Here is a 72,089-nt window from a genome sequence, read left to right as displayed (position 1 = left end):
ATTGAAAATATAGAGAAGATAAAATTGTGATGGATGTTAAGTATTTCTTTATTTTTAATTAGAAATCTCATTTTATTTAGTTGTTTTTTTGTATGAAATCGCCTTTATTAGAAGACATGTTATCCTCCGACATGAGAGTTTTTCTTTATACAAATTTAAATTAAATTAAATTTCACTATAAATATTATATATTGAATGAGAAAAACAAGATATGAATCTACAATGTCAAAACATTAAATTAGGATTAAATAATTCTATTCTTTCGACCTTATTTTTGTGCATCTTTCTCCTTCCATTCCCATAATGTCACAGCAAGATTCTTCAGGGCATTTTGCATAGCGCCCATCACATATGTAGCAACTATTCTTCTTTGTAGTCTCTACTTTCCTCTCTGTATCGCTTTGACGCCCAAATTTTTTGTCACCAGAGTCATAAATGTCATGATTCCTAGTAGTCCTACTTCTGGATTTTGCCACTATCTACTCCACCTTGGTCATGACTAACTCTCATCTCCTATCATCTTGCTCAATCGGGCTTATAATGCCTAGATTCTTGTTTCGTCCAAATCACACATACAAGTACACATGATCGTACAAGTAATAAGGTAAAACTTTTTTAGAGCCGAATACGTACCCACAGGGACTCAGTGATTAAAAATTAGAAATTCTTCTAACTTTCAGTTCAACACAAATGTATTTTCAGATTTCAAGAGTTATTAGTTTCCTACTTTTAACTTTACACAAAATGTAAGTAGTAAGATTAAGATTCACGAGTTTCAAACAATGATTTGGAAAAGGTCCAAGGCTGTAACTTTTATCAGGAATCATGTAATCAATATCATTTAAATGGGTAAAAACTAACTATTGGATCAATGAATCACAAGGTTAGATGTATGATCATGGTCTCCCGACTTCTAATCGCCTACGATACTTAACATTCTAACTATATCGTTGAGCGGGGATAGAGTAACTAAATATCAAGCATTAAGTTATCTTCCTGGTGACCCAATTAAGGTCTCTAGGTATATCCCTATCCTAGAAATGGATTAACTCAGCTATTTAGAGTTCAACAAACTCCTTATGTTTCACGTTATATCGTCTTATTGCTCTCCCGAGTTCAATTCAGACAAAAAAATTATTTCTATGGTGATCAAGCAAGAAATACATAAATAAGAACATAAGATAGATGTATATGATAGTCAATAATAAACTCAAAAGATTACATTCATCATGTAGCCACAACCCTAGAACTAGGGTATTTAGCTACTCATAATCCAAAAGTCAATCACACAATTGTTATGAATCATCAAAATGATCGAAAGGAAAAGAGATTAAGAAATAACCCTAAAACTTCAAAAAAAAAATGTCTCCAAAGTGATCATTCTTCGAAACCCAGAAAAAGAATAATTAATAAAATAAAATAAGACACTATTTATACTAAAAGTCAAAATGACCACTTTTGGGACCCAGACACGTGACGCCCAATGCCTTCTAGAGCTTTTTCTCTTTCTGCGCGACGCGGAGGCATCACGAGGTGTTCTTGTAACACCTCTAAAATGAATTAGGTGAAACTAGAGCCTAACACGTGTTTCATGAGGTTCTCGAGTCCCAAAATGGTTTACAATAGTGTTTATAGGTTGTGTCTAAAGTTTGGAGGTCAAACGTCCAAGATCGTCCACGAAAGATATGCCTTGAGACGTGCTTGTATGTTTAGGTGTGCGGCATGTTTTATGTGTCGCATGGAGTTCAAATTTATAGGAGAGGTTTGTAACATGTACACGAGGATATTTGGGTTAGAAACGTCCGGGCACTACTCCCCAAGGACCCTTATAGGGGTCCTTGAGGAGGATAAAGCCTTGAGCGAGCAAGCTGCCCAAGGTAGCAACAACTTAGGCATTGAGGGAGCCAGTCCGCGTCACGGACTTGGTCCACCAAAAGCCAAAATTTTCTCCATGTTGCGGACACAAGGCAGACTCTACTATCTCAAAATTTATTTTTGAAAATCATGCAGGAGCAGCTCGGCGCCGCGGACTTGTTTTCCGATGAAAGTTTCGAAAATTTAAGTTGAGTTTGACTTGTTAAAAGGTCCTATAAGTGCAGGGGTCTTTTGGGTATTTTGGGGACTTATTATAGGCAGTTACTGAACCTATTTAAACCCCAATTAACCGATCAAATCAAAACCCTAAAGTCCAAAACAAAACCTCTCCACTTCTTCTCTCCAAAAACCTCCATTGATGGAGCTTTCAAGCTCCAAGGAAGAAGACAAATTTTTTAAGTTTTTCTCCATCAATTTAGTGGTATTTGCATCACAGTTATGTATGGTTTCATCCTTTGATTCTCTTCAATTCAAGGAGTCAAATTTCAATGATTTCAAAGATGATGAAAAACATGAATTCTTCTATTTTCAATTCTAGCCGTGGATTCTTGCATAAAATGTTTTAAATCAATGAATCATGATTTAATTGATGTTAATTTGATGATTTTGGATCAAAAACTTTATGAACCCATACAAGTCATGATTTTCTTATTTTGACTATTTTATGGGTGATTTGATCATGTCTCAATCGCATTGAATTCTTATGTAGATTGTATTGGGCTATTGATATATGTATGAATTATGTTAGAATTGTATATAGGTTGTCTTAATTTGATAATTTTTATATTTGGTCCTGTTTGATTCATTGTATATTGTGATTTTTGGATTGAATTGGTGATCATGGCTATTGGTAAGTGCCTTGGCATATTGAGTTGATTGAATTGGCTATTGATTAGAGTTGTGATTTGAACGGTGATATGTTGACCAAACCTTCTCTATATTGTGTAGTATAGGTGTTTCAATTGTGATGTTTGGTATGGTCCACTTATGGTGGGGGTTCTTATATCCTATACGCTTGAATAATTTGGCCTCATTGGCATTACCTTATGAATTGTGAAACAATGTGGCCTCATCGGTATTACTTTATGAATTATGATATAATCATGTTATAACTTGAATATGTGAGTATTGTGAATGTCTATACGACATGTGTATATGTGAAGTCAAAGTATGTGTTCTTCTAAGTGATTATATGTGATCTTGATAGGCTATAGTGATGCCTTATATGTGTATACTTGATGTTGAAGTCTGAATCTTCCTAGTTGACTATATGAGTAACTATGATGATGTTTCTATAGATATGTGTAGGGTGACTTGTAAGTATGCTTAGTTGACTCTATATGCTACATGAATGACATTGTACATATGTTAAGATAATAATGAAGTGTGTCTTGTTTTGGTAGACCTATATCCCTTACTTGATACATGAAGAATATGAATATGACTCTTGACTTAGTAGGCTAAAGTACCTTTGAGATGAATGTATATGTATGAATGAAATATGATCTTGAATATAATAAAGAACGTCATTTATGTGGAACCTTTTAGAAAAAAAGGTTGTGATATCCTTGAAGTTTAAAGCCGTAATGGTATCCTTCTTGTGTGAATAATGGACTTAGGGTCAGTTGGCTGGAACGACATGAAATCATCCTTAGGAAAGTCATTGATTTATCTTAATAACCATTGTAGGAAGCCTTAGTGGACCCTCCTTGGTAAGGTGTAGTATGATTTGGTTATGAACAAGATGTGGTACCTCTTCATATGTTTCTTTATTAAATTATTGTATGAGAACAAAGTCCGGCCCCAAGTGAGTATGCTTGGGGAGTAGCTCTAGTTGTAAGATGAGACTAGAGTACAAAGAAACCCTCTATATTCCTTAACCATGTGCCAACATGGGATGTGTCCTAGTTCTACCATTGACAAGTAAAACACCAAGTTTGACTCCGGATTCCATTATTAGATACCATGGTCTATGTCGGTTATTGCCTATTCTCATCATGTGGGATACATGTTAGCGTTGGATAAGTACTATGAAGTTTAGGTAGTGGAATGGGATACTATCTAGACATTGCACGACTAGGCTTTGAGATGTTAGTATGTGAATTCCCTAGGTATTCTCTAAGACCATTATGTGAAAGTCTTTAAGTGTTAAATGTATCTTGAATGGTCTAATGAACATATTGACCTAAGTTAAATATATGTTAATGAAAAGGTATTTATCTAGAGTAGCTTTAAGGATTACTTAGGTAGGCTTGGAGAGGGTGTATGGGCGTTCTCTTCATGTCTTACTTAGATGAGTTTTGGAGTAATTATAGGTAGGAAGTTGAATGTATGAAATGAGAATTATCTTATCTTAGGTAATCTAAAGGATCACTTTGGCGTATGTGAAGGGATTGTATGGCGGTCGTTTCATAACTCACTCAAGTGAGCCTTAGAATCACCTTTGGTAGAAGGTCTCATGTGTATGTGAATTGAAGTGACATTGTTGTTATATTGTGCAATGTGACTATATGTGCTTATGTTGACTTAATGTGATCTCTTACACTTGTTTATGAAGTTTTACTCAAAAAGAGCATGTTTTATACAAATGTCTTAATATCATGATTTTATGTATTATGTCATACTTAGTGCATGCAATGTACTAATTTCATATATTTTGTCTATCTCTAAAGGTGTAGGTGGCATTTGAGAGGATTCTCGAAGTGGAAGCTTGGATTCATTCAAGCAAGTGTTGGTATGTCCTCACTAGATTCGACGACATCATGATGTTTAGATTTCCTTATTAAAAGTATTGTAATAGACTTAGTTATTTTCTATATGTTGAAGAATGGGTCGTTTCCCAAGATATTCTTATGTCTAAGATGGCGACTTTGAGACTTAGTCCTTCTTTATGTTTTTCTATAAAAGATGTTTTGAAGTATTACTATTTCGTCTGAAAAGTTTTAATTATGCACTACTTTTCGTACATTTATGCAATGAATGATGTCAAAAGGATTGTACAAGACCTCCGAGAGTTTAACTACGCCGTGTTGTAATTCGAGAACACCATATCTTCTAGGGTGTACTCTCAGGTCGTGATAGTTCTGCCTCAAATTAAATTTTCACGACCTCAATTCTGCTCATGCAATTGCCTTAGTGCATTTTCTTTGACTTCTTACTTGCTCTCTTTTGACTAGAATCTTCAGATTTCTTCCTTTATTCCTTTTTATGCTTGTTTCTCCCATTAAGCTTACCTACACAACTCATCATGTTGGTTAGCTCAAAAATAGACAAATGACTCAATAAGATTCTAAATACATATATATTGAATTCAAAGTAGAATTAAATACGAGCATTATTAGAATGCTAGGCATATAAATATGCCTAAAATCAAGTCCATCAAAGTTTTGACCTATGTGATGACTTCAGCAATAATTCTGACTTGTCAATGTTCCAACTCTGTCATTCCCCGATTTTGCAGTCCATCCATGAAGTGAAACAATATATCTTCATTATTGAGGTTGGGTATCTGAAGCATAAGGGTGATGAACTCCTTCTCGTATGCTCGAATACTACTTGTCTGCTTCAACTCCCTAAATTTGCATTTTTCTCATATATAACGTTGTTAGAGTAAAAAAGTCTTCTTGAAATCCCCTCTAAATCTCTCTAAGATGGTATATTTCTTCTTCCCTAAATCTAACTCTTTTCGCCTCCACCACAGCATGGCCATCTCCGAGAGGTACAGCACCACATTGTTGATGTTGCTCTAATCACTTTTCACCCTGTTGAACTTAGGAGTGATTCTTCAAATTCCATAGGAAATTCTCCACCTCTTGTACATTAAGGACACCTTTAAAGGGTCAAGTACTCGATAGTCTTGAACTTGTCATAGACTTTGTTTAAGTGCTTGCCTAAGGTCTTCACAACATGCCTCTTTATGTCAATCCTTGCGATCCACTCTACTCTAGGGGTAACGTAAATGGGCTCCTCACCACATTCTTTATCACTGGCTTCAGTGGTCGAAAGTGGGTGAGATTTCAACAGTTCGTTTGGTGTTGCGTTGAGCAACAGTTTCTCATTACTCTTAAGGTTCTTACCTCCCTTTCGGTGCTTCTTTCCACTATCCGACTTGATGTTGGTGGTTCTAGCAATGTTAATGTCTTACTCATTTGCCATTTCCTTAGTTCCAACAGACTTCAACTGACGTTCCAAGCGGAACTTGATAACTTACTCACGACTTTTTCACGATCTTTAATAAGCTTTTTAAAACTTAGACCGCTAAGAGAATGAAAGAAAGACATATGAGAGCTTATTAAGAAAGTTTTGCTTGGAGAATAATTTAAACTTGTTTGATTGGTTTGCAAATGAGAGTCCCTCTGTTTATACATCTAACCTGGGGCTTAAGCGTAAATAAAAATTATTGTACAAGTCCCTACATATTTACAATCTAGTCCCTCTCCTAGAATTCTCTACACGCCTAGAAAATTCTAAAGCCTTCCAAGAACTTATCTTGGATATTCTTGAGTTTTCCTCAAACCTCTTCAAGACTCTATACTTATGTTTTAATTTATGCCTAAGTAAGATGACAAAGCGGCGGGTCATGACATAAAGCTATGAACAAAATTGTGATGAGTGTTAAGTATTCTTTTTCTAACCAGAAATTTCAAGTTTTTGTTATTTTGGATATGAAATCGTTTTTAATAAAACATTTTATTCTCTAATATGAGATTTTATCATATAAAATTTAAATATAATTAAAGTTCCATATAAATTTAAACACCGTCCAGAAAACAAAAAAAAATAAGAGATTGGGGGTGTGTTTGGTACGAAGGAAAATGTTTTCCATAGAAAATGTTTTCCTGGATAACAAGTAGATTTTGGACTTATTTTCTCATGTTTGGTTGGTAAGTAGAAAATATTTTTCGGAAATGATTTTTAGTGTTTGATCTATGAATGAAAAATATTTTTGAGGAATATATTTTATTTTTACTAGAATACAAAATAATTTATGAAATTGAAAATATTTTTTAAAAACAATTTTTTTTGGGTGGTGGTGATTGGGGGGGGGGGGGGGGGGCGCAGAGGGAGAAGGTAGGAGTGTAAAAATAAAAATTTGAAATTGATAGTATTTTTAAAAAATAAAATTAATTTTTTGGGGGGTTAGTAGGGGTGGATATGGGGCTGGCGGGAGGGGGGGGGGGAAGTAGGAGCTTAAAAATAAAAATTTGGAGTTGAAAATATTTTTAAAAAGTAAAATTAATTTTTTGGGGAGGGGGTGGGTGTTGGGGGCGGGGGGGGGTAGAGGGGGAGGGTGGTCAGAGATCGATGAAAAAATAAAATATTGAAAATATTTTTTTTAAAATTTATGTTTCTCCAAAAAAAAATGTAATTTAAAATTGGAGGAGAGCTTTGGAAAATGTTTTCCTTAATTTTTGAAGGGAAGTCATTTTCCTTAATTTTGAGGAAAATGAGTTGATTTGGAAAATATTTTCCAAAACTTTACCCCAATCAAACATGAGAAAATTGGAAAACATTTTCCAGAAAATGTTTTCCTTCGTACCAAACACACTCTGGATCTACAATATCAGAATATTAAATTAGGATTAGATGCTGGATATTATGATTTTTTTTTAACCCAAAGAGGGACCATGTTTCTTCATGACATCAGTAATTACGTGTATATATCGAAAAGAGAAAACTACATAAAAATGACGAAACCACTACATTTCTTGGTGAAGCAGACACTTCTCCGTTTTCTAGTGATCCAGTTATCCAATAGGATTAATGCATACTTTGTTTTCCAAGTACGAATACAAGTGAGAATATTATTTACTAATAAAATATGTTTTTTTTTTTTAAATAATAAAATATGTTCACTCTAATATTTTAATTTTAGATTAGATAATCATATATTTTAAAATGATTAATGAAATCAGAATAGGTAGATCATTTGAATCATATCTTATTGAGACTTGCATTAAAAAAAAAAAGTTCACGTGCTTGGCTCATTAAATCAACCTGTAAGGAGGCGTGTTCAGTATATTATTATTATTAATAGCTCTCATAGTAGCTATTAATGATCCAAATATTTTCTTTTCGTTTAATAAAAGTAAAAAAAATATATATAATTAGATTATCTCCAGTCCCGCTCTATTTTACCCTCTATACTCTATATTTGGAGAGTAAAATAGACAATTGGATCTCCAACCACCCTCTAAAAAGCTCTGTATTTTCCATTTACAGAGAGGTGAATAGTAATTCTCCAAAATTTGGAGAACTACTATTCACGCTCTCTATTTCACTTTTTCATTATTTTATTGTTAGTTCTAATATTTTGTAATTAACATAGGAGTAGCATTTTCATATAAGGCTATGAATTAAATCTCTAATATTTGTAATTTTTAAAAAATGTAATATAATATTTTTAAAAATATATATTATTTAAAATATACCATTTTCAATCCGAATTAATAGAATATCTCAATTTTTTAATTTTTTTTTGTCAATTCGATACAATTTGATTCTATTATTAATTTTTACTATAATGAATAAAGAATGCACAATTTAAAATGGTCTATAATTGTTTAAATTATTCTTAATCCACACTTTCAGATAAAGATATATTACACATTGAAACAAGAATAGAGCCGAAAATATGTTGAATGTATATTCATTCAGAGGTTTGCAATTACATTTTGCAATTATTATAGGATAATCACGTTTTTGAAAAAATAAAATGGTACATGATATAATGACTAAATGTATTATATTGCACAACATGATAATCTAGGATGAACTAATTTAATGCATCATTTCAAGATGTCATAGAGGCTCCAATTGCAATGACAAAAATGGTGGTAGATGAAATTCTTCGATTTGAACAATTTTTATTTAGACATGAAAAAATTACGGACAAAAACGCTTATTTTGAAGGGATAATGCCCAAGTACCCCCTCAACCTATGCCCGAAATCTCAGAGACACACTTCTACTATACTAAGCTCCTATTACCCCCTGAACTTATTTTATTAATAATTTTTTACCCCTTTTTAGCTTACGTGACACTATCTTGTGGGCCCAACGATGGTTGACTTTTTTTTTGAACTAGTGCCACGTAGGCTAAAAAGGGGTAGAAAATTACATATAAAATAAGTTCAGGGGAGTAATAAGACCTTAGTATAGTATAAGTGTGTCTCTGGGATTTCGGGCATAGGTTGAGGGGGTATTTGGGTATTTTCCCTATTTTGAACTCCATAATGCGTTAATAGGATATTTATGTAAGCAATGTAATAATCTTGAAAGTTTGATATTTATGTAACGCTTGTATAATTATATTTCATTAATGATTTCACTTTTATTTGAATTGTTCATTAAATTGTATATTATATAATATTTACTTTTAATTTATATTATTTAGAAATTTAGAATAAAATAAATTTTATATTAAAAAAGAATTTGAAAAAATAATTTTTTTATATTATGTGAAAATTATATAAAAATAACTATTTCAAAAAAAAAAGAAACAAGAGATTTATATTATGAAATAAGAAAATAAGAATAAAATAGAAATAATAATATAATATTAAGGAAGAGAAAAAGTTCCTTTTTAGGCATAATTTGTTTGCACTTAATGGAGGTCTTTTGTTTTATTCTTTAAAAAACCTGGTAATGGGGCTAAAGATCTATAAGAGACTCTTAAAAATCATTTGATAAGTTATCAAATAATAAATCATAACTTCTCTGCTTTGGATGTGTCTTTTTATCTCATAACTAAAAACTCTCTTTCTCACTTTTCTCAATCAAACACCAATTTTTCCCAACTGATAAGTTTCATAAATCCTTTCAAGTATTTTTGTTATATTAATAATTTTCTTGTATTGATGTGTGTCAAGAATACTGGTTGCAATAATATTTTTTGTTTATTGTTATTTATCAAAAAAATTTAATAAAAAAATAGTACTCCAAATCATGATTATTAGAACTTTTTTTAAATCAAAAGTTATATATTTAGTTGAAATGAAAAATTTATAGTATTTTATTAATATAATGTTTAATTTCACTTTACATTAAGATATTGAAAAAAATGACATTAATTATTTAGTGTTCAGACTTAGAGACCACCTCTTAATATTCAAACGTGTATTCAGATCAAAATACTGAAATTTTAATGCAAATCTTAATATTAAAATGTGTATTCCGTTTCAGATCAAATGAAACCTTAGAGAGTAAATAGAGTATTCAATTGAAATTGATTGTCAGGAAAAAAAAAATAGAGAACTCCATATTTGGAGAGTAAAATAGAGAATAGGGTCGATGTCTTATGAGAAAACTAAACTTAAACTTTGGTTACACGTGGATGGTAATGATTTGATGAAGTGAGATAGTGTGGTGACCCACCAAAGGATTAGGATATGTGTACATTGAACATGTTAATGATGTGGAGTTGGTCCCATAACAAATTAGAGTTATGGCGCTTAAGTCTCCAACAGCTGGTCGAACAAATTTAAACCACTCGTTTCGCGTGGCGGAGATTTCTCCGCCCTTTGCCTATTATAGAGTTATGGGGTGCTTCAATTATTTTTATTTTGTCTTTTTCTTCATTTATTATGTTAATTCAACCAAATACTACGACCCAAAAATGATTAACATTCTTGTCAAATAAGAAGACATGGAAGAATAGATAAGATTATTTTTTTTATAAAAAAAAAAGTTTTTAGTTTAAGCTTTCCATATAAAAAGTATTTGATTAGAATCATCTTTGTTTAAATATGATTTTATATGGTGTGAAATTAAGAATAATTAGTTGCAATATGAATATCAAATATCGAAATATTATGTGAAAAAAGTTTTAGAAATATTATCAGCAAATTGTACTTTTTCTGTTTTTAATTATTATTATTTATCTCTAATTACTTGTTTATTTTTGATGAATTAAGAAAGGAAAAGTAATTTATTTATTATATTCTTAATTAATTATTTTGAGAAAAATAAAAAATTTTGAAAATTTTAAATTATTAATTTATTTACTTTATAATTAATAATATAAAATAATTTATCATTTTTAATAGAGATATTAATTTAAAAGTGAACAAATAATTAAGAAAGGTGGAGTAGTATTGAATTTCCCCTTTTTACTCCCTTTGCTTACTTCCACCGGCTGCTTTGAAATGTCCACCCACCCTCCCCAAACCTTTTATGTTTATTTTTTTTAAAAAAAAGTAATTATAAAAATATATAATTTTCAAAATTTTAATGTAAATATAATGTATAAATATGTTATTTTCTATCTTATTTGATATTTGTGTATTTTAGTTTTGGATGTTAAAAGTAGATATTTAAATTTTGTATAAAAATGAATAAATGGACACACATATATATGTTTTATGAATATAATATTTATAGACATCATGTAAAATGTCGTTTAATTAAGACGTCAAGTAGGATGTGTATGTCTACTTGTTCAATTATATGCAAGTTTAAGTGTCCAGTTATATACCCTCAAATTTAAATAAATAAATATTCGCTATGTTCCTAAATACTTGTCCACTTTTCCTTTTATAGTTGTTCCTAATTACTTGTCCATTTTGACAAATAAAAAAAGTATAATTTTTTTGGCCTATTATACCCTCAATTAATGACTAATTACTTTGAAAAATGTAGAACTTTTTATCCACTTCATAATTAATAGGGATAAAATGGTAAACTCACTAGATCATTAATTATTTTCTTAATAGGTGTGTTAATTCAAAAGTAGACAAGTAAAAAGTGACGAAGTATTAAATAAAACTAAATTAAATGAGAAATTTATGTATTATGCATCTAATTTATGTATCTTTGATTTATCTAGGACGAGAATTTAAATATATACAGATTTAGTTTTATGATATTATAGTCGGTAATATGTATAACATACTAAAATATTTTTAAAGTTTTTAGTCTGCCGAATATCATGTAAAATGTCAATATTAGAGACTTGTCAAATTGGAAAATATTTCTTTAAAAAACAAACTAAAAATGAAGGAGGATATAAGTTTGTAATTTTTTTCGTTGATTCAGAAAGTAGATTCAGAACTATGGCTTTAAAATTTAGATAATTTGAATCTAAAGACGTAAAAAGTGTAACACAAATTCATACAAATAAAATACTATAAATCAAAAAATTTAGTTTTGACTCCTAAATTAGTAACAGTATCATTCTTTTTACGTAAACAAAAGGAATATTTTCAAACAATGATACGATTAAATATTAGAACTTTCGCCTTTTTTTCGTCCAGTCATTTTCACTTCTTAAATATTTTGCATATTCAATCAACTTGCATTCTTAAAGGTGGAAATATATATATATATATATATATATAATTTGTGAAATGAGGGTTGTTAAAGATAAGTGAAATTAGGATCAATTAAATTTTTCTTCTTTTTTTAACTTAGTCGATAAAATAAGAATAAATTTTAAAAATACCATATTAAGAACAAGAATATGACATCAAAATATTAATTAGGTTAAGTGGTGTCAGTCGAAGATTGTTGAATGCTCGCCTCGATTAGGTGCTAAGCAAGGATCGAGGGAACAAGGTGTAGTGAAAACGATATATATAGCCACCGATCATATAGAGCTTCTCTTAACATCACAATGTCACTAATTTGACAATCCCTCGATAATCATATATTTTATAACAATTGTTATTGTCTAATGCATCGACAATCGAGATACTAACCCTACTCCAAAAATAATTAAAATGATTGAAACGTATAAATTTACCTACCAAATTCAATTTTTATCACATACAACATTCAGGAAAATTGTTGCATACATATTCATTAATTTAGTTCTACTATAGGTAATTTAATAATGTTCTCGTTTACTTGATGCCTTTGATCCAAAGACACAAGTCAAGATCAAAGAAAAAAATGTTGTATAGTTGTTGTTAATTGAGGGGTAGAATAGACAATGTCATAAGTTTCGAAAACTACAAAACTATGATAGGTTTTATTAGTAAAGAAGATTAAAGTTACTCTATTTTATCCAAAAATGCGGAGTAGATACAATATAACATTATATATATAATAATAGAAATAAAGGAGATGAAAAAGCCACGTCAAGACAGACAAACTTTTCTCTATGTATCTTATATAATAAGACCCCTACTCTTTATTATATCCACATAAAAGTTTTCCGCTCTATGCACTAAAACCAATCTCACATGGCTACTCCTCTCAAAAATACCAATAGACTCTCTCTTGCAATGGAAAGAACTGGCCAATGGTACTACCACTATCTCTTAATTTTTCCTTCATGTATGTTTTGTTTTGTGTTAACAATTATAGTCCATGTTACAGGGTATTTTCACAAGAAATTCCAACTGATGTTATTGTTGAAGTAGGTGAAGCAAACTTTAATCTTCACAAGGTATGTACACATTCAAGATCTATGATTTTTAGATGCAATTAATACTGAATCTAATGACAATTAACTAATGTTGTTGGCCAGCTAGTACTACTGCACCAAAAATGATTCTAATGACAATTAACTAATGGTGATGTTTCTGTTATGTCAGTTCATGCTAGTAGCAAAGAGCAATTACATAAGGAAACTTATACTTGATACTAAAGAAAGTGATGTAAGTCGTATAAACTTGTCTGATATTCCTGGAGGGCCAGAGATGTTTGAGAAGGCAGCCAAGTTCTGCTATGGAGTTAACTTTGAAATCACAGTACATAACGTTGCTGCTCTTCGTTGTGCTGCTGAATATCTTCAAATGACTGATAAATACTGTGACAACAATCTCGCAAGCAGAACAGAGGATTTTCTAGCTCAAGTTGCCTTGACTAGCCTTTCTGGTGCACTTGTTGTGTTAAAGTCATGTGAAAATCTTCTTCCTCTTGCACATGATCTCAATATCATTCAAAGATGTGTTGACATCGCCGGTGCTAAGGTAGTTAGTTAGTTACATATATTCTATTCGTATATGGATTAGGTGAATACTAATTATGTCCTTGTAGGCGTGTGTGGAGGCGAATTTTCCTAGCAGATCACCACCAAATTGGTGGACGGAAGAGTTAACTATCTTAGATGTAGCTTTTTTCGAGAGAATTATTGTTGCAATGAAAACTCGTGGGGCAAAAGCGTTAACCATAGCAAGTGCCATAATCACATATACAGAGAGATCTCTTCGTGATCTTGTACGTGACCACTCAGGAAACAACACGAGATTAATGGTACCAGAGGATTCGGATATGAGAATGCATCAACGGGAACTTCTAGAGTCGATTGTGACTCTGTTGCCCGCGGAGAGAGCAGCTTTTCCAATCAATTTCTTGTGTTGTCTCCTGCGTACAGCTATTTTCTTAAGAGCAGCCAGTAGCTGCAAGAATGAATTGGAGAAAAGGATATCAGCAATACTAGAACACGTGACAGTCGATGATCTGTTAGTCTTGTCTTTTTCTTACGACGGAGAAAGACTATTCGATCTTGAGAGCGTGAGGAGAATCATTTCCGGATTTATGGAGAAAGAGAAGAGTGTAGCTGTGTTTAAAGGTGGTGATTTTGGAGACGTTTGTACCACCGCTATGCAGAGAGTTGCAAAGACTGTCGATGCTTATCTTGGTGAAATCGCTACATTTGGAGATCTCAGTATATCAAAATTCAATGGAATTGCTATTTTGGTTCCTAAGGGCGCGAGAAAGGCTGATGATGATCTTTATCGAGCTGTTGATATCTACTTGAAGGTGAGATCTTTAAATATATATATATATATATGTATATGAGTATCAACTACAACAAGTTAACAATTATATTGAACATGTTGTGCTAAAATTGCAGGCACATCCACATTTGGATGAAATTGAAAGAGAAAAAGTGTGTAGTGTGATGGATCCTTTGAAACTATCACATGAAGCAAGAGTCCATGCTTCTCAAAACAAACGTTTGCCGGTGCAAATAGTCCTTCATGCTCTCTATTTCGATCAACTAAAGATAAGGAGCGGAGCAGCAGATGATAGTAATAACAACATGCCCGAAGCCATGGCAACAAGGAATCAATTACAAGCTGATGTTTCCCTCGTAAAGGAAAATGAAGTTTTGAGAACGGAGTTGCTAAAGATGAAGATGTACATAGCAGATATACAGAAAACAACAAATTCTAGTCAAGGAACATCAAAAGGGAGTCTGAAGAAGACAACATTCTTCTCTTCTGTCTCCAAAACATTAGGCAAATTCAATCCCTTTAAACATGGATCAAAGGACACTTCTAGTATTGTTGATGATGCTGCTCTAGATCTTACTAAGCCTAGGAGAAGAAGATTTTCCATATCTTAAGCTATTTACATTATTTGGTTTAATTTTAGTTTTATGTTGTGTGAAAAAACTATGATTGATTTTGTACTGTAAAGGATTGATTGATTATGTTGTTTGATTATATTGTTATGTTAATATATTCATGTATCACACTTGATCAAGATTGATTTCATCTTTTTATTACCTTCCTCTACTTGTTAGTTTTGTTGATACAGTAAGTTTGTCTTTTCAACAATCTTTAATTTCTTCAAAGTGGTCCACTACTTTTATTGTCGATCAAGAATTTGTGGTTTATATCATCATGATATAAATAGAGGAGGGGACAATTCTTTGAATGCTGGATATGGATATTACTAAACTTGGACAATGACTTTAATTATTGAATAGTGAAAATTGTGAAACAAAAATATTGAAGTTTCTCTAAAAGAATTTTGAGAAATAGCCACTTAATTTCTACCTTAATAGTGGAGTTTAATCGGCAAGGGTGACAATACTCCCAAAACTTAATTTGAGAAATAGCCACTTAAATTATTTTTGATTTAATATTTAGGGTTAGGGTTAAAAAAAGTGGGGTTGAACTCTAGGATTAATGTTATGGACCTTTTCATCACTTTAAGAACTCGGGGAATAGAAATACAAGTATATAGAATGTCATTTTCATCCCAGCACTTCAACATCAAATAAATTCATCCCTCCAAAATATTAAATAACAATCCTAAGGACTATAAAAAAAAATAGTTAATAATATTGGGTAAATATTTTCAGAGCAAACCTCAAAATGTTTTCGGAGTATTCTTCGTCTTTTATAAATTTGCTTTATCGAAATCATCAACCTACATAAAACTGACCATTCTCCAAAAAACAATGTCTTTTTTTCATCAATCTTCTTCCCCAAGTTCAGTTGGATCTTTTTCACTTTTATTCCTCTCAAGTAAGTTTAATCGTGTTTTCAATAAGTTTTAGCCTATTCAATTTTTTTATATTGCGATAGTGTAGCGAAGTTTAAATTTTTGCTTAAAGTTTCGAAAATCTTACCCGTTTAGTTCATGCTTTTTATTCGGAAATCATTACTGATGTTTTGCTTTGGGTAGTGCGTAGAATTTTTGAATGTTTGTGTTTATCTGGTCTATCAATTTGAAAGTTTTCACTAGTATTTTGATCGACTTTAATGCTGCTTATGTCAATGACATTGTCGAGTTTTGTTGAAACTGCTACTTGTTTTGCATATCTTTTTTAAGCATTTATTTGTTTGTGTAGACTAGTCGTCGATATTTTGATATGAAAATTATATTTTGCATATAGTACAGTATGGCTAAAACTAGAGGCGGCATAGTTAAGCGATCTGTTTCTAAGGCTTCTAAAATTAAGAAAAGAAAGGCTAAAAAAGTTCCAGGTCTTCAAAAAAGAAAAAAAAATTGTAGTTGAAAAACCTAAGTCTAACTGAAATTCTGATAAAAATGGTGAGATTGATAACCATGAGGACAATAGTGCATAAGCTAATGATGATGTTGAATCTAGTGGGAAAAAAAACTGACAGTGGAGATGAGGTTAGTAGTAAAGATACCCGAGATACTGAAAATGAGGATGATGATCCCCTGTCCTTGTCGGTCACATGTAATTCACGGAGGTGTGTCCGCATCCCATGAGTGGACGAGAGAAAAAAAGATTTCTCAAAGTAACCGTAGAAAGATTTCTGGTAAGTCGTATATTCTAACGAAATGGATGGATGAGTTAGGATCGTTACCACCGAAAATTTATGTGAGAGCAAAAATTATTGTTTATCGTGATTTTAGAAACTTTTAGTTCAAGAATTTTTTTATAATGACTTGAAAGGCACTTATTTTGGACACTTGAGACATTCAAGTTCCATGAATATATGGTCCATTATATGTTGTTGCGACGTGTGAAAAGTGATTTAAAAAAGTGCATGAGATGTAGTTCTGTGTGAATGATAAGTCTGTTTGTTTTGGCTTAAGAAAATGTGCATTGATTACAAGGCCAAATTGCTCAGCATAACCCGTGACGGAAAAAAGGCAAAAGTATTTTTAAAATGTGAGAAATTCCATTATAAAGTGACCAAGAATAAGAACATAACTGCTACAAAGTTGATGAGTTTGATCAAGGATACCAGATTGAAGGAGCAGAAATTGAAGTGCTCTTTAGTTTGGTTCATCCACTTAATGTTGCTTACCCATATCGATCTAAGATTGTGGATTCAAACTGCATTAAAATGGTGAATAATTTAGATTTCTTCAAGAGTTATCCGTGGGGAAAAGAGTATTTTGATCTAACACTAATTAATTTGTGGAACAAAATCAATTTAAAGAAGCAGAGTGAAAGATGTTGATTGCACTTTCTCACATATTAACATTGAAGATGTTGATTGTATAACTACAACTCTTTCTCATACATTATTTATCTCCATCCCCGATGTATGACTTATTAAAGTTATTTAATTGAATTTTCACTAATATAATTTATTATTAGTTAATCATTCTCCTTTTTAACTTATAATAGCTAGAGTCTACATATAAGCGTCATACTTTAGTAGGTGCAGTGCTATCAACCCATATATACCTTAATAGTGTTGAAGTATAGATGTTGTCAGTACAATCTAAACCAAGCACATGAAAAGGTATCAATTTTCTTAATTATCTATATATTTTGACCAACAATGACATAGTCAATTATCTAAGTTTTGCAACAATAACAAAGTACAACTTGCTACATCTTTCGATGTCAACATCCGAATTTTTTCTTCAAGGTGTCGTTCGATTAAATTTATATCTAAGTAAGACTTGTAATAGTTATGTGTTTGATTAGTTATACATACGTTATTTATCATGTATTGTTTAATTTTGGGCATTAGAAATAGCTTGCATGAGGAAAACTCACAATTGTAATGGGGAAAATATAAAAATAAATATTTTGGGGAAAATTAATTTCTAACGCATATATTAAAATCATTGCATTGTAAATACCATAAATTTCTATATATTAATTATAGACACTTTAGTACACAATGAATGAACTCAGTTATAAACACTAATATACCGTGTACAAAATATATGACATCTTTTGATTAATCTATGTTAGATTATGAGTAAATTGGATAATAATTGATATTAAATTGACCAAAATGTTGGATCCAGAATAAACAACAGTGTGAGATCCAATAGTTTAATTACAAAAATAAAGTCAGTAAAATCTATTTAAGATTTGTTATTATTCATACTTGTGTCCGAATTTTTTAAAAATGAACGTTTGTTTCTCTTCTTACTTTGAAAATTTAATTTTAATTAAAAATATAAAATTAAAAAATATATCAAAATTTTCTCCCATTATTTAATTATGTGGGTAATGAAAATGAAGAGCATACCCACTGGATGGAGAATCCCCAAGTTAAAAATATACTAAAATATCCAAATTAAGTGATAGGGTCTTAGAAACTATTCTCTCAATTTCATAGTGATTAAATTATTAAGATGTTTTATATTTTTTAAGAAAAAAAAGATTAATATATAAATTAGGTATAATTTTTTATTTTTATCCTTATTAATTTTTATCAAATTTATAATTTAACTAACTAAACATTGATTAATAACTCATTCTAATACTAACTACTAAAGGGTAAGAATAAAAGAATATTCTAAAAGTGGTCTTGAAAATTGAACAGTTAAATTAAATTAAAAATACAAAAAAAATTTAAAAATTCAATTAATATGAAATAAAGGGAGTAATGTTATATACTTGTACTTATTACTTACTCCTTGTGTCTTTAATTATTTGTCTACTTTTAATTTGACACAATAATTAAAAAAATAATTATTGACATAATAAATTTATCATTTCATCCATATTATTTTATTTATTTTTTGATAAAAATCGTGAAGAATTACCATTTAAAAAAAAACAAAAAAAAAAACACCTATGAGCACTCTAGGATGATGAGCCAACTTCTAGGAAGGGTACTCTCTGTCCCAAATCCTCAAGAAAGGAACGCCTAATTACAAATTGTCACGATCCAATGTGATGACAGTCGTCTTATCCCTACAAGACAAGTCAGTCTAAAATAAATAATTACAATAAAATGCGAAAATTTTATAATAAATTCAAAAATACTCCCAAAATCAGGTTATCACGTGTACAAGTCTCTAATGTGTTATAACAAAATTGAAAGAAAAATACAAGTCTCCAATGACCTTGTTTATATAGAATAGAACAAAATCATAAACAAGGAGAAAGGAGGTCAGCTGAGATGACAAGCAGCTAGCTCACAAATCTCCAAGAAGCCTCGGAAAATAAGAGAATTACAAGTACCACAAAATCCAGGCTTGTAATCTCCAGAAAATTGTAGAAGTACCAAACCACACGGTAATCAGCAAGTAAACCTCTAAACACAAGCTAATGGGATAAAATACGGATACTGCTTACACACCAACTGAAACTCCACAACTACAACCTACATAAAACTAGCCCAACCCAACAGTTCACCATTTACAAGCACATATCTCAACAACATTCCAACAATCACATATTCTCAACAACAAGCTCAATACTCATTAATTACAACATTCACAAAAGACACTCACAATATCAGCAACACACAAGATCAAGTTCATTAAATAGAGGTAATCAAATATCAAGTACTTTTCAAGCACCAATAAAATACATATTCAAAATGAATTAAGGTTCTCATGTGATTGCAATGCAATATGACACCATGAAATGGCATGCCTCAAAATACCAAGTACTCTCTCAACCGTATATAGATGATACTCCTCGAAAATACATCGAGAGTTCATCACCCATGGGGGACTCGCGAGGTCTATATACCGACACGAATTATCTCCATGTGTTTGTGAGGACGATCTCAACGCACTATCATAAATCAAAAAAAAATTCGAACGAACGATCTCCACGTGACCAAATTATAATCATAACTTCTCTATCGCACGGACGATCTCCACTTGCCCAAATAATCATAACTCGATCTCAACACGGACGATCTCCACGTGTTAGACCTTTACTCATACTCAACCTCATGTCAATGCATGTGCACAATATATATCAAATAAAGGGGATGACGCAACATCTCAATAAATCAAATGTCGCTATGACATATAATCACCTCAATTATCACAATTATACGGATTCAGTAAAGAACAAAATCACACTTAATAGATCAAGTACATAATATATCAGTTAATGCTCATATGCTTTGGCATTCTTGGATTATAATTCACATTCTATAGTAATAAATTTTTCCTATATAACACTGGTACTCGTACCATTCTCAACCCATCACACAAAACAATTAATCACATTGATTTTTATTATCCCTTTTCATAATTAGAATTAATGAAGGTGGACAATTCAATCCTTCACCAAGTCTCATTACTCCCAGACATATACCACAAAGAAATGCACGAATTTCATACACTTAACAAGGGTTTAAAAATTCACTTGCCTTTAATAGTCGAACAATTATTTTGGGACTTGAGCATTTCCTTTTCGTTGTACTTTCAATTCAAAGCAATCTATTGACATTAATAATAATAATAAAATTTTGAAACTAACAACACCCATATTACTATAGATCTAGCATAAACCCAAGAACTTACACCAACCTAAAATCAAGTTCTTAAATTTTGATATCATTTATCATGTCAACCCTTATATCTTCAAATTTCAAGTCTAGAATTATATTTCAAAATTCTGTAAATAACATAAATTTTAATGTTATTCATACAATATAATATCCCTAAATTTAAATACGCTGGAACATCAATCAAAATGTGATTACCATGAAGTCCTTGGCAACTCCAAAACCAATAGAAATCGATAGCCTCTAATAACAATCTAATATTTTAACCCATGTTTACTTCTATTCAACTAATCACTGTCAATCATTGGCAATGATTCTGTCACTCAATTTGCAGCAATTTCTCTTTTAATTTTTCCATCCAATAATATTATCTCGAATAATTAACTCATTAAGATTATGTTTCATAGTTGTTAGATCTATAATTACTTGGTTTACAATATATTTTTTTTCACTATACCTTTTCAATCAACATCCACATAAATCGCCAAAGACAATCAAACTCTCACCAGATATCAACTAACACTATTTTAATATAATATCAATTATTTCTCATTCCAAATAGAATAGTTAAAATAAATGTTTACATACAATCTGCCAATTCTTTAATTTCAAATCCCAATCTAAATTCAACTATAGTATATTAAGGATTTTCCCACTAACTTTTAACCACAAATTTTATATTGCAGAAATTCATAATTGCATTTAGTTATCAAATATTTTAAATTTTCAATCAACTTCATCAATCAATCATAAATTACTCGCGAAAACTATCAAAAAAATAAAAATATTAATTTTATTAAAAATTTAAAAAATAACCTTACAGATCATTACATAAATTTTCTGAACTAATCCATTATTCGTTGTGGAATAATTTATTTAACCTTTTTGGACAATTCTTAATTATATGCTAATTAGGGTAAAAGAAAGAGGGTTTGAATAAGAAAAAGAAAAGAACAGAAAGAGAGAGAGAAGGAGAATCGATAGAGAGAGACGAACGAAGAGGAAAAACAAAAGCTTGGGAAATTTGCTTGCTTGATCACGAATCTTCGGTGGAGGTAGGTTATGGTTTCTCTTACGATATTCGTAGTAAACTCTTAATAGCGAATGATATGTATTGATAATATTGTAAACCCTGCTATGTGCTTAATTGTATGCTTGCATGAATGTAATTATATAATTGTGATTATATAAGCATGATGAAGTTATTGAATCTCAAATCTTGAAAAACCCTAATCTCTTTGTTAATGATGAGGCTTTGGTATAAAAGAAGGCGTGATGAACTAAAATAATGAGATTGATGATGCCTTGGTAAGAAAGAAGGCTTGATGAATTGATAGAAAGAGATTAGGGAATCGGGTGTCACGAACCGACACGTAGATTTAGGGGATCTGGTGTCACGAACCGACACGTAGATTTAGGGGATCGAGTGTCACGAACCGACACGTAGATTTAGGGAATCGGGTGTCACGAACCGACACGTAGATTTAGGGGATCGGGTGTCACGAACCGACACGTAGATGTAGGGGATCGGAGTGTCACATACCGACACAAGAGAAATAAAGATAATGAATCTTGAAAGATGTTAATATACTCAATCTAATGAACATAATTCCCAAATGAGTATGGTATTGAGGCTTGAGTCCTCATGTGTGAACTTGACGGTAATTGATTATGATATAGTACTTACTGTTGCTACATGTTGAGTATCATAGTTGATTTTATGATGTTACTTGGTAAATATTGATTTCTATTTTGAGTTGGCCGATGATATCTACTCAGTACCCGTGTTTTGTACTGACCCCTACTTTTATGTTTTCTTCTTGTTTAATTGTGGAGTGCAGCAAACGTGCCGTCATCTTCGACTCAACAGTAACTCTAGCCAGTCTTCATTATTCCGGATATCAGGGTGAGCTAATGCTTCTAACTTAGACTGGATCTTCCTCTTCATGTCTTGATGCCTTGAAGTTCCGGCATGGACTAGCTTTTATGTATTTTTAGCTTCTTAGAAACTCTTAGGTTTAGTAATTTGAAGTAGATGTTTTTGTGATGATGACTTCCAGATTTTGGGAAATAATAGTTATTGAATTGGTTTTTATTAATGAGTTTAAGTCTTCCGCATTACTTTATGTTGATATTACATTGAAATGTTAAGGTTTAGATTGGTTGGTTCGCTCACACAGGAGGGTAAGTGTGGGTGCCAGTCGCGGCCCGATTTGGATCGTGACAAAGATAAAATGATAAATTTACTATGTCGATAATTATTTGCCTTATAGGTATGTCAATTTAAAATAAACAAGTACTTAAGGATGCATAATTTTAAATCAGTCTTTCAATATGCAATGTGATATCATAATTTTTTGTTATATTTTCTAATGATAAATTCTGGAAAAAAAAATATAATATCCAAAAACGTTAAAAATTCGTCCACACTGAATAATAGAGTAGTAATTCACTGTAATAACAAAAAATAGAGCACCTTTCGTATATATTGAGTCGTCATAAGGATTCTTCTCAAAATTCATATATTGAGTAATTTGTTTCAGAAATTTATATATAATTCCCAATAGATGTTTGACTAATCTGAGTTTGTGTTTTTGGCCATGTCATATAATATATAATTTTTAATTTTTAAATTTTAAATTCTCCAAAATTATAATTTTTAATTTCAAATTATAATTTAAAATTTTTTAAAATATTAAATTTGTTTCATAAATTTATATTTAGTAAAATAAAAAAAATTATAATTTTAACTTGAACCTCAAATTAATCTGATATCAAATCATAAATTTTTGTATTACATATCCAAACACACTTAATAATATTGATATTAACAAAACACACATTAGTACACAATAATGTACATAGGTACTAATGCAAACGTTAATTATACATAAATGAAAAATATGTATATCAAATAACATATTACTAATACACAAAATTAATACATTTATTATTTTTATCAATACACGTTATACCACCCTTGAGTGTATTATTAGAACAAGCATTATCATTATTGTCATACATGGAGTAAAAAATATAGAATCAAACAATATATTAAGGGGTTATTTGGTACAAAGATTAATAATGCAGGAATTAGTAACGTTGAGATTAGTAATGCAGGGATTAATAGTGCAGGGATTAGTAATGCAAGGATTATTTTTACCAAGTGTTTGGTTCATTGTTTTCCACCTCATCTTGTGTTCGGATTAAAACTTTATTAAAAAAACTTCTTTTCAATTATACCCTTGAATTATTATGCAATTGGGTTAAGGTAAACAATTTTCGGACAAAGATTTATTTATGGCCTTCTAACTAGTTATGAAAAGAACTTTTTTATTGTCATGTTTGCCTTTTTATACTTAAATTATTTGAGGATAAATAATTGTCATCTTAGCAAATTAACTCCTTACAAATGTAAATTTTCAATTTAAAAAAAAGAAGAAGATAAACTATCAACTTTTAGAATTAAAAAGACGATAAACAATAGTAAAATTAAATAAATCATCTACATTTTCGCAAAAAATTGCAAATTGTAATTTTAATATGTATTCAATTTTAAAAATTGTTCAAAATACGATAGAAAACCACACAAATATTTTTATTATTTTGTTTATTTTCTTGATTTTATGTTTTATGATTTTGCTAGTAAATTTATTTAAATAAATTAGCTTACAAATTATTTAGAGAGAGTTGTTTCTTACAAATTATTCTCTCTAAATAACTTGTAAACTAATTTATTTAAATAAATTAGCACAATCATAAGACATAAAATCAAGAAAACAGATAAAATATTAAAATGTTTTGAGAGATATTTCTGTCTTTAATAGACTTATCCCATGGTATTGTATCCCATGTATTGCTAATATCTCCAAATAGAAAGTATTAGTAATACATCATATAATACCATGTAGGATGTATAACTAATACATAGACTCAATTTCCAACCAAACATAGTACTAAATAATATCATCTATAATACATGAACTATTTATTTTAATTAGGTCTACCAAACGATCCCTAATAATATACAAAATAATATAGGGAAAAAGGTCAAATATATTCCCAAACTTTAAAAAATGGTACGTATATATCTTTCGTTATACTTTTGAGTCAAAAATATTTTTACCGTCATAATTTTAGATCACATATACCCTTTGGTTAAACAAAAAGACACGTGGCATGATCTCAAATATTTATGCTATTTTATTTTATTTTTTATCCAAAATTTAGTCTCTCTCTTCTCTTTCTCTCTACATTTCATTTGTATCCAAAATTTAATCTCTCCATTCCTCTCTATCACCAGCGGCACCAGAAACGCCGCTATACCGCCGGAAAATTCTAAGGGAAGAAAAATAAATAATCTGTTAGGGCTCGTATCTATTTCTTAGCCAAAGATCGAACTTTGGTTTATTTGTTTTTCTAATGTGGTTGAGATATAGGGTTTATGGTGCTATTCCGGAAAACACTTTCTGGAAGCTCTAATTGCTCAAGTTTTGATTATGTATGTGAAGGATTAAATTATGTCTTCTATTCTCCTGGCGCTTAGATTTGAGTAGTTTGATCCGCTCACTTTTCTTATTTTTGAATTGTGGGTGTTGTTTTTCTCAATCATATTTTGGTTTACAAAGCTTGAAATTGCAGATCTGCAGAGCTTGAAATTGCAGACTTTCACCATTGATCTGAGATTTATGGGAGGGGAGTGATGAAAATCTAGAGAGCTTGAAAATAAATCGATTTTTGAATTATTGACATCAAAATTTGAGAAGGATCTTGCCAATAATGATTAATTAGAAATGGGTGTTGATCAGGCTATGGAGAGAGTGTTGGATCGTGTTGAAATTAGATGTATTGATAATGGAGATCAATAGAATCAGCCAAGTGAATGAATTAAAAAATAAATAAAAATTGGATTAAAAATTAAATAACTTTTGGAATAAAAAAATATTTTTTGGTTAAAAAATTGAATAAAATAAGACAAATATTTTAGATCATGCCACGTATTTTTCCATTTAACCAAAGAATATGTATGATCCAAAAATATAACAAAAACATATATATGTATCAGTTTTAAAAGTTTGAAAATATATTTGACCTTTTTACCAATAATATATGCATTATTTTAAAGACTTTACCAAACGTCTCTCAGATTTCAGGGTACTTTAATTGTCAAGTGCAACCCCCACTGCATGATACTTTATTGTTTTTAGACAAAAGTTTGTTACTTTTTTCCTTTCAAAAATATTATTTCTATTTCTTTTTTAATTTGTGTAAAAAAAATAATTATTTTTTTATAACACTTTAACTTTTTATGTAACGTGTTTAAGATAACAAGACTAAAGGACATTTTGATACATTTAATACAATTTTAATTTAAAAATACAAAATTAAAAAATCTTTCTTTCTGTTTTTAAACTCCGTTTCAAATCAAACTAAATCATTCTTTTTTTAATTTAGCATGACACTTCAAATTTAATATGATAATCTTTCAAATGATATATATAAATATTAATACAAACATTAATTATACATAATATAAAAAACATATGTACCAAATAAGATACTAAAAGTACATAAAATTAATAAATCTACTATTTTTACCGATACACGTTATACCACCCTTGAGTGTATTATTAGGACAAGCATTATCATTATTATTGTCATAAGTGGAGTAAAAAATATAGAATCAAACAATATATTAATAGTATACAAAATAATATATGCATTATTTTAAAAACCTTACCAAACGTCTCTCAGATTTCAGGGTACTTCAATTGTCAAGTGCAACCCCCACTGCATGATACTTTATTGTTTTTAGACAAAAGTTTTTACTCCTTCGTTTTAAAAATTCTTTTTTAATTTGTATTTTATAAAATATTTCTTTCTTATAATATGTTAATTTTAATTTTTCATATGACATATTTAAGACCATAAAATTAAAAAATATTTTAATATACTTTTAAATTAAAAACACAAAATTAATTTTTTTTTTAACTCTATTTCAAATTAAGCTAAGTAATTCTTTTTTCTAAAAAAAATAAGAGAAAGTAACTAGCATGAAACTTTGGAATTTAATATGAGAATCTTTTGTATTTTTTTTTTCGTCTTTCAAATATTCCCCCACCACCCCCAACAAAGCAAAACTTTTATTACAAAAAGTATCAGAAGATGTGATTAACAAAGAATAGTATATTGGGTAGAAGATATTAACTCTGAATAATAAATTTGGTTAGTGATTTTTATAATAACTAGTCTTCGGAACGTGCGTTGCACGTTTATTTTAAACTATTTAATATAAATTTTGTACTACAATCAATAATTTGTAAATAGTACATATATAGTATTGTACATGTTCTACACCAATAATTTTATAAAGTCCAAATAAGTAACATCTATTTAATCATTTAAACATAAACTTCTTTATATAAATAGAGAACATATTTAACTTAAAATGAACAAGAAGAGAAACATTATAAAAGAACATTTAAAACAATTATGAAAATAACTTTCAAATGGCCATAGCTATAATCACTTTACATAAAATAGTACAAACATTCATTATTGTTATAATTCATATAACGTGATAAAAAAAATATTATTTTCTTTTAAACATTCCTTACAATTAATCATAATGTCTTCGATCCGAATACAACAATAATGTTATTGCCTTTAACAATTCTATAAAGATTGATGACAACTTTTTTTCAGCAGTCTATGATTATGATTAGAAAGGAAATTAAAAAGGAAGAAAGAGATGATATACCAAAAATGAGAAAATGGATCTTAATTTATAAGAGAGAACTGACATATTAATATACTTTAGTAAGAAGAGGGGAGATGAAAGGAAAAAAATAAAAGAGATCTATCAGTTTCCTAATTAATTTTGTAACCTTTAGTCTTCACCTTTAATTCATTGAACAATATCATTAGAAGTCTTTTTGTCTTCTTGATAATAATTGTATCTAACGATTTAATATTAATTAACCATCAACATAAATAAATTGTAACAGGAAGAATTTGATAAATTTGATATTGCTTAATATAATAATCCTCCGTTATAGTAATTAAAATTTAATATTTAATATTTAGTTAACAATTTATTAGACTATTAATATTTTTATATGATATAGGGACAAAATGTAATCTAATTTTTGCCAAATATTCCATCCACGTTTAGTATATTATTATTATTATTATATGATATGATGAAGATTACATTAAATATACATATAGATAATAAATGATAAATATTATTAAATTAGATATTTTAATTAGAAATTAATCAAAGGTAGTACAAAAGTTATTAATATTCTTATTATTAAAATGAGACAATTTAATATTTAAATTAACTAATTAAATGTTAAATAATTAATCAAATTTCAATTTAGTACAAGGTCAAAATGGTAATTCAACTTTTCACTTTAGAGCTTAACTATTATATAAGTATAGATTATAGATGATAAATATTAATAAATTAGATATTTAATAAGAAATTAATCTTAGGAAGTCTAAAAGTCATTAACATTTAATTAAATTTATAGAATCAAATATTTAAATAAAGGGTAAAACTGTAATTCAACTTTCAACTTTTTTGTTCATGGTTTTAGTAATATACGATGATTTATTGATATTAAAGTTAAGTAATCAAAATTAAGTGGAGATAATAATTTAGTACAATCATGAATAGATCAATAGTTATAGAGCTGCATTCTTGAGTAGTTCATTGATAAGTTTGCTGAAGGCCAAGTATGATGAACCACCCTCCGTTACGCTGGCTCTGCTCTTCTCTTTCATCATCTTTGCTTCATGTCTTACTGCGGAGTTAGTTTCCATCAATTTACTTATCCCATTTTCGATGGCTTCTGCTGTTACTATAGCTTGATCTTTATTCCTCTCGCAGTAATCCAAAGTAATCTCCACTGCTACTCCTATCTCTTTCACTAATTGAAACGCGTTAACCTGCTGTTCTGAGTGCAATGGCCATGTCGCTATAGGAACACCATACCATAAGCTTTCAAGTATCGAATTCCATCCACAGTGTGATACGAATCCCCCGATTGCTTCGTGAGACAACACTTTCAATTGTGGAACCCATCCTACCACTTTCCCTTTTTTCTCTGTTCTCTTTAGGAATCCTTCAGGCAAAATTTCTGAATAGCTCGTGTATTCTCCTGGAAATTGAGCGTTGTTGCTCTGAGGTGGACGACGTAAAGACCATAAGAAACGGCAACCAATGTTATCGAGAGCTATAGCGATCTGTTTCACTTGATCCGTTGGTAAACTCCCCTGGCTCCCAAAACAGAGTAGCACCACCGAATTAGGTGGCTGTTTGTCCAGCCAATTTGTTATTTCTGCCTCCTCTGACTCCGACTGTGATTTCGATTGGTTTAAAATTGGACCAATTGGATAGATGGATGGCAGGGGATGAGCTTGCTCAGATCTTGATAGGTTGTTGTTATTGTATGCATCCAAGGCGTATACTTCTAGTTCAGCAAAAGTGTTGATGATGATTCCTTTGGCTTTTCTATACCCACGAGCAAAATCGAGAAATCTCCCTAACCATGTGTCTCTATCGACTAGAACCATTGGCAATACGTTCGTAGGAACAGGGTATGCGTAGCTAGGAAATGATAACAGAGCAGTACCATCATCAGAGTTTTTGAAACTGGAAACATCTCTCGAACACTCATCTTCAAGAAACTGGAAATGAATCATCAACCCAAGAAAAGCAGCAGGGGAAGTGAAAAACACATAGCTCGGGATCCCAAACTCTTCAGCTACATCCATCAATGGAGTGCATAACATGTCTACAACAAATCCAGCAAGTTTAACACCGCCCCGTTGACTTATTAAAAATTCCCTGATTCGAGATTTTTGAGTTTGTACTAATCTGTTAACAAAGTGTCCTCGAGTTTTAGAGCTCCATTCCGGGGTTGGATCAACAGGTGGTAATTCAAAGAATCGAAGACGTTCAGAGGATGATGAATCAATTACAGAGTCGACAAAAGGGCCACTAACAGGGTCGATGTAATCAGGGAGTTTCATAATGAGGACAGTGATTGAGAGTTGATGATTTCGATTGATGAAAAGCTTGGCCAACTCCAACATCTGAGCAACATGGCCCATTGCCGGAGAAGGGATCAGAATCAATTCTGCTAATTTCTCCATAGGATCAAATTGTTTCTTTCAATTCAACTGCTAATGTACTTTCACTAAAATGGAAGAAAGATGTTTACAACAATACATAAAGTGCACATCCCCTCACATGACACTGCTATAAATAAAAATTTCAAAAGTGAACAGTCAAAAAAAATATCTTCCTAAATTATTGAATTTCGTTAGTTAATCTCTTTTTATTTAAAAATATTTTGTCACGTGGCATTTTATATGAAATAAATCATTCCATTTTTATCAAAATTAAAATAAATTATTAATATTAAATATAAATTAAAAATCGAAATATCACTGTCCCCAAAATAAGAAATTCACTTTTAAAATAAAATTCAAAAGATTTTTCTTACCTACTCCATCACCACCCCCACCCCCAAAGATTTTATATACATTTTCTTAGACTAATATACTTCTTACTTATGTACGGAATATATATAAAATGTTTATTTTTAAATGATCTTGCAGTGGAAACACTTTTAAAAAAAACATGTATATATCTAACACATAATTTAAAAAAAAAAAAACGAGAGAGAGAATTAGGTGGGTGGGGTAAGTTGTTTTTTTAAAAAAAACATCTAAAAATTGAAAGGGTAGAACAGGGAAGGGGGGATGAAATAAGATTTTTTTAAAAAAAGTATTTTATAAAAAGATTAAAAATAAAAATATTTGGGGTGGTGGTGGGAAGGAATACTGTGGAGGAAGGTGATGGAGTGGATAAGAAAAATATATTAATTTTTATTTTTAAAAAAATGTTTTTATAAATAATAATATTTTAATCTTAACTTTTAATTAATACTAATAAGTTATTTAATCGTTATCAAGGTATAATTTTTTCAATTCAACTGTTAATTTCTCTTTCTCGCTACTCTTTTTGTATAAATATATTGTTACCACATTTTGCGGATGCTTTCTTATTTTTAGCAAAAACTCTTCCGTCAATTTTTTTCCTTTGCCCTTTTTTTTTAAAGGGCGAAATGATAATAATTATAAAGTCAACTTTATAAATAAATTTTTAAATTTGTTGAGTTTTTTCTTTAGGTATTTTAATACGTTATTTTTTTAATTAAATTATTAAATCACTCATAATTTATTTTTTAAATATTGTTGACTGATTTTGATCGGCTTTTCTATCGTATATGTCTTCAATTGTGTTCGTATTGTAATGATTTTGGTTGAAGGAATGAAAATAAATTTTGTGTTAGTCTCATTTGTTTTCTAGTGTGTAAAAATGACTTGAAGTAAAACACAATTATTCTCGAATAGTTTCACTATCAATTGGGCTAATGAGTTTTGGAACAACATATGTATCCTCTATCAATACTCCTCACAAAGTCGTATTTTACACAGCCAACGATGTTTAAAAGGAACAAATTATGGATGGTTCACTGATTTATATAGGAAAATAGCATAGTTAAAGTACTTGAAAGGAACCCAACAAACTTAAGAATCTATTTTATATTTGACCTAAATATAATATAAAAAATTAAAATTTATAGCACTTTTAAAATAATTCTTGAATATTTAAATTTTTTATTTAAAATATTAAATTAATATAAACTAATTTAACTTTAAAATTAATCCTTAATTATATAAATTTTAAAATTTACAGAGGAGGAAAGAGTATAAACCAATGCACTTTCACTAAAATGACAGTAAGGTGTTATTAAGATAATACGACAAAGAACTCATCCTCACACGACACTTCTATAAATAATAAAACAAGCTCTAATTTATCGGTAATTCTTAAAGTTAACATAATATTTTATTTAGATATTTTAGTTTTTAATTAAGTCGTGTTCATATTCAACACCTCATATTAAAATTTAATGTGTCATTTTAGAGTGATGTATCAAAAACACTTTTTTAGTTCAATACTTAGATGATTAAGAGTCCAATTTCATAGTCAAAATTGAAAATTATGCGGTTAAGCAAATTTTACTATTTAATTACTCATCACAGCTATGATTTGCTATAATTATTACTCGCGACTAATATTAATCAATAATTATGTGTTGATTCCGAGTTTGTATAATTAGCTACGTTTGTGTATGTATAATTCGCTAGAATATACAAATACATATGTATAATATACAATTATCTAACCGATATGGATGTACAATTCACCTCTCTCACTCTCCGTCCTCTCTCCTCACTCTCCCAATTCCACTCGCCTCTCTCCTCCTTCTTCAATTCACTTTCCATAAATACATATATATATATATATATACATATATATATATATATATGTATAATATAACATTATTATCTGACCAATATACATATACAATTCACTTCTCCCCCACTCTTTTCCCTATCTCGGTCACCTCTCTCTTCTCTCTCCAGCCTCGCTCGCCTCTTTTCTCCCTATAACATTTAGCTACGAATTATAATTATCAAATTTTAGTTATGGAGAGTAATTAGACTATTATCTCAACATGATTTGAAGTAGCGACAATAGACTGCTTCGTAGATCACCATGATATAGCAGTACCTCCGTATGTAAACAGATAGCCTGTTTGTGATCGAGCTTTATGTGGGTCAGATAAATAACCTGCATCTTCATGACCAACAAGATCTGCACTATCTTTGTTAGAATTAAACAGACCCATATCACTAGATCCCCTTAGATATCACAATATATGTTCAATTCCCTTAGAAATATATCTTGCTAATAAATTAACAGAATATGCTATGTTGGGTCTCGTAGCATTAGCAAGATACATAAGTGTCCCAATTGCACTGAGATAAGGTACTTCTGGACCAAGAGGCTCCTCATTCTCTTCTTGAGGTCGGAATGGATCCTTACTCACTTCAAGTGATCGGACAACCATTGGAGTACTTAATGGATGTGCTATGTCCATGTAAAATCGTTTCAAGATTTTCTCAGTATAGGCAGATTGATGGATGAAGACCCCGTCTACTAAATATTCTATTTGTAGGCCTAGACAAATTTTTGTCTTTCCAAGGTCTTTCATCTCAAATTCTTTCTTTAGATATTCAATTGCCTTTTGAACTTTTTGAGGAGTTCCAATGAGATTAATGTCATCAACATAAACAACAAGAATAACAAACCCCAATGTTGTTTTCTTAATAAATATACAAGGACAAATGGCATCGTTTATATAACCTTGTTTTGTCAAGTACTCACTGAGGCGATTATACCACATGCGCCCTGATTGTTTTAAGCCATATAATGACTTTTGTAATCTGATTGAATACATTTCCCGAGATTTTGAACTATATGCTTCGGGCATTTTAAGTCCTTCCGAAACTTTCATATAAATTTCATTATCAAGTGAACCGTAAAGGTAAGTTGTAACCACATCCATTAGATAAATTTCACGATTTTCATGCACAGCTAAACCGATGAGATATCAAAAAATTCATGCATCCATAACAAGTGAATATGTTTCTTTATAGTCGACACCGGGTCGTTGAGAGAATCCTTGTGCAACAAGGCGTGCCTTGTATCTTACAATCTCATTTCTTTTTCGTACAAAGATCCATTTATAGCCAATTGATTTAACATCACTAGGCGTTTGGACTACAGGTCCAAAAACCTCACGCTTAGCAAGTGAATTTAATTCTGATTGAATTGCTTCTTGCCATTTTAGCCAATCACATCTTTGTCGACATTCTTCGACAGATAGAGGTTCAAGATCCTCATTTCCATTCATAATGTTAAGTGCAACATCATATGCGAAAACATTATCCACTATGATTTTTGATCGATCTAAACTTATCTCATCACCTGTAGAACTTATTGAGAGTTTTTCATTTACTTGAGTCTTGGGTTCACTGATCTCTTCAGGAATATCAGGATTAATTAGATCTTGAATTTCTTCATGATATTCTTTTGTAGTGTCATTTTTTGTACTTCTTTTTCTAGGATTGTTATTTTTTGAACCCAATGGTCTACCACGCTTCAGGCGTATTTGTGATTCAGAAGCTACGACACTTGTAGATGGTCCTTTTAGGACGTCGATTCAGATAGACACATTAACTGCAGGAATATGCGACTTTGTTATCCTTTTTGAATCAGTAAATGTGTTTGGCATTTCATTTGCTATGTTTTGCAAATGGATTATCTTCTGGACCTCTTGTTTACACACAGGGGAGCGTGGATAAAAATGAGATAATGATGAAACTTTCCATGCAATTTCACTTTTAAGTTTCTTTTTCTCTCCCCCTAATTGCGAAAAATTTGTTTCATCAAATCGACAATCTGCAAATCTTGCAGTGAATAAATCTCCCGTCAATGGCTCAAGGTAGCGAATTATGGAGGGTGAATCAAACCCAACATATATGCCTAACATTCTTTGAGGGCCCATCTTGGTGCGCTGAGGTGGTGCTACAGGCACATATACAGCACATCCAAAAATTTGAAGATGAGAAATATTTGGTTCATGGACAAATACTAATTGTGATGGGGAATATTTTTTATAATGAGTCGATCTGAGACGAACAAGTGATGTTGCATGTAAGATAGCATGACCCCAAACAGTAGTAGGTAACTCACTTTTTATAAGTAGAGGTCTTGCTATCAATTGTAAGCGCTTAATAAATGACTCAACAAGGCCATTTTGAGTATGAACATGAGCTACAGGACGTTCAAATTTTATCCCTACCGATACGCAATAAGCATCAAAAGCTTGGGATGTGAATTCACCAGCATTATCAAGGCGAATTATCTTAATGTGATAATATGGAAATTGCGCTCTTAATCGTATCATTTGTGCCAATAATTTTGCAAACGCCAGGTTGCGAGATGATAAGAGGCACACATGAGACCATCTTGAAGATGCGTCTATTAGGACCATAAAATATCTAAACGACCCACTAGATGAGTGAATAGGTCCACAAATATCCCCATGTATTCGTTCTAAAAATTGAGGTGATTCAATGTTAACCTTCATTGGTGATGGCCTAGTAATCAATTTGCCTTGACAACAAGCAGCACACGAAAACTCATCATTTGTAAGAATCTTTAGGTTCTTTAATGGATGTCCATTTGAGTTTTCAATGATTCGTCTCATCATTATTGATCCAGGATGACCTATTCGGTCATGCCAAAGCACAAAAGTCTTTACGTCAGTAAACTTCTGGTTTACGATGGAGTGTGCTTCAATCGTACTTTTTTTTGCATAATATAGGCCAGAAGATAAAGTTGATAATTTCTCCAACACATATTTCTGGTCTGAGACAATTTTGGTAATACCAAAGTATTCAACATTCATTTCATTTATTGTCTCAACATGATATCCATTTCGACGAATATCTTTAAAACTTAACAGGTTTCTTGGGATTTAGAAGAGAACAATGCATCTTCTATGACAAGTTTGTCCCCTTAGGCAGAAATATAGTAGCTCTTCCGGAGCCTTCTATTAAGTTTGAATTACCAGAAATTGTAGTAACATTTGCTTTTCTTGTAAGCAAGTAAAAGTATTTCCCCTCTTTGAATATGGCGTGTGTTGTTCCATTATCAATTACACAAATATCTTCATGATTGATCATTGAGATATCCATATACTTCAAAATAAAAGATATAAAAGAAATAAATATTATAATATTATTACTAAACAAAGATATTACACAACCTTTTAGTTATTTACAAGTCTAGGAAAACATATTCATACTAGTTCATACAAACGACGAAAATGAAATATATTTACATTATCACAGATCCATCACCTATCAAGTGATCTATCTTTCCTTCGGGATTCTCTAAGAAATCCGCTACATCTAGATGCATGGGTTCAACAGTATCTTCCGAGATAAAGTTGGCTTTAACGTTATTTTTCACATCCTTCAGGAAAGCTTGATATAGCTTAACCAGGTGCCTTGGCGTACGACAGGTACGTGACCAATGTCCTTTTCCTCCACATCGATAACATTTGTTGTCTGAACTTTTCTTCTGCACTACATCATGTTTTTCATTCTTCTTATTACACTGCTGGTGTTGAAGGTTATTATTTAGTGCAAGACGATCACCATGATTGAAATTTCTTCCTCGACCACGACTGGGGCCATGACTGGGGCCGCGACCCTTTTCACGCCTAGATTGGTGAAAATTGATCGTATTTACTTCAGGAAATGACATAGAACCAGTAGGTCGACTTTCATGGTTTTTCATCAGTAAGTCATTATGTTGTTCAGCAACAAGGAGATGTGAAATTAATTCGGAATATTTTTTAAATCCCATTTCTCGATATTGCTGCTGCAGAAGCATACATGAGGCACAGAAAGTGGAAAACGTTTTCTCCAGCATATCATGGTCAGTGATGTTTTCTCCACAAAATTTTAATTGTGAGATAATTTTAAACATGGAAGAGTTATACTCACTGATAGATTTAAAATCTTGAAGTCTTAAGTGGATCCAGTCATAACGTGCCTGTGGAAGGACGACCAACTTCAGGTGGTCATATCTATCTTTTAAATTGTTTCACAACACCAGAGGATCCTTAACAGTGAGATATTCCATTTTCAAACCTTCATCAAGGTGATGACGGAGAAATGTCATCGCCTTAGCACGATTTTGATTCGATGCTAGATTATTTTCTTGGATGGTGTCTGCTAGACCCATCGCATCAAGATAAATTTCTGCATGATAGATAGCTTTTTTCCGATATGTCTAGAGCAAGAAATTCAAGTTAAGAGAGATTAGACATTATTAAGAAAAGGAAATTTATACCTCCGAGACTTTTAAAGTCTTTATTTGAACTGACAGAGACTCATGCTGATAACGTGTTATAAAAGAACTTACTAAAATTAATATACTAAAAAAAGGAAAAGTGAGAAAGTAATATATTTCATAAAATGTATATCTGTATCAATATGTTCAATGGCTATTTATAGCCATGAATTTATTACACATATGTATCACTTTGGCCATTATTGGCCAAGTGATGTATACCTTTCACGTGGCATATTTTACAATTTAGAAGTCCTTTTTATTCTTGCTGTGTATTTTTTTTAACATAACATTTTATATAATGACACATAAAGCACAAATATGTTCACTAATTAATCATAATAACTGATATTATTGTAGATTGTACCGAGAGTGGTGGTTGTTATTGGTAAATGGGACCATGGGGTGGGGATGGATGGCACGTAGTTTACAAAAGGTAGGGAAAGAAAGAAATTAATAAACTTATGATAGGTGATAATAGTCAATGATAATTCAATAACAATCGATCGAAAGAAAGAAATTAATAAACTGTCATTTTTATAATCTTTAATAGAAATCCTAATAATACTAAAAACTTTATTTAACTTTGTGAATTTAGATTCATTAAGTGATTTAAACATAAAAATGTACACTTAATAATTAAGATTATGAAAACCAACGAACTTATGAAGCATTATAAAGCTCGACTTAAATATCTACTAAAAGGAAAAGAAATTTTAGATTATACTAACTCCTTGCTATCAATTCTCATCTCATGAGCTAGCTTTTGAGGTTGAATTAATTCTCATCTCATGAGCTAATTTTTGTGGTTGAATTAGTCTCAAGTAGGTATCGTATCTTTACGTACTCTACTCTTGTCCTTAAACTCATTGATCAAACTGTCCAGAAAACAGTAAGATGATCCACCTTCTAACAAGGTCTTTCTGCTTTTCTCTTTCAATTCTTCCATTTTCTTTCTGATACCATTCTTCTCCTCTTTACTATCAAACATCAGTCTCCTTATGGAACACTCTATCTCCTTTGCTGTGACCAAAACCGGACTCTCACTCCGATACTCCATCTTTATATCTATGGCTATCTCTAAATCAACCACCATCTCGAAAGCATTTACTTGCTGCTCTGCATACATAGGCCATGTTGCTATCGGAACTCCAAACCACAAGCTTTCTAGTATCGAATTCCAACCACAGTGCGTTATGAATCCTCCAATCGACCTGTGAGATAGCACCACCACTTGAGGTGCCCATCCAATCACCTTCCCTCTATTCATACTTCTTGTCAAGAAACCATCTGGCAACACTTGCTCCGGATGTGCAACATCGTCCAAAGCACCTATTTCACCCTTGCCCTGCGGCTGCCGTAATGACCACAAGAAACGGCAGCCGCTGTGGTCAAGAGCTACTGCAATTTCCTTCAGCTGTTCCTCGTCAAACGAACCGTAGCTCCCGAAACAGAGGAACAATACAGAAGAATCTTGTTGCTCATCTAACCAGCTGTTAATACTCTCATCCGGCTCTTGATTCAAGTTGATTATAGGCCCAATTGGGTATAAAACTGGAACCCCATCATCATTATCAAGGGTATTCATCGAATGAAGCTCGAACTCAACAAAAGTATTAATTATAATCCCTTTCACTTTTCGTAACATTCGAGCAGTAGACAGAGGTAAATGCAATCTGCCAATCTTATCCAACATGGCATTGGGCAAAACCTTAGCTGGAAGAGGATGAATATAAGTGGAAACAGGAAGTAACGTATCCGAGTTTTTAAAATCGGAGATGTCTTGATTGTGTTCATCTTTAAGTATCTGTGCATAAAACATAAGTCCAAGAAAAGCAGCACTAGAAGTAAAAAACACATAGCTTGGTAAACCAAGCTCTGTTGCTACTTGAATCATTTTGTCACTAAACATGTCAACAACCACACCAACAAGACTAGTTGTCATGAAGTTTTGTATTATTGCATTTCTTACTAGCTCCTTCGAATTATTGAAGGTCTCCACAAGAGGAGTTTCTCGATTTGAAAGATGATTAGTTTGAGTTTTTGGAGAAGAAAGGTGCAAGAATTGCAGGCGTTGATTAATCAACTGCGATTGATTTGTATAGGTATGAACTCGGGTTTCAATGGGTAGATCAATGACGAAGAAAACAATTGAAAGCCAATTGGCTCTGCTGATGAGTAATTTGCCAATTTCAATAGCAGCAACGAGGTGACCCATTCCTGGCCCTGGAATGAAAACTAGCTGCTTAGTGTTCTCCATGTTTCTTACAGATCGATCTACCACAATAAAAATTTGTATAGTAATAAAAATATGTTTTTTATAAAAAAAACAACTCCAAACTTTATATTAATAATATACCTAAACATAACTCCATAAAAGTGTTGTCATTCAATTACGACCTCCATTTGGTGTCGTGGATTCATTGGCAGCCAAGTTTAATCAACGAAAGCAGATAACCACAAAATGGCTAGTATCTTTATTGGTCAATAATATATTTAAATTATATTGTCTCTCTCGCTTTTATTTTCTTTTTCTATCGCTCTTTTTCTCCCCCCACTTTTTCGCTCTATTTTTCTGTCTCTGTCACACTTTTCTTCCTCTCTTTTTTCATCCACTTTTTTTATGAGCATTTTTTTGATCTCTCAAAAAACAGAAGCAACTAAATTGAATGCAAAATGTGACAAACTAAAGAACATCTTATTATCCGTAAATTAAGTAAAATTTGTATCAATATTGAATTAAACAAATAAATTAATATTAACAAATCAATCAATAAACTGTAATACAAACTTTTATAAAAAGTGTATAAATCAAATATTAAAGTTGAATCAAAAGAGAGAATTAATCACGAATAAAAAACGTGACAAATGAAAGACCAAGCGTTGATCTATAGATTGAATTAAACTTGAATCAATAATAAATTAAACAAATAATCTACTAGTAACAAATCAACCAATAAATTGCAAAATGTATTAAAGTTGCATTAAAAGTGTATTACACAAATACTACAATTGAATTAGAAAAGAGAATTAAGCATGAATGAAAAAAATATGTAACTAATGAAATAGTGACAAATAACAAACTACAAAATGAATTAGATTTGCATTAAAAGTGTATTGCACAATATTAAAGTTGAATTAGAAGATAAAATTAAGAATAAATGAAAACTTAACTAACGAAAAACATAACAATAATCTATAGACATAATTAAACTTGTATTACTCTTGAATATAATTTATTGTTTATGATTTTAATACAATTTTAATACAACTTTACTACATTGTGATATGATTTCATAAAATTAACCTTTTTTGACTATGAATCTAATATTTCTCCTAAAATCACTTATAAACTTAATCAAAACTTTTTAAAATTAAGATATAATCTCCAAACGATATTTTCAATAATTTCTGAGAACAATCTATCAAAACTACTCACAAATTCGTAAAATTCAAATAATAAATTTAATATTTGAAGCTTTATAATAACCATCATTGGTGAATTTTTACTATTTTAATTTTATATATTTAAAATTTCTGCTTGAAAATATAATTTTGTGCAAATTTTCAATCTTTAATTTCTGTTATTTTTCTTGTCTTGTTTTTAAACAAAAATAAAAAAATATGGACAAAAACTAATTTGAAAATAGTTATATGACTGAAATTTTAAAAAAGAAGAACAAAAAGAAAAAAGATAAAGAGACAGAGAAAGAGACGAAAAAAAAATAAACAGAAGAAGAGAAGTAAACTAAAAAATGCATGCAAAGAAAGAAGCAAGTATATGTACAATTTATTTAATTTAAAAAAATTATTCTATTTAGTTAGAAAATTGATATTAATAGATAATAAATATTTTTTTAATGTAACATAATTATGTGATTTTTCCTATATTATATGTATATCCGTGGCCCATGGCCCACTACTGTAGAATGATCACTTCTCTAAGGAAGTGTTTTCTTATAAAAGGGACAATACCCCTTTAATGTAAACACCATCAAAATATAGTAAAGAAAATATTACTCTCTCTTATTACTTTTATTGCTTTATCACTTTCTCCTTCTTTATTTAGTATATTATTAATATTTCGTAATATTTTATTAGCACGAAACTTTAATTTTTTTTAAATGAATATAATTTTATTGTAGATATGACAAACACATGAATCATATATATATATATATATATATATATATATATATATATATTTTATGTTAATTCTAATTCACTTACTTTTTATTCAATCATCATTTAACTAAAATATGTTTCACCATAGCGAATAGGTTTGTTCTAATAACTTTATTTCTTGACCATAATTAAAGTTTGACATCTATTAACTAATATAAATATAAGGTACTAAACAAAGAATAAAAGAAAAGGTTATTCTCCCTCTTCTTGTTATATTTCCTTTACTGTTTTTGTTTATATATATTGATGAATAGTTTTCACTTTTAATGCTTATAAATTTAGTTTTCTTCTTCTTCTTCTTATTATAAACAGTGAATATAACTTTCTCCCTTTTTAAATATACGTTCTTGCACTAAATTGATCATGACATGTCAATCTAATGTTTCTTTTTAAGATCAACAAGTAAGTTTTATAAAATTATAGATCTACTAATACACTCATCATAATATATATTGGTTGGGTTATTAAATAAAATTGAAAATAAATATTATTATAAAAGAAAAATTAACTAGATACATATGATAAATTAATTTCTCATCAAGTTTAAATGTGATGTATTATTGTTAATGTTAGCGAATGACAGAGAAATTCATATTATTATTCTTATAGGAATATATCTTGTGAATCTATTTTAATTTATTTGTTTTAAAAGATTTTAATTTAATTATCTTGGTTATTTCTAATTCAATTATCTTCTTTTAAGTGTTTTTCTTGTCAAATTTATCAAAGCTTGAGTTTGTGGTATTTGATATTGTTGAAAAAAATTATTTTTCATGGGTTCTTGATGCTGAAATTCACCTTGACGCTAAAGGTCTTGGTGATACTATTAAACAAGAAAATAAAGCATCAAGTCAAGATAAATCAAGGCCATGATTTTTCTCTGACATCATCTTCACGAGGGATTAAAAACTGAACATTTAAATGTGAAAGACCTCCTTGAATTATGGATTAATTTGAAGGATAGGTATCACCACCTAAAACTTACGGTCTTACCAAAAGCTCGATACGAGTGAATACACCTTCGATTTCAAGATTTTAAAATTGTAACTGAGTATAATTCTATTATTCATAAAGTAAGTTCCATATTAAAATTATGTGGAGATACTATCACTAATGATGACTTACTTGAGAAAACTTTTTCCACTTTTCACGCTTCAAATGTGTCTTTACAACAACAATACTGTGAAAAGGCGTTTAAGAAATAATCTGAACTAATTACATGCCTACTTGTAGCTGAGAAGAATAATAATTTGTTGATGAAAAATCATGAAGCCCGTCCCACTGGGTCTGCTCCATTCTCTGAAGCGAATGTTGTAGCAACACATAATCAGTCTGAATCAAGAAAAAACAATTCTCGTGGACGTGATGGTGGTCGTGGCCATGGTCTTGGACGAAGACGTAACGTGGTGGAGGATGAAACAATTATCGTCATTATGGTGAAAATAGACATGAGAATAACAAAGTTTCTCAAAATAATCCTTCTCGACGAAGAATCAATATTTGTCACAAATGTGACATAAAAGATCATTGCGCACGTGAATGTTGTACGCCTGATAACTATCATATTGAGACTATCATATTGAGACTACAAGTGATGAAAAGAATGAATATCTTTATATTACTACAATGATGTCGGGTAAGAAGTTTGTACTTGAAAATTACCGGCTCTTACATCCGGCTTATACTATACAAGTATTATCATGGTTGAAACACATGTCATAGAAATAAAATATTTACTAAATCAAATGATTTTATTATTTGACATGACCGGTTCCGGTTCTAATATGATGCGCAAAATAATTGAGAGTTCACATGGAGACTCTTTGAAGAATCATAAAATTCTTCAATCCAACAAATTCTCTTGTGCTGCATGTTCTCAAGGCAAATTGATTACTAGATCATCATTAATCAAAGTGAGAATCGAACCTCCAACATCTCTAGAACGTATACCGGGTGATATATGTGAGCCGATTCACCCATCATGTGGACCATTTAAATATTACATTATTTTAATAGATGCATCTACAAGATGATCACATGTGTTCTTGTTATCCACACACAATATGGCATTTGCGAGATTACTTGCTCAAATAACAAAGTTAAGAGCACAATTTTCAGATTATACAATTAAGAAAATTTGTCTTGATAATGCTGATGAATTTACATCCCAAGCTTTTAATGTTATTGTATATTAACTGGGATAACAGTTGAGCATCCAATTGCTCATGTTCATACTCAAAATTTTCTAGCGGAATCATTGATTAAATGACTTCAATTAATTGCTAGACCAACATTTATGAGAACAAAACTTCCCATTTCATTATTGGGTCATGCTATTTTACGTGCAACATGTATTGTGCGGATCAGATTCTATAAGCTATCATAAAGTCTCTCCATTACAATTGACTTTTGGTCAGGAGCTGAACATTTCTCATCTAAGAATATTAGGATGTGTGATATATATTCCAATTGCTCCACTACAACGTCCAAAGATGGGTCCCCAAAGAAGGTTGGAGATATATGTTGGGTATGAATCTCCTTTGATTATAAAATATTTGGAACCTATGACTGGAGATTTATTTACGACAAGATTTGTTGATTGTCATTTCGATGAATCAGTATATCCAACATTAGGGGGAGAAAATAAGCAGCTGAAAAATGAAATAAATTGGAATGCATTATCATTATCTCATTTAGATCCTCGTACAAATAAATGTGAACAGGAGGTTCAAAAGATAATTCATTTACAAAATATTGTAAATCAACTGCCAGATGCATTCACTGACCTATCAAGAGTAACCAAATATCATATTCCAACTGTTAATGCTCCAATTCGAGTTGACTTCTCGATAGGACAATTAATTAATACAAGTGAATGTACGTCGCGCTTACAACGTGGTAGACCAATTAGTTCCAAAGATAAAAATCTTAAAAAGGAAATGAGGTAACGATCAAGATGGTCATAATATGAAAGAACCTTCTCAAGAAGAGCAAGGAGACATAATAATTGATGAAACCTTTGAAGAGGTTCAGGCCCCTAAAAAAATGAAGAAATCTCAATAAACTATGTCTCATCAAGAAAAATATGGAACCGAAATGATATAATTGTCGATAATATTTTTGCATATAATTGTCACATCCAGGTTTACCCCCTAGATGTAACCGACATCTTCATCCTTTTGGAGGACTAAGACTAGCTTTTTAATTCCATGTCAATACATTTTGAAGGACTAACCTTTTACTTTTATTGCACATACATATATAAGAATATAGAAATAGTCTCAATGATTGTCTCATCTCATACCATCTAAACGGATATCACAATATGGGCATAACCCTTACATCAATTCAACAAGACCATGTATAGGTCATACGAAAGTACAATATTCAAATAACAAGGAAAAAAATGATAAAGTCAATAAGCTCATAACAAAATTCAATGCTAGAAGATGGCATTGCCCTCGAAAGTTAAGGACCTACCCCACTTGGAGAAAAAGAAGAATCCAAGCCTTCAATAATGTCGCATCCCAAACTCCTCAACGACCGGAACCTAAAGTGTTTAGAAAAAGGGGAAGAAAATGGGGTTAGTACTCCACATGTACTAAGTATAAGATCTTATGCACATACACAAGCAAAACATGCTAAAAGGGACTTTTTAGTAAAAACATGCAATTTTACCCCTTTATGGATTTAATACAAGGTCAAGTAAGTCATATCAATCAAACAACATGCTTATTGTCACGCCTCGAGCTACCCCCGATACGCGGACACGGAACCCAGGACCACAAGTAATCCCAAACTAACTCTGCTGGCATGATCATGAGCATACTAAAGATAATAAACTGATGTAGAAGCTAAATCATAATTAAATCTGAAAAGATGGGGAATACCCATATTCTATAACTGAGATATTTGAAAACAATGAGTTTAATACAAAGGAAATATTAACTCAATTACTAAGCTGAATCTAACTATGTCTGAAATAAGACTCTAAACTGGACTAGAAATATTAGGACAAAACCCAGCTAAATCTCGCAAAATCTGAAACTGAATGACTAAAGACTGAAATGAATCTCATGAGTGTTTTCCTCGGAGAATAAGGACTCACCACTGAATTTGCTGAACTGGAAATCAGAAATTGATCTATACATGATCTGGATGCTGAGAACCTAAACCTACATTACAAGAAGATATAGAGCATGTATGCATCAATACTTGAAAGGTATTGAGCATGTAGGATAGAATAAAGGTGAAATAAAACATAACTGAACAAGCATAAAAGCAAGTAGAATAATCTAACATGATAAACTGAATTCTGAGCTAACTACATGCAATAACCAATTTATAGCATACTAAAACTGAATACAAAATATACTGATAAATGGTCAATGCGGAGAGTCTGACTGATCTGTGGGAGCTACTAATAATCGATAATAAAACCACATGAGCTAAATGTGGAGTCCGGTGTATACGCCCCATCGAGAGGACCCACTATACCTTGCCAAAGGTATAAAGGCATGCTGGCGTGATCACTAAACTGATTGCCCACAAAGGGGACTTACAACCTACTTGGCTAGTAGTTCTGGGACTATTGAGTACGCTAAACCCTAGTCCAACTCGGTATTATGCTACTCCCAATGAATTATGTTAATTAACTGATTATGTCTGAGTTTCTGTAAATACTGGATAGCTCAAAACTGAACATGCAAATTGAGAATACAACAATTAATCTGGTAATTATGCATTTATAACTGAGGCATGTATATATGAAGTGTCTGATAATCTGACCTAGCATATGTAATAATAACTAAAGAAATACAAAGCTAGGGTTGTGAAATTCATGCGATAATCTGAGTAATAACATGATAATCCAATTTGGAACATGTATTTAATAGGTTCATGAAGTTCTATCAAAGTTCTAGAAACCCTAGACTTAATCATGATAATAGAATCAAGAATCTGACTGAAAACTAGGGACGCAATGGGTGAAAGAAACCCACTAGTGAAATCCGACATACTTGGTGATGAAATCCACGAAAAAATATTTAAGTTTTGGGGCTGGAACTGCTGGAAGTTGTTGCGTTCTTGAACTAGGGTTCTTGAGCTTTTTCTTATCTCTTGCTTTTAATTTTCTACGTTTTGATTTAATGATTTGACTTAGATACGTTTTAGTTATGTTTTAGGCTTAAACTGACTAAAATATGATGATTTAGTGTCAAAACGACGTAAATTAGGATTTAAACGAAGTGGGAAAGGTTGAAAAGACCCCTGGGAAAGTTGCTGTCAGATCAAACGACGGCTAGGACTGACGGTCTGTCGTATGACCGGCGCACCGTCGTTGGGTCCTCGATTGGGCCTGTTCGACAAACCTTTACCAAAATGGAAATAAATTTTTACTCGGAGGTCTGATTTTATCAAGGTTGGTTGCTATAGAAAGGTAATTCAATTATCTATCTGTGGGTAGGTCATGGGATACCTAATTTATTTTTTCTAATATTTACGACCATTTGAAGTTGATCCAACTGCATTTTTCCTTAACTGTCTGTAAATTTTCCACCTACGGACCGTGCTGGTCATCCGTAGCTCTTGGCAGAGAGTGGGTGAATGGGGGTCTTGATCGACTGTCAAGGACTATGAACTGTCGTCTGACCGTCGGTTCGTCCATCGATCAAGACTAAGCCAATTTTCACGCTGAATTTTTTAGAGTTTCTAATCCCATCGATGGTTGTGCAAGATGGACTGTCATCTGTTTTATGGACCATCGATGCGACCGTTGATTGCATCTGCCGATTTTTCTAAAAAAACTAATTTTTGGTCTATTTTGGATATGGAGTGTTACACTTTCTATCACACAAGTAATACTCATCACAACATATTTGAAAACCATGATTTACTACAACCCTAACATCAAGGAATAATATCACAAGAATGAATAAGAGTTAAACATATCATAATAAGCAAGACAACAACTCACAAGTCCTTATCAATTCAACAAGTGCAATGACCACTCAAAGTCCCATAACCTTACTCAATCCAGTATCCTCAACAAGAAAACATGATCAATGTCCAACTTTACATATCATGTCATCTAGACTTGCATTTCATCATATACTATCATTATAATCCAAGGCATATTCATAAAGGAACTAATCAACATATAATATCAACAATGTTCCATGGTCATCATATATACATAATATATTATCAAAACATAAACATATATATGAACATCCTCCTAAGACTCCCCTCAAGGCTAACTAGTGCAATGTTTAGGTAGTGTCCCATACTCCTACCTAGACTAAGCTAGACCCCTTAGGCTATCTTAGTTAGGATTCAAGTCCTTTAAATCATTTTACCTTTTGGGAACATCTTGCCCTAACCGACATAGACCATATGAGCTAGTGTGAAATCCGGTGTCATAAAATCCTACACCGAAAGAAGGCAGACTACTTTCCAAGGTAGTACCAAAACATGAAACATAGTAACTATGTAGATCCATTAGATAGTATTGCTACGGGGGAAATATAGTTCAGGAACTAGGAGATTTAGTTGGGACCCTCTTTATCCGCCATGCATTATAGTATCCAATCTCAAGAGTAATAATGTAGTGTTCCTACCTTCCTTACGTGGGAAAGAACACTCCTCTATCTAGTTCACTCGGTGCTAAGCTAGACTCTCTTTTTGAAATGTCTTTAAGACTTTAATTATCAATTACAACTTAATTTAGGTCATAGGTCTACCCCTTGTATAGTCATCATCATTAATATCTCAATAAGAATTGTATGAGTATAAGTCCTTTTAACACAATTCATATAAGTTAAGTTAACACTTCAGCATTTCATAACATATTAAGGCATATTGATAGTTTTCACCATCCTTATAGCACATACACCTTAATCAACCTCACAACATAGTCAAGATATTTCAATTCAACATCATACCACCCTATAATCCTAATATAAGGCATACTCCAATGTAATATCATGACTTAACAACAATTAATCACAATTGGAAGTAAAGATAGAGATTCTAAGACTTACCAAGTCTTTCTCATAATCTATTTTCAAGGTCTTACATCAACCCATAAATCTATCCAACTTGGGGAGTAACATCATCACACAATGATAACCAATAAGATAACAAGGCCAATTGCATCTCTATAACACAATTCATCTTTAGATCACAAATTGAGACAAGGTACATAGGCTAATTTCTCATTATAATTCATAACCCTAAATCACATCTTAAGAACTAGCGTGATAGGCCTATAACTCATATTAATGTAATCATAATAACACCATAGGATAGTAATCTAATCAACAACCAACTCAATTGAATGGTCACAATACAATATAGGTGAAGATCACTACCTAGGGTTAGGGATAGAGGATCATACTCTTCAATTTAGACCAAACCATCAACAAGTTTCATTACATGTTAATCTACTCAATATAAACCTAATAATTCATTAACAACTCGATCCATAACTTCAATTTCGTAATTGAATGAAACCCATAAGAAAACTCAACTTTGAAATCTATTTTGAAGGAATTCTTTGAGGAAAGGATCTCAAAGGTGAATAGAACCCATACCTTAATGATTCTCAATAATTTGATGGAGAATCCACCCTTTTCCAACCCCCAATTCACCTTCCAAGCTAAGCTTCTATGGAGTCTTCCAATTAGAGAGAGAAAGAAGAGAGAAGGAGAAGGGTTTATTTGAGAGTTGTCTTTTGATTAATGAGGATTGAGGATATTTATAGTAGGACTTAATCAACTTAATTGATCTCCCTTTAATACCCAACTAACCCCCTAAAACACTTAATTTATTGAATGAAGTTAATTTAAAACATGCAAAAAATGACAGATCCCGTCGACGAGACCTCAATCGACGGACCATTGGTCCAACGATGGTCCGTGCTGCACATCCGTAAGTTCGGTCAGAGACTGGTACAAGCGAGGCTTTTCTCCATTTTTTTAGTGTTGTACGACAGTGGCATCGATGCCCCATCGATCCATACACCGACCGTAACCTACACCTCTACACTCCGTCGATGATTCCATAGACTGTGCAAGTGAAGGGACCTTCTACACCAGTCTAACTGTGGGACGACGGTGACATAGATGCCCCGTCGATCCACTGACGAGCCTTCGTCTGTCCCGTCGATGCACACTGCCAGGCAGTGTTGCATCAAACTGCAGGGGTCCTCCTCAAGGGCCCTTGGTTGGTCCTTAGTGAGTCGTACCCGTACGTTTCAACCATGGAACAAATCAACACCCATTAGTTACCTTTCCACCAATTATCATACATTTCCGACTCCTAAAAGTTAGTCAAAAAGGCTAAGGCACACTAACACCCCTTTGAACAAACTTCCCGGACGTTTTGGACGTTTTGGTTCTTAAATCTCCTAAATGATCTATATTATTTAAAATGGACTTAGAAACAGTGCTTAGACTTTATAACACCTATGTTAGGCTTTACAATGAGTCTTAGATTTTCAAGGTGTTACAATAATGTTGCTATAGAAATAATGCAACAAATAAGGATCTTGAACCAAAATCTGTTGAAGAATGTTAGACATAGAAATGATTGACCAAAATGAAAAAATGCAATTCAAGTTGTTTTAGCTTTGCTTGAAAAACACAAAGTTTTTGGACCGATAGTCTGAACACTTGAAGGTATAAATCTAGTTTGATATAAACGAATTTTTATGTGATAACAAAATGAGAAAAATAAAGTCGTAAGATATAAAGCACAACTTGTAGCACAAGAATTTTTGAAAAGACCTAGTATTGATTATATAAAAACACATTCTCCTGTGGTGGATGCAATCATGTTCAGGTGTCACGACCCAAAACCGGGCCGCGGCTGGTACCCACACTTACCCTCCTGTGTGAGCGAACCAACCAATCTAAACCTTAACATTTCAATATAATATCAACATAAAGTAATGTGGAAGACTTAAACTCATTAATAAAAATCAATAATCAACTTCTATAACTCAAAACCTATCATTCCCCAAAATCTGGAAGTCATCATCACAAGAACATCTATAATCAAATTACTAAACTAAGAGTATTCTAGGAAGCTAAAAATACATAAGAAGCTAGTCCATGCCGGAAGTTCAAGACATCAAGACTTGAAGAAGAAGATCCAGTCCAAGCTAGAAGCATTAGCTCATCCTGAATTTCCGATGTAGTAAGACTGGCTTGAATTACTGTTGAGTCGAAGATGACGGCACGTTTGCTGCACTCCACAAATAAACAAGAAGAAAATAATAAAAGTAGGGGTCAGTAAAAAACACGGGTACTGAGTAGATATCATCGGCCAACTCAAAATAGAAAACAGTATATATTAAACAATATCATAAAATCAACTAATATCCTTAGCATGCAGCATTTACAGTTACCATAACCCTTGGTTACAACACCAAGCACATCAATGAGGACTCACGCCTCCTCATCATACGCATTTGGGAATTCAGTTCATTAGATTGAATATATTAACATTTTTCAAGATTCATTATCTTTATTCCCCTCGTGTCAGTACGTGACCCTCCGCTCCTCAATATACTATCCTAGTGTCGGAACGAGACACTCCGATCCTCATATACTATTCTGGTACCAGAACGTGGCACCCGATCCATATTCTATCCTGGTGTCAGAACGTGACACTCGATCCATATTCTATCCTGGTGTCGGAACGTGACACTCCGATCCTCATATACTATCCTGGTACCGGAGCGTGGCACCCGATCCATATTCTATCCTGGTGTGGGAACGTGACACTCGGATCCTCATATACTATCCTGGTATCGGAACGTGGCACCCGATCCCCTAATCTCACTACTTTCGTTCATCAAGCCTTCTTTTATACCAAAGCATCATCATTAACAAAGTAGATTAGGGTTTTCTTTTCAAGATTTGGGATTCAATAGCTTCATCATGCTTATTTATTCATAAGTACATAATCACTTCATTCATGCAAGCATACAATTAAGCATATAGAAGGTTCACAATACTACTAACACATATCATTCACTATTAAGAGTTTACTACGAATAGCATGAAAACCATAACCTACCTCCACCGGAGAATTGAAATCAAGCAAGTTAATCCTCAAAGCTTGGTGCTTTCCTCTTCTCTCGATCGGTTCTCTCTCTTTGTTCTTTCTATTTTTATTATTCAAACCCTCTTTCTTTTACCCTAATTAGTATATAATTAAGAATAAAAGATGGCAATAATACCCCACTAATTAACTTAAGGTTACCTCTTTTAACCCCCAAGAATTTGAGTTATTAATATAAACCCACGAAATATATAATTATAGCAGGAATAGTCCAAAATGCCCCTTTAAAACTTAACCAGAAATCCGACTCCAACTGGGATTATGCCAGTTGTGACGGGCTGTCGCGCCTGCGTTGGTCCGTCCTGCTGTCCGTCGCATAGTTCAGAAACTTGATTTTTGGGTGAATGGCCTGTGACGGTCCGTCCTGCCACTCCGTTACGAAGTTCAGAGAGTCGATTTTCAGTACCCAATTTCAGATTTTCTAAGTGTTTGGAAACGAGACCCTGCGACGGTCCGTCGTGCCCATGATGGTCTGTCGTTGGGTTCGTCGCCTCAACCTGTTTTTCCAGAAATAAAATCTGCTGCTCAAAACGACTAAACAGGTCGTTACAATAGATACCAATTTACCCATCGTTCGTCCCCGAACGATTACAAGAAGGAAAACAAGGGCGAAAAGGAGTACTTGAATCTGTAAACAGATGTGGGTATTTTTCTCGCATAGTCGCCTCCTTCTCCCAAGTGGCTTCTTCAACGGGTCGATTCTCCCATTGCACCTTGATGGATGCAATCTCTCTTGACCTCAACTTGCGAACTTCTCTATCTAAAATAGCAACAGGCTCCTCCTCATAAGACAAGTTCTCATCAAGCATAACTGAATCCCAACGGATAATGTAGTTTCCATCCCCATGGTATCTTTTCAACATCGACACATGGAATACCGGATGTACTTCGGACAGCCCTGGAGGCAAGGCTAACTCATAAGCCACCTCTCCTACTCGCTTTAGTACTTCAAAGGGACCAATGTACCTTGGACTTAGCTTACCCCTTTTTCCAAACCGCATCACCCCTTTCATGGGCGAAACCTTCAACAAGACTTGTTCACCTTCCATGAACTCTAAGTCTCTAACCTTTCGATCTGCATATTCTTTTTGTCTACTTTGCGCCGCTAGAAGCTTTTCTTGAATAGACTTCACTTTCTCTATCGAATCCCTCAAAAGGTCAGTACCCCAAGGTCTAACCTCGAATGCATCAAACCAACCAATGGGAGACCTACATCTCCTCCCATACAATGCTTCAAATGGGGCCATATCAATACTTGAGTGATAGCTATTATTGTATGAAAACTCCACTAAGGGTAGGAAGCTATCCCAATGGCCACCAAACTCTATCACACATGCACGAAGCATATCCTCCAACACTTGAATCGTCCTTTCAGACTGACCATCGGTCTGAGGATGGAACGCAGTACTAAGGTCCAACCTAGTACCCAATTCCACATGCAATGTTTTCCAAAACTTAGAAGTAAACTGCGTACCTCTATCTGATATGATGGGTAGTGGAACCCCATGTAGTTGAACGATTTCTGAGATATAGATCTTGGCTAACTTCTCTGCATTGTAAGTCACCTTTACCGGAATGAAATGAGCAGATTTAGTTAACCTATCAACAATCACCCAAATGGAGTCATACTTACCCATTGTCCTTGGAAGACCAACCACAAAGTCCATTGCAATTCTTTCCCACTTCTATTCCGGAATGGGCATTCTCTGAAGTGTTCCTCCGGGCCTTTGGTGTTCATACTTTACTTGTTGACAATTTGGACACTTGGCAATAAAGTCAACAATATCACGCTTCATTATACTCCACCAAAAGTGTTGTTTTAGGTCACGATACATCTTGGTTGCACCAGAATGTATAGAATACCTTGAACTATGAGCTTCTGTCAGAATAGTGTTGATCAAATCATCGACGCGGGGTACACATACCCTTCCCTTGATTCTCAAAACACCTTCCTCATCGATTTGTGCTTCCTTAGCCTCCCATCGTAATACTTTATCTTGGATTCACCTTAGTTTCTCGTCATCTAACTGTTTTCCCTTAATTTTTTCAAGAAAAGAAGATCTTGACTCCACACTAGCCAACAATCCTCCCTTCTCATTTACTTCTAATCTCATCAAGTCATTAGCTAGAGTCTGAACCTCTCCAGCCAAAGGGCGTCTAGAAGCTTGCAAGTGAGCTAGACTTCCCATGCTTCCCACCTTTCTACTTAAAGCATCCGCTACAAAATTCGCCTTCCCCGGATGATACAAAATAGTGATGTCGTAGTCCTTCAGTAGTTCCATCCATCTCCTCTGTCTCAAGTTCAAATCTTTCTGGGTAAAGACATACTGTAGGCTACGATGATCCGTATAGATCTCACACTTAACCCCATATAAATAGTGTCTCCATTGCTTTAATGCAAACACCACCGCAGCCAATTCCAAATCGTGGGTCGGATAGTTCCGTTCATGCACCTTTAGTTGTCTTGAAGCATAAGCAATCACACTCTTCTCTTGCATTAGTACTGCACCCAAACCAGAATAGGATGCATCACAATAAACAATGAAGTTCTTACCCTCTACTGGCAAGGTAAGGATAGGTGCGGTAGTCAACAAAGTCTTGAGCTTTTGAAAGCTTTCCTCACATTCGTCCGACCATACAAATGGAACATTTTGCTTAGTCAAGTTCGTCAATTGGGAAGCAATAGAAGAGAATACCTTGACAAATCGGCGGTAGTAGCTAGCTAACCCAACAAAACTCCTTATTTCTGACACGTTAGTGGGTCTTACCCAATTCTTCACTGTCTCAATCTTAGAAGGATCCACCATCACTCCATCCTTAGAAACCACGTGCCCCAAGAAGGACACTGCACCTAGCCAAAACTTACACTTAGAGAACTTGGCATAAAGCTTTTTCTCCCTCAACATTTCCAATACCATTCTCAAATGCTCTTCATGTTCCTTCTTGCTCTTTGAGTATACCAATATATCATCAATAAATACGATCACGAAGAGGTCCAAATATGGCTTAAAAATCCCGTTCATCAAGCTCATGAACACAGCAGGGGCATTCGTAAGACCAAAAGACATCACTACAAATTCGTAATGCCTATACCTCATTCGAAAAGCAGTCTTTGGCATATCCGTTGCCCGTATTTTCAATTGATGATAACCGGATCTCAAGTCAATCTTAGAGAAGACACAAGCACCTTGTAACTGATCGAAAAAGTCATCAATGCGGGGAAGAGGATACTTGTTCTTTATGGTTACCTTGTTTAGTTGTCTGTAGTCTATACACATTCGAAAACTCCCATCCTTCTTCTTTACAAACAAAACCGGAGCACCCCAAGGAGATGCACTTGGTCTAATAAAGCCTTTGTTTAACAACTCTTGAAGTTGGGCTTTTAACTCTCTTAACTCCGCGGGAGCCATTCTATAAGGGGTTATCGAAATGGGGCGAGTACCCGGTTCAAGGTCAATACAAAAATCAATATCCCTATCTGGTGGCATACCAGGAAGATCTGCAGGAAACACATCCAGAAACTCATGAACCACCGAAACCGACTCAATCGAGCGTACTTGGGTAGTGTCATCCTTGAGATGTGCCAAGAAAGCTAAACACCCTTTACTAACCATTTTCTTAGCACGAAGAAAGGAGATGATACGCACCGGATCGGAAGTGTAGTCACCCTCCCACACTAACAGATCTGTCCCAGGCTTGGCTAACGTCACAGTTTTAGCATTACAATCCAAGATTGCAAAATTTGGAGAAAGCGAAGTCATACCCAGAATTACATCAAAATCATCCATTTCCAAGATAACCAAATCTACATAAGTGTTACTCCCCACAAATTTCACCAAACTAGACCTATATACCTTTTCAACTACCACAGACTCACCCACCGGAGTAGAAACACGAATAGGCATATTAAGTAATTCACAATGTAAATTTAGACCATTAGCAAATGAGGAAGATACATAAGAAAACGTGGATCCAGGATCAAACAATACATAAGCCATGCAATCACAAACCAAAAGATTACATGTGATGACAACATCAGATGCCTCCGCTTCAGACCATCCAGGGAAAGCGTAACAATGGGCCCTATCGTTCGTCTGTCCGTTGCCCTACCTTGTTGTGATGTAGTGGCTCAAGTTTGCCCATCACCTCGGCCATTTTGGTGACCACCATTTCCTCGACCACCACGTCCTCCAAAATAACGGCCTCTGCCATGACCACCTCTACCTCTAACATTTGTAGGTCTGTAACTCTGTTTTGGACAATATCTCTTAATATGTCCAATCTCCCCACATCCATAGCACTCTTTGGGTTCATGCATAGGTCTCTCAGAGAAGTGTTGACCGGTCGGAGGTGGACCCCCAACTATAGTCTGTAGTGAAGACTGAATTGGTCGGACTGGGTAACTTCCCGAACCCTGTCCTCTAGTGTAAGCACCATTAAACTCACCTCCCTTTCGAAACCTTTTTGATGTCGATGTCGAGGTGAAGTCATCGGGCTTCACTCCTTCCACCTCTATCACGAAGTCTACCACTTTTTGGAAGGATTTTGCTGTAGCTGCTACCTGTAAGGCCAAAATTCGCAACTCTGATCTCAACCCCTTCACAAACCGGCGAATCCTCTCTTGTGGACTGAAACAAAGTTGCGTGTCATATCTGGATAGTGCGTGAAACCTAGCCTCGTAAGCATTAACCGACATCCTACCTTGCTCTAGGCTCAAGAACTCATCCCTTTTCCTATCCCTCAAAGTTCGGGGGATATACTTCTCCATAAACAAGCTAGAGAATGAGGCCCAAATCATAGGTGGTGCCTCTGTTGGTTGACACTCAATATGTGACCGCCACCACATTTTGGCGTTCCCTTGAAACTGATAACTCACGAACTCAACACCAAACCGTTCTACTATACCCATCTTGTGTAGTAGCTCATGACAGTCAACCAGAAAATCGTAAGCATCCTCAGATTCCGCACCCTTGAAGACTGGAGGTTTCAATTTCAAGAACTTACTAAAAAGTTCATGCTGATCATTTGTCATTATAGGCCCAGTAGTCAGACGTGGAAACGTGCCTATTTCCAATGGAACATCCATGCGGGGAGCCATAGTAGCCGCATGTTGTACCTCCGGAGCCTGAGGTGCTGGTGCAGAAAACACTGGGGGTGTCTGGCCTTGATCAGATAACCCGCTAAGATAAGCAAGAACCTGATTGATCATCTCTGGGGTAGGTTGGGGTGGCAATCCCTCATTCTGCACTTGTTCAGTTTCCCCATCCTCCCCTTCTCTTATTACTTCCTCAGTCGGTGGAGGAGTCACTGCCCTAGTATCAGATGGGCTAGGCGCTCGTCCTCTTCCCCTAGAGGACGTCCTCCCACGACCTCTACCACGGCCCCTTGCCGCTGTTCTTCCTCGAGCCACAGCCCCAGTGGCTGGCTCAGTTGTTTCTTGTCTGGCCGGTGTTGGTGTTGGCGTAGTTGTTGCTCTAGTTCTAACCAGCTGCGAAAGAGAGTGAAGATGGTCAGATACCAATTCGTATCGCCTAGATACCAATTGGACTCAAGTAGTAGCACGAAAGAAAGAATGAGAGAGTGAAATTTTCCTAAAGTCTTATAGCCTCTCAAGGAAAAGTAAAGGCGTCCCCTTACCGTTCCTTAAGACTCTACTAGACCTGTTCTTGTGTGATGAGACCAACGAACCTAATGCTCTGATACCAAGTTTGTCACGACCCAAAATCGGGCCGCGACTGGCACCCACACTTACCCTCCTGTGTGAGCGAACCAACCAATCTAAACCTTAACATTTCAATATAATATCAACATAAAGTAATGTGGAAAACTTAAACTCATTAATAAAAATCAATAATCAACTTCTATAACTCAAAACTTATCATTCCCCAAAATCTGGAAGTCATCATCACAAGAACATCTATAATCAAATTACTAAACTAAGAGTATTCTAGGAAGCTAAAAATACATAAGAAGCTAGTCCATGCCGGAAGTTCAAGGCATCAAGACTTGAAGAAGAAGATCCAGTCCAAGCTAGAAGCATTAGCTCACCCTGAATTTCCGATGTAGTAAGACTGGCTTGAATTACTGTTGAGTCGAAGATGACGGCACGTTTGCTGCACTCCACAAATAAACAAGAAGAAAATAATAAAAGTAGGGGTCAGTACAAAACACGGGTACTGAGTAGATATCATCGGCCAACTCAAAATAGAAAACAGTATATATTAAGCAATATCATAAAATCAACTAATATCCTTAGCATGCAACATTTACAGTTACCATAACCCTTGGTTACAACACCAAGCAAATCAATGAGGACTCACGCCTCCTCATCATACTCATTTGGGAATTCAGTTCATTAGATTGAATATATTAACATTTTTCAAGATTCATTATCTTTATTCCCCTCGTGTCAGTACGTGACCCTCCGCTCCTCAATATACTATCCTAGTGTCGGAACGAGACACTCCGATCCTCATATACTATCCTGGTACCGGAACGTGGCACCCGATCCATATTCTATCCTGGTGTCGGAACGTGACACCCGATCCATATTCTATCCTGGTGTCGTAACGTGACACTCCGATCCTCATATACTATCCTGGTACTGGAACGTGGCACCCGATCCATATTCTATCCTGGTGTCGGAACGTGACACTCCGATCCTCATATACTATTCTGGTACCGGAACGTGGCACCCGATCCCCTAATCTCACTACTTTCGTTCATCAAGCCTTCTTTTATACCAAGGCATCATCATTAACAAAGTAGTTTAGGGTTTTCTTTTCAAGATTTGGGATTCAATAGCTTCATCATGTTTATTTATTCATAATCACATAATCACATCATTCATGCAAGCATACAATTAAGCATATAGAAGGTTCACAATACTACTAACACATATCATTCGCTATTAAGAGTTTACTGCGAATAGCATGAAAACCATAACCTACCTCCACCGGAGAATTGAAATCAAGCAAGTTAATCCTCAAAGCTTAGTGCTTTCCTCTTCTCTCGATCGGTTCTCTCTCTTTGTTCTTTCTAATTTTCTTATTCAAACCCTCTTTCTTTTACCCTAATTAGTATATAATTAAGAATAAAAGATGGCAATAATACGCCACTAATTAACTTAAGGTTACCTCTTTTAACCCCCAAGAATTTTAGTTATTAATATAAACCCACGAAATATATAATTATAGCAGGAATAGTCCAAAATGCCCCTTTAAAACTTAACCAGAAATCCGACTCCAACTGGGATTACGCCAGTTGTGACGGGCCGTCGCGTCTGCGATGGTCCGTCCTGCTGTCCGTCGCATAGTTCAGAAACTTGATTTTTGGGTGAATGGCCTGTGACGGTCCGTCACACCTGTGACGGTCCGTCCTGCCACTCCGTTACGAAGTTCAGAGAGTCGATTTTCAGTACCCAATTTCAGATTTTCTAAGTGTTTGGAAACGAGACCCTGCGATGGTCCGTCGTGCCCATGACGGTCCGTCGTTGGGTTCGTCGCCTCAGCCTGTTTTTCCAGAAATAAAATCTGCTCCTCAAAACGACTAAACAGGTCGTTACATCAGGTATCTTATAAATCTGAAAGTTCATGAAAACTTGACATGCATCTAATGGATAGCGTTAAAACCTATTTATATGGTTCACTAGACAATGACATTTTTATGAAAATTTCTGTTGGATTAAAATGCCTGAAATATATAAAGGTTTCCGAGAAAGTTGTTCAATAAAACTTCAAAAATCATTGTACTGATTGGAGCAATGTATAATCACCTTAGAGAATATCTATTAATAAAGGGTATAAAAATGACCCAATTTGTCATAGTGTATTTATTAAAAGTTCTTGATTTAAATTTGTTATTATAGTTGTATATGTTCATGACTTGAATATGATTGGAACTCGCGAAGAGCTTTCAAAGGAATTAGTAGAATGTTTGAAAAAGTAATTCGGAATCAAAGACTTTGGAAAGACAAAATTTTATCTTGGTCCACGAATTAAACATTTTACAAATGAAGTATTTATCCATCAATCAACATATACTAAGAATATTTTAAAGAGATTTTACATGGATAAAGTACATCCATTAAGTATTCCAATAACTGTGAGATCACTTGATATTAATAAAGATACATTTTGACCTCATGAGAATGACGAAGAACTTTTTGGTTCTAAAATACCATATCTTAGTGCAATTGGTGCATTGATGTACCTTGCTAGTAATTCTCGATCAGATATATCTTTTTCTGTAAATTTATTAGCTAGATTTAGTTCTTTTCCAACACGAAGACATTGAAATGGTATTAAACATATATTTATATACCTTCAAAGGACTATTATTTTGGGACTATTTTATTCAAAGAAATTCGATTCATAATTAATTGGCTATGCAGATGCTGGATATTTTTCTGACCCACATAAAGGTCGATCTAAGTTATTTATTTACATGTGAAGGTATAACTATATCATGGCGTTCAACAAAATAAATTATTGTTGCCACTTCTTTAAATCATGCAACGATAATAGCTATTCATGAAGCAAGTCGAGAATGTGTGTGGTTAAAATCACTAACCCAACACATCCAAGAAGCATGTGGTCTTTCTTTAAAAAGAGATGCTCCAACAACATTATATGAAGACGACGCTACATGTATAACTCAACTAAGATAAGGATACATCAAAGGAGATAGAATAAAACATATTTCACCAAGATTCTTCTTTACTCACGACCTTTAAAAGAAGGGAGAAATAGATGTTCAACTAGTTCATTTCAGTAATAATCTAGCAGTATGTTTACTAAGGCATTGACAACTTCATCCTTTGAGAAATTGAGATACAAGATTGGATTATGTCATCTTCGAGATATCAAATGATATTTTCATGAGGGGGAGTACATACATGTTGCACTCTTTTTCCCTTAATCAGGTTTTATCCCACTGGGTTTTCCGGATAAGGTTTTTAATGAGGCAGTAAATAATGTGTATTACAAACAAGTTTTATTTATCTCTCTTTAATTTATACATGGACATCCAAGGGAGAGTATTATAAATATATAGTATATGTATGTCCAAACTCACGCCCCATTATTGTAAAACAAAATCTATTTCATTGTCTCAATTGGTTAAATTCACCACAAAAAAGGGGTTAAATTCATCACGAAATTAAAGAAATAAAAAATAACTTTTTTTTTGATATTTTATGTTATGAAAGGTGAAATGATATTTGTGAACTGCGTGTAGTAGAAACTGAGTTATAATCTTGAATACTCTTATATTATAAGACTAGATATGGACAGTTGTGTCAGACAGTTCTGTTTTAATTTATGTGACATAATTAAAATTTTAAGAATTTTAAAAAAAGATAATTCTAATTTTTTAATATTTTAAGTTACTACTTATTATGATTTATGATTTATAGTATTTTTTAAAAATGATTTTCAAATAATATATGTTTCAATTTATGTGATACAAATGATATTTAAAGAATCAATTATATTTTTTGTATTTTTAGATATTTGAAGTTATTAATTATTGTGATGTATATTATTTTAACGTCATTTTTAAGTTACTTTTTTAAATCTTTTTAAAGTTTTTTTTTCTTTTATAGAATTTGTAAGTAGTTTTTGAATATATAACATATTAAAAGAAAAGTAATATAAAATAAATTTAAATAGAGAAAGTAAGGACATCAAAATTGTGCTAAGCACATACTTGAATATCTTCGAAGGACTACAGATATGAATTTATATTATTATAAGGAATTCAAGTCAGAATTGATTGGTTATGCAAATACGAACTATTGATTTGATCCGCATAAAGTTCAGTCTCAAACACACTATTTATTTACATGTCAAAACACAATAAATATCTTGGCGATCAATGAAGCTGACATTTGTATCCCTCATGGAGAAATTAAAACCCGCCATGAAGGAAGTTGAGAGTGCGTCTGGTTGAGATCAAGGAAATACCATATTCAGTAAATGTGTGATTTTTCTTTGAAAAAAAAATATCAATCACAATGTACGAAAATAATCAACTCCCAATGAAAGTATCCACAAGATAATTTATTGATATGAACAAATTGAATGAGCAATTTACTTGCAAGTTGCAACAATGATGTCATGACGAATAAAATGCTATTCAAGAATGTATTCGGCTAAACTCAAAGTCTTGTCATATCAATGAAATCAGAAAATGATGTGTGAGTTAAAAAGTGCAACATTTTTGTGAATGCGATTTATTCACAAGGACACTGTCAATATCAATATTTGAGAAGTTGGTATATAAGACTGGATGACATTATTGCAAGAAATTAGAAAAGTTTTATCATGCATGCGGTATGATAGCTCATACTTGTATGAGACCTCATTTAATTGACAAGTGGACATCTCCGAGACCCATTTGTCAGTTATCTTTAAGTTCTCTCCACCCCTTTTTTTTGGTTTTTACTCCTTGATGTATTTTTTGTTTCTTTTTTACTTAATTTTTTTTATTTTTAGCTAATTTAATAGTTTATATTGTTTCTTTTTAACGTAATGAATTTTTTTTTTATGATTTATTTTATATATATATATATATATATATATATATATATATATATATATAGTTTATTCTCCTTATATTTTTTTTTTCTATTTAATGTTATTTATTTATATTGAAATAAATAGATGTTTATATTTAATTTTTAGTTTATTAAATTAAGATATAAGCAATTTTTTTAATTTTTAGTTTATTAAAAAGTATAAATAAAATTTGTAAAGTTAAAATTATAGTTTTTATTTATAATTTCTAAAGAAACATGTAAGGAAAATACATAAACAAGATATTTATTGAATTTCTTCTAGCTTGAATTTATATATTTTTAAAATATCATATAAATGGAAGGAAAGAATATATATTTATGTAGGTGTTTATGGATGCTTTTTATTTTTTGAATTTTAGGAAAATAGTTAAAATTCATGTAATTGTTTGTCAAGATTATTGATACTCCTGTTCGTCATATTTTCTCAAGCATTCGATATATTTAAGTGCTTTTGAAAATATGAAATTGTTAATAGAAAGAACAAAAGAAGAAATTAACTTTTATACCTTTTTTCATATTAATAGTCTAATCATTTTTACAAAATTCTTAAGAAATAATAACTAAAATATTAACTTTACTAATTTGCATCTTTAATTTTTTCAACTTCATAAATTTTATTTACACTTCAAAAAAAATTTAATTATTATAATAATATTAAAATTATAATTAATTATATCTTAATTCATAAATTAACAAATAATTTTATAAAACTACTTTTAGCAATTTAAATAATCAATATTAAAATGAGAAAATAGTATCACAATGTCAGAAGCAGATTTTTTTTTTTTTATAGAGAATAGAAGTCCAAAATTTTGAACAATGGTGGAAAAAGGAACTAAAGGAAAAAAAATATGTAAAAAGCAAGAAAGAGGGAAACAAAATTTATAATGGGAGAGAGAAAAATGATAGTTTGGGCTATTTTTTGAAATGAGATGCAGTTATTCACTTGGTAAAGTATAAGTGTAGCCTCATGCAAGTTTTGTCTGCCACGTCATTTATATGTATCATAAATAATAAAAAATTTCCAAGAAATTATATGATGTTTTAATCAGGGAGAGTATAATACATGTTGCACTCATTTTTCCTTGACTTAGGTTTTGTCCCACTGAATTTTACTGACAAGGTTTTTAATAATACAACAAATAGTGTGTATCAAAAGATATATTTAACTTTTTTTCCTTCACTACAACTTTTTTTTTCCACAGATTTTTCCTGATAAGGTTTTAACGAGGCACATTATCCATGAACATTCAAAAAAAGTGTTATAAATTCATTGAATAATGTATTATTCATTAAGATAATTTGTGAACTTTTCCTTATCATGGATGTGTATTCTCAAGGTAACTATAATATATATATATATATATATATATATATATATAAATTGAAGACTTAATAACGAAATACATAAATACTTGGAATCAAATCTTTTTGGTTTTATGATGTTGTACACACTCGAAAACACTCATATTGTCAAATGTTCAAAAGTAGATTATTGACGTAGTTCACCATCGCCGAAGCGCAGACTATTTACCTAGTAGATAAATAAAAGAGAAAACATAATGAATGTAGGTGAAAGATTATACAAGATAAAAATGTGTATTAACTTAATTTAAATACAAGATAAAGAAAATAAAAACTTTTTTAAATAAAAAATTAAAAAAGAAATGAAATTATTTTTTTAAAAATTATTTCTAAATTGATTATTTTTAAAAAATTATTTTTAATTTAAAAATAATATTAAAACACATGGCAAGAGAGTGTGTACAAATACAACTAACTTGGGTAGAAGGTGTCACGTCAATAAAAAGGATGCACACAAATATGAGAAAATAAGTTCGGTGGTTAACAAGACCTTAGTTAAATTTAGTGTGTCGCTTAGATTTTTGTCATAATCTAAAGGGTACTTATGTCTTATCCCATTTAGTTTTTAATATAATTAAATATTATTCTAAAATGTAATAAAATTCTATTTTTCTTTCCTCAATATCTATAAACACAATAGTTTGGTACGTGTCTTGTAATTTTTTTATGTACAAATTTGTCTTAAAACTAATTTAGAAATATTCTTAATGTAAAATACACTAAAATTTGAGGTTGATTGATTTTTAGTATAATTGAAATCACTATTAAATTTCTACTGAATATAGTTTCTTTCAGAATTGGAAAAAAATATAATGTATTTTTATAAGCACTACAATGATAATAATTTGGAGGAGTTTAATTAGTAATGGATGGGTAGTGGATTAATTTATAAATTATAACAATTAATTTAGCGCCACTTATTTAAAAAAATATCTAAATAGTTTAAATTTAATACCGTTAAATAAGTGGTCAATTTTGAATCAAAAGGTAGATGACAAGGGTATTTTGAAGCCAATAATTGGATGGAGGGTAATTTTGTACCATTTTCAATATTTTAAGGGTATTTTAGCCCTTTTCTGTATTTAATATTCAAAAAATATTTAAATTTTATTAATCACTAAATTAATTTGTATTTGTTATGAAACTATAGAATAAGAAGAAGAAACTAGAGAGAAAAGAAGAGTTGTTATTTCTCTTGAAGTATTTTCATGATTCATAGTTCTTTCACAAATCTTGTTTACAATGAAGGAAAACCCTTTATTTATAGGGAAAACCTTATTTGGTCCCCAAGGATTTCTAACCATATCCTACTAGGACTCCACATAATTAGACATTCACTATAATACAAATTGTTTATAACACTCCCCCTTGAATGTCGATAAATTATGTGCCTCGTTAAAACCTTACTAGATAAAATCAGTGGGAAAAAAGATCTAGTGAAGGAAAAAGAGTACACATATCTAATAATACGCATTATGGATGCCTCATTAAAAACCTTACAAGGAAAATCCAGTGGGACAAAACCTTGTGAGGAAAAAAGAGTACATCGCGTATTAACTCCCCCTAATGACAACATCAATACAGAGACTAAAATCTTCGTTTTCCAAGCTTGTGCACCATATTTTTGAAAGTTGTAGTTGGTAGAGACTTGGTGAATAAATCAACAATAATATTACTTGAACATACCTCTTGCATGTTGATATCACTATTCTTGGGATCCCATGAGTCTAGAAAAACCTTGACGAAATATGCTTTTTTCTATCTGCTTTTATGAATCTTCCCTTGAAGATCAAATATTTCTGCAAGTTCCTTACTTTAATTTCTTTAAGCAAATAATCTATTGCCTTTTGAAAACTCTTCAAGAGTTTCAATTCTAGTTATCAACTTACTGTAATGGTTTGTTTAGTCGTTTTGAGCAGCAAATTTTATTTCTGGAAAAACTGGCTAAGTCGACGGATCCCACGACGAACCGTCATGGGCACGACGGACCATCGTGGGGTCTCGTTCCAAAACACTTAGAATTATGAAATTTGGGTACAGAAATCGACTCTCTGAACTTCGTGATGACATGGCAGGATGGACCGCTGTGGGAACGACAGACCGTCACAGACCCTGTGATGAAATTGAGTCTCTGAACTCTGTGACGACTCAGCAGGACGGACCGTCGCAGGCACGACGACCCGTCACAGATCGCGTAATCCCAGGCTGGGTCAGATTTCTGTTAAATGTTTTAAGGGGCGTTTTGGACTATTTCTGCTTATAATTATAAAGTTAGTGGTTGCATATTAATAACCCAATTTCTTGAGGGTTAAAAGAGATAACCTTAAATTAATTAATGGATTAATTCATCATCTTTTATACTTAATTATATGCTAATTAGGGTAAAAGAAAAAGGGTTTGAATAAAAAAAAGAAAGAACAGAGAGAGGTTGAACGATTGATCGAGAGAGAGGAAAAACGAAGCTTTGGGGAATTTGCTTGCTTGATCACTAATCTTCGGTGGAGGTAGGTTATGGTTTTTATGCTATTCGTGGTAAACTCTTAATAGCGAATGATATGTATTGGGTAGTGTTGTAAATCCTTCTATATGCTTAATTGTGCGCTTGCATGAATGTGATTATATAATTGTGATAAAGTAAGCATGATGAAGCTATTGAATCTTAAATCTTGAAAGAAAACCTAATCTACTCGTTAATGGTGATTCCTTGGTATAAAAGAAGGCTTGATGAACTAAAGTAGTGAGATTAGGCGATCGGGTGACATTCTTAGATTTAGTAATTTGAGGACAGATGTTCTTGTGATGATGACTTCCAGATATGTGTGGGTGCCACTCGCGACCCGTTTTGGGTCGTGACAAACTTGGTATCAGAGCATTAGGTTCGTTGGTCTCATCACATAAGAACGAGTCTAGTAGAGTCTTAAGGAACGGTAGGGGGACACCTTTACTTTTCTTTGAGAGGCTATAAGACTTTAGGAAAATTCCATTCTTTTTTTCTTTCTTTCGTGCTATTACTTGGGTCCAATTGGTATCTAGGTGATACAAATTGATATCTAACCATCTTCACTCTATTTCGCATATGGTTAGAACTAAGCAACGACTGTGCCAACACCAACACCGGCAAGACAAGAAGCGTCTGAGCCAGCCACTGGGGCTGTAGCTCCAAGAGGAGTAGTGGCAAGAGGCCGTGGAAGAGGTCGTGGGAGGACGTCTTCTAGAGGAAGCGGACAAGCACCTAGCCCATCTGATACTAGGGCGGTGACTCCTCCACCGACTGAGGAAGTGGTAAGAGAGGGTGAGGAAGGGGAGATTGAACAAGTACAGAATGAGGGATTGCCACCCCAACCTACCCCAGAGATGATCAATCAGGTTCTTGCTTATCTTAGCGGGTTATCTGATTAGGGCCAGACACCTCCAGTGTTTTCTGCACCAGCACCTCAGGTTCCGGAGGTACAATATGCAGCTACTGTGGCTCCCCGCATGGATGCCTCATTGGAAATAGGCACGTTTCCTCGTCTGACTACAGGGCCTATAATGACAAATGATCAGCATGAACTTTTCAGTAAGTTCTTGAAATTGAAACCTCCAGTCTTCAAGGGTGCTGAATTTGAGGATGCCTATGATTTTTTGGTTGACTGTCATGAGCTACTATACAAGATGGGTATAGTAGAACGGTTTGGTGTTGAGTTTGTGACTTATCAGTTTCAAGGGAACGCCAAAATGTGGTGGCGGTCACATGTTGAGTGTCAACCAATAGAGGCACCACCTATGACTTGGGCATCATTCTCTAGCTTGTTTATGGAGAACAATATCCCCGGACTTTGAGGGATAGGAAAAGAGACGAGTTCTTGAGCCTAAAGCAAGGTAGGATGTCGGTTACTACATATGAGGCTAAGTTTCGTGCATTATCCAGGTATGCCACCCAACTTTGTTTCAGTCCACAAGAGCGGATTCGCCGTTTTTTGAAGGGGTTGAGGTCAGAATTTCGGATTTCAGCCTTACAGGTAGCGGCTATGGCAAAATCCTTTCAAGAAGTGGTAGACTTCATGATAGATGTGGAAGGAGTGAAGCCAGATGACTTCACCATGGCATCGACATCAAAAAGGTTTCGAAAGGGAGGTGAGTTTAATGGTTCTTACTCTAGAGGACAGGGTTCAGGAGGTTACTCAGTCCGACCAATTCAGACTTCTCTACAGACTGTAGTTGGGGGTCCACCTCAGGCCGGTTAACACTTCTCTGAGAGACCCATGCTTGAATCCAGAGAATGTTATGGATGTGGGGAGACTGGACACATTAAGAGGTATTGTACAAAACAGAGTTATAGACCCCCAATAGCTAGAGGTAGAGGTGGTCATGGTAGAGGCCGTTATTCTGGAGGACGTGGTGGCCGAGGTAATGGTGGTCACCAAAACGGCCGAGGTGACGGACAAATGGGAACTACTACAGCGCAACATGGTAGGGGCAACGGGCAAACAGGTGATAGGGCCCATTGTTACTCTTTCCCCTGGCGGTCAGAAGCGGAGACATCAGATGCTGTTATCACAGGTAATCTTTTAGTTTGTGATTGTATGGCTTCTGTAGTATTTGACCCTGGCTCCACATTTTCATATGTATCTTCTTCATTTGCTACTGGTCTTAATTTACATTGTGAATTGCTTGACATACCTATTCGTGTGTCTACTCCGGTGGGTGAGTCTGTGATAGTTGAAAAAGTATATAGGTCTTGTTTGGTGACTTTTGTGGGGAGCACTACTTATGTAGACTTAGTTATCTTAGAAATGGTTAATTTTGATGTAATTCTGGGTATGACTTGGCTTTCTCCAAATTTTGCAATCCTGGATTGTAATGGTAAAACTATGACGTTAGCCAAGCCTGGGACAGATCCGTTAGTGTGGGAGGGTGACTACACTTCCAATCCGGTTCGTATCATGTCCTTTCTTCGTGCTAAGAAAATGGTTAGTAAGGGTTGTTTAGCGTTCTTGGCACATCTCAGGGATGATACTACCCAAGTACCTCAAATTGAGTCGGTTTCGATAGTCCACGAGTTTTTAGATGTGTTTCCTGCAGACCTTCCTGGTATGCCACCGGATAGAGATATTGACTTCTGCATTGATCTTGAACCGGGTACTCGCCCCATTTCTATACCCCCTTATAGGATGGCTCCCGCTGAGTTAAGAGAGTTAAAAGCCCAACTTCAAGAGTTGTTAAGCAAAGGCTTCATTAGACCAAGTGCATCTCCTTGGGGTGCTCCGGTGTTATTTGTGAAGAAGAAGGATGAGAGTTTTCGGATGTGCATAGACTACCGACAGTTGAACAAGGTAACTATTAAGAACAAGTATCCCATTCCTCGCATTGATGACTTGTTCGATCAGTTACAAGGTGCTTGTGTCTTCTCTAAGATTGACTTGAGATCCGGTTATCATCAATTGAAAATACGGGCAACGGATGTGCCAAAGACTGCTTTTCGAACCAGGTATGGGCATTAAGAATTTGTAGTTATGTCTTTTGGTCTTACGAATGCCCCTGCTGCTTTCATGAGCTTGATGAACGGTATTTTTAAACCATATCTGGATCTCTTTGTGATCGTATTTATTAATGATATATTGGTATACTCAAAGAGCAAGAAGGAACATGAGGAGCACTTGAGAATTGTATTGGAAATGTTGAGGGAGAAAAAGCTTTATGCCAAATTCTCCAAATGTGAGTTTTGGCTAGATGCAGTGTCCTTGTTGGGGCATGTGGTTTCTAAGGATGGGGTGATGATGGATCCTTCTAATATTTAGACAGTGAAGAATTTGGTAAGACCTACTAATGTGTCAGAAATAAGGAGCTTTGTTGGTTTAGCTAGCTATTACCGTCGATTTGTCAAGGGATTCTCTTCCATTGCTTCCCAATTGACGAACTTGACTAAACAGAATGTTCCATTTGTATGGTCGGACTTGTGTGAAGAAAGCTTTCAGAATCTCAAGACTTTGTTGACTACCGCACCAATCCTTACCTTGCCAGTGGAAGGTAAGAATTTCATTGTCTATTGTGATGCATCCTATTCAGGTTTGGGTGCAGTACTAATGCAAGAGAAGAATGTAATTGCTTATGCTTCGAGGCAATTAAAGGTGCACGAATGTAATTATCTGACCCATGATTTGGAGTTGGCTGCGGTAGTGTTTGCATTAAAGCAATGGAGGCACTATCTATATGGAGTCAAGTGTGAAGTCTATACAGATCATCGTAGTCTACAGTAGGTCTTTACTTAGAAAGATTTGAACTTGATACAGAGGAGATGGATGGAACTACTGAAGGATTATGATGTTACCATCTTGTATCGACCAGGAAAGGCTAATGTTGTGGCAGACGCCTTAAGTAGAAAAGCAGGGAGCATGGGTAGTTTAGCCCACTTACAAGTTTCTAGATGCCCATTGGCTAGAGAGGTTCAGACTCTAGCTAACGACTTTATGAGGTTAGAAGTAAATGAGAAGGGAGGATTTTTGGCCAGTGTGGAGGCGAGATCTTCTTTTCTTGACAAGATCAAGGAGAAACAGTTTGATGACGAGAAACTAAGCCGAATTCAGGATATGGTGTTGCGAGGAGAGGCTAAATAAGCAATAATGGATGAGAAAGGTGTTTTGAGGATTAAGGGAAGGGTATGTGTGCCCCGTGTTGATGATTTGATCCACACTATTCTTACAGAGGCTCATAGTTCCGGATATTCTATACATCCTGGTGCAACCAAGATGTACCGTAACCTAAAGCAACACTTTTGGTGGAGTAGGATAAAGCGCGACATTGTTGATTTTGTTGCCAAATGTCCAAATTGTCAGCAAGTAAAGTATGAACACCAGAGGCTCGGAGGAACACTTCAGAGAATGCCCATTCCTGAATGGAAGTGGGAGAGAATTGCAATGGACTTCGTGGTTGGTCTTCCAAAGACATTGGGGAAGTTTGACTCTATTTGGGTAATTGTGGAAAGATTAACTAAGTCTGCTCATTTCATTCCGGTCAAGGTGACTTATAATGCAGAGAAGTTAGCCAAAATTTACATCTCAGAAATTGTTCGATTGTATGGAGTTCCACTTTCCATCATATCAGATAGAGGTACGCAGTTTACTTCTAAGTTTTGGAGAATATTACATGATGAACTAGGTACTAGGTTGGACCTTAGTACTGCATTTCACCCTCAGACCGATGGTCAGTCTGAGCAAACAATTCAGATGTTGGAAGATATGCTTCGTGCATGTGTGATAGAATTTGGGGGTCATTGGGATAACTTCTTACCCTTAGCGGAGTTTTCATACAATAATAGCTATCACTCAAGTGTTGATATGGCTCCATTCGAAGCATTGTGTGGGAGGAGATGTAGGTCTCCCATTGGTTGGTTTGATGCATTTGAGGTTAGACCTTGGGGTACTGATCTTTTGAGGGATTCATTAGAGAAGGTGAAATCTATTCAAGAAAAGCTCTTAGCGGCTCAAAGCAGGCAAAAGGAATATGCAGATCGAAAGGTTAGAGACTTGGAGTTCATGGAGGGTGAGTGAGTCTTGCTGAAGGTTTCGCCCATGGAAGGGGTGATGCGGTTTGGAAAAAGATACCATGGGGATGGAAACTACATCATTCATTGGGATTCGGTTCTTCTTGATGAGAATTTGACTTATGAGGAGGAGCCTGTTGCCATTCTAGATAGAGAAATTCGCAAGTTGAGATCAAGGGAGATTGCATCCATCAAAGTTCAATGGAAGAATCGACCAGTTGAAGAGTCCAAATGGGAGAAGGAGGCTGATATGCAAGAAAGATACCCACACCTGTTTACAGATTCAGGTACTCCTTTTCACCCTTGTTTTTCTTCTTGTGATCGTTCGGGGACGAACGATGGGTAAATTGGTATCTATTGTAATGACCTGTTTAGTCGTTTTGAGCAGCAGATTTTATTTCTGGAAAACTAGCTAAGTCAACGGATCCCACGACGAACCGTCATGGGCACGACGGAACATCGTGGGGGTCTCGTTCCAAAACACTTAGAATTCTGAAATTTGGGTACTGAAATCGACTCTCTGAACTTCGTGACGACATGGCAGGACGGACCGTCGTGGGCACGACGGACCGTCACAGACCCTGTGATGAAATTAAGTCGCTGAACTCTGTGACGACTCAGCAGGATGGACCGTCGCAGGCACGACGGCCCGTCACAGACCGCGTAATCCCAGGCCGGGTCGGATTTCTGTTAAATGTTTTAAGGGGCGTTTTGTACTATTCCTGCTTATAATTATAAAGTTAGTGGTTGAATATTAATAACCCAATTTCTTGAGGGTTAAAGGAGATAACCTTAAATTAATTAATGGGTTAATTCATCATCTTTTATACTTAATTATATGCTAATTAGGGTAAAATAAAAAGGGTTTCAATAAGAAAAACAGAAAGAACAGAGAGAGGGAGAACGATTGATCGAGAGAGAGGATAAACGAAGCTTGGGGAATTTTCTTGCTTGATTACTAATCTTCGGTGGAGGTAGGTTATGGTTTTTATGATATTCGTAGTAAACTCTTAATAGCGAATGATATGTATTGAGTAGTGTTGTAAACCCTTCTATATGCTTAATTGTGTGCTTGCATGAATGTGATTATATAATTGTGATAAAGTAAGCATGATGAAGCTATTGAATCTTAAATCTTCAAAAAAAACCTAATCTACTTTGTTAATGATGATTCCTTGGTATAAAAGAAGGCTTGATGAACGAAAGTAGTGAGATTAGGGGATCGGGTGTCACATTTCGGTACCAGGATAGTATATGGGTATCGAAGTGTCACGTTCCGACACCAGGATAGTATATGGATCGGGTGCCACGTTCCGGTACCAGGATAGTATATGAGGATCGGAGTGTCACGTTCCGACACCAGGATAGTATATGGATCGGGTGCCACGTTCCGGTACCAGGATAGTATATGAGGATTGGAGTGTCACGTTCCGACACTAGGATAGAATATGGATCGGGTGTCACGTTCCGACTCCAGGATAGTATGATGAGGATTAGAGTGTCACGTTCCAACACCAGGATAGTATATGAGGATCGGAGTGTCACGTTCCGGCACCAGGATTAGTAAAGAGAATGAATCTTGAAATATGTTCATATACTCAATTTAATGAACCTAATTCCCAAATGAGTATAATGGGGAGGCGTGAGTCCTCATTGATGTGCTTGGTGTTGCGACCAAGGGTTATGGTAATTG

The 72,089-nt window shown here is 33.4% G+C and overlaps 4 protein-coding genes across 4 annotated transcripts; 1 reads left to right on the top strand and 3 right to left on the bottom strand.

The window, feature by feature from the left end:
• The first annotated feature begins 12,854 nt into the window (after positions 1 to 12,854).
• LOC101259171 (root phototropism protein 2) lies at positions 12,855 to 15,311 on the top strand. Its single transcript, XM_004243605.5, has 5 exons — positions 12,855 to 13,119; positions 13,194 to 13,263; positions 13,412 to 13,789; positions 13,857 to 14,582; positions 14,677 to 15,311. The coding sequence occupies exons 1-5, from the start codon at positions 13,058 to 13,060 to the stop codon at positions 15,169 to 15,171; spliced, it is 1,731 nt and encodes a 576-aa protein (XP_004243653.1). The 5' UTR covers positions 12,855 to 13,057; the 3' UTR covers positions 15,172 to 15,311.
• A 13,045-nt stretch (positions 15,312 to 28,356) lies between these two features.
• LOC101259457 (anthocyanidin 3-O-glucosyltransferase 2) lies at positions 28,357 to 30,444 on the bottom strand. Its single transcript, XM_004243606.5, has one exon. It carries the CDS (start codon positions 29,921 to 29,923, stop codon positions 28,451 to 28,453), a length of 1,473 nt encoding a protein of 490 aa, XP_004243654.1. The 5' UTR covers positions 29,924 to 30,444; the 3' UTR covers positions 28,357 to 28,450.
• A 5,150-nt stretch (positions 30,445 to 35,594) lies between these two features.
• Positions 35,595 to 36,128, bottom strand: LOC112941878 (uncharacterized). Its single transcript, XM_026032217.1, has one exon. It carries the CDS (start codon positions 36,126 to 36,128, stop codon positions 35,595 to 35,597), a length of 534 nt encoding a protein of 177 aa, XP_025888002.1.
• A 432-nt stretch (positions 36,129 to 36,560) lies between these two features.
• On the bottom strand, positions 36,561 to 38,988 carry LOC112941789 (anthocyanidin 3-O-glucosyltransferase 2-like). Its single transcript, XM_026031826.2, has one exon. The coding sequence runs from the start codon at positions 38,875 to 38,877 to the stop codon at positions 37,438 to 37,440; it is 1,440 nt and encodes a 479-aa protein (XP_025887611.1). The 5' UTR covers positions 38,878 to 38,988; the 3' UTR covers positions 36,561 to 37,437.
• Between the last annotated feature and the right edge of the window lie 33,101 nt (positions 38,989 to 72,089).

The sequence above is a fragment of the Solanum lycopersicum genome, chromosome 7 (genome assembly GCF_036512215.1).
Source record: "Solanum lycopersicum chromosome 7, SLM_r2.1".
Classification (NCBI taxonomy): domain Eukaryota; kingdom Viridiplantae; phylum Streptophyta; class Magnoliopsida; order Solanales; family Solanaceae; genus Solanum; species Solanum lycopersicum.
This window is presented reverse-complemented; position numbering and strand designations above follow the sequence as displayed.

Coding starts and splice junctions, on each gene's coding strand:
- LOC101259171 (XM_004243605.5), top strand. CDS start 13,058: ATGGCTACTCCTCTCAAAAATACCAATAGACTCTCTCTTGCAATGGAA. Junction 13,120..13,193: donor ATGGAAAGAACTGGCCAATG/GTACTACCACTA, acceptor TCCATGTTACAG/GGTATTTTCACAAGAAATTC. Junction 13,264..13,411: donor CAAACTTTAATCTTCACAAG/GTATGTACACAT, acceptor CTGTTATGTCAG/TTCATGCTAGTAGCAAAGAG.
- LOC101259457 (XM_004243606.5), bottom strand. CDS start 29,923: ATGGAGAAATTAGCAGAATTGATTCTGATCCCTTCTCCGGCAATGGGC.
- LOC112941878 (XM_026032217.1), bottom strand. CDS start 36,128: ATGGGATTTAAAAAATATTCCGAATTAATTTCACATCTCCTTGTTGCT.
- LOC112941789 (XM_026031826.2), bottom strand. CDS start 38,877: ATGGAGAACACTAAGCAGCTAGTTTTCATTCCAGGGCCAGGAATGGGT.